This window comes from Lygodium microphyllum, chromosome 1 (assembly GCF_053477565.2).
Source record: "Lygodium microphyllum isolate KBCC chromosome 1, Lygodium_microphyllum_v1.1.10, whole genome shotgun sequence".
NCBI classification, from domain to species: domain Eukaryota; kingdom Viridiplantae; phylum Streptophyta; class Polypodiopsida; order Schizaeales; family Lygodiaceae; genus Lygodium; species Lygodium microphyllum.
In genome coordinates this window covers 47,849,160-47,921,248 of record NC_141135.1, presented here as the reverse complement: position 1 = coordinate 47,921,248, position 72,089 = coordinate 47,849,160, and the positions used below count along the sequence as shown (strand labels likewise).

Sequence of the window (72,089 nt, the reverse complement as noted above, 5' to 3'; positions counted from 1 at the left end):
TCACCCAATTAGAGTTGTTGTTCCAGCTAGCCTTAAGCTCTTCACCTATCTTCTGTCTAGATCACCATCTAAGCTTCACACAGTGGAAGCGCATAGGTGGACAGAGCCATCTTTGTATTAGTTGTTTGAAGTTAAAGAATTTATTGATTCTCCTCTTATCTGTTGTGTACTCTCTATCTCTTTCTCAGATTCTGTTCGCTGCGCCGTGTAATATTTTACATGGTATCAGAGCCTAGGGGACTCTAGAGATCGGAGAGTGTGCAAGAGGCAAAGGCTTCAATAGCAAAGAGAAACTATGTCGACTTTCGGAAGCGGTTCTGGCGCATCAGGAAGCAGTGCAGGAGGTGGTACTGCTGTACCGCCTATTCAAACACTGAGGATTCATCCACCAACCTTCAGTGAAGGCAAGCTAGATGGTACAAACTACACCTTTTGGAAGTTCAAAATTACAACTATCCTTGATTCTTATGAGCTTCTGGAGACTGTGCTAAGGACTGACGCAGAACCACAGCCTACCCCCGACCCATCAAATTCTAGTGTGATGATTCCTCCGAATGCAGATCTTCTATGAACTTGGAAACGAAGGAATGCAGATGCATTGTGTGCCTTAGTTACAAGCTGTTCTGATAGTGTTTTGACTTTGATTCGGCATACAACCAAAGCGTCAAAGGCTTGGAATGTACTAAGGAGTCAGTATGAAACGTGAAACCAAACAAGGATTCAAAACTTGGAGAATCAACTAGCAGCGGAGAAGTTTGCTGAAGGAGAGACAGTTGAAGCATTCATCACTCGGATTAAGAATCTGTATGACCAGATGGCTGGCGCTGGGATACAAAAGATTAGTGAAGAGCTAGCTCGGAGGTGTCTTTGGATTTGTCCACAAAAGTTTGATGGACTAGTAACTGCCCTTAATACTCAGGTAAGACCTCAAGCTTTGACCTTTGAGGAGTTTTGTGCATTATTGATGGAGGAGGAGTTGAGGAAAGCCCGAGAAGGAAGCAACAATGGAGATGCTGCATTCTCTGCCAATGCAAAAGGCAAAGGTGGTTCCTCCACCAAAAATGATGGTGACAAAAAGAAGAAGGGCGGCAAGAAGAAGTTTCAAGGAGAGTGCTTCTACTGCAAGAAGAAAGGACATGCAATTGCAGATTGTCATGTCAAGAAGGTAGATGAAAAGAATGGTACCCTTAAAAGTAAAGGGAAAGAGACAGCCAATACGCCTGAAGCAGAGCTAGAATTATTCATGGTGACCATTGAGGAACTGTGCTCCTCGGTGCAAGAAGAATCTACCAATGACTCATGGGTGTTGGATAGTGGAGCCTCTCGTCACATGACCAACAAGAAAGGTCTATACATTTCTATGCAGCCTCTACAAGAATCCATCACTGTGACGGTTGGAAATTATGCTAAATGCCCTACTGCGGGCACAGGTACTATTTCTTTTGTTGCTGCAAATGGTGAAGTCAAAAAGCTTTCAAATGTGTTGTATGTTCTCAAAATTAGGAGAAATCTCTTATCAGTTGCTGCCATAACTGATCTTGGTCATGAAGTGAGGTTCAAGAAGACAGGTGCAGAAATTCTTGATAGTGCTGGCACAATTGTTGGCAAAGGAGAAAGAAGGAACAACCTATATGAGCTAAGTGCTCTTACAGCCACCGTTGGAGTGGGCACAAGTAAGCTTTGGCATGAAAGGTTTGGACACATCGGATTTGCAGTGTTGAAGGAGATGCAAAAGCAACGTATGGTTGCTCACCTACCTACAATAATTGAATTGAAGGAACCATGTGAAGCTTGTATGATGGGCAAGCAACAGAGAAAGGCATTTCCACAAGAAAGCAAGAATAGAGCACGAGCTCCTCTAGAGTTGGTGCATGCTGACTTGTGTGGTAAGATGCCTACACAGGCCTTGGGGGGATCTTCTTATTTTATGTTGATTGTCGACGACTACAGTAGGAAGATGTGGGTGTACTTCCTTCGTGATAAGGCTCAAGCTTTTGGTAAGTTTAAAGAATGGCTAAAAGTTGTTGAGAATGAAACAGGGAAAAGTGTGAAGAAATTTAGAACAGATGGTGGTGGTGAGTTCAACTCAAAGGAGCTTTAAGGCTTTTGCAAGAGCAAAGGGATCAAGCGTCAATTGATGACACCTCACACACCTCAGTAGAACGGTGTTGTGGAACGCAGGAATCACACCATTGTGGAGATGGCAAGATGCATGCTAAAGGGCAAGGGATTGCCTAACCATTTTTGGGCTGAAGTTGTTAATACTACAGTCTACATTCTAAATTGGAGCTACACAAAGGCTCTCAAGGGAAAAACACCTCATGAGGCTTACACTGGTAAGAAACCATCTGTCTCACATTTCAGAATTTTTGGATGTGAATGTTATGCACATGTTCCAGATGAGAAGAGAAACAAGTTAAAACCAAAAAGCAGAAAATGTATCTTCTTGGGTTATAGTGATGAGCAGAAGGCTTATAAATTATATGACCAAGAGGCACAGAAGATCATCGCAAGCCGTGATGTGGTGTTCAAGGAGGAGCCACATACAATGGAGGAGGAGAAGGCAAGTTCTTCCACTTTATCATCAAGCAAAGAAATAGTCCACTATGAACCTGTCCCGAGAGCTATCCCTATCCTTAAGGAGGAGGAAGCATCATCTTCTGATGATGAGGAAAAAGTTCACCAACCTGACATCACCCCACCGGAAAAGCCATTGCTGCGCTGGGTGAAGCAGCTCTATGATCACAATAATCCTATGCCTGCATCTATTGAGGAGAAGGCAGACGGACCAAGGAGGTCTTAGAGAATAGAGGAGAAAAGGAGGGCTTCTGCTCACATAGTCAATATGGCCTTGATGGTTGAGATTATGAGAGAAGTAAAGGAGCCAACTGACTTAGAAGAAGCACTTGCAGATCCATCATGGAAGGCTGCTATGCAGGCGGAGTATGACAGCATAATGAAGAATGACACTTGGGAGCTAGTGGATCAACCAGCAAAGTGGAAGGTTATTGGCACCAAGTGGATCTGGAAGGTAAAGTACAAGGCTGATGGTACCTTAGAAAAGTACAAAGCTAGACTGGTTGCCCAAGGATTTTCACAAGTTGAAGGGTTTGATTTTCAAGAGTCATTTTCCCCAATTGCTAGAATGACCACTATTTGCACGGTACTTGCAGTGGCTGCCCACAAGAAGTGGCCAGTGTACCAAATGGATATTAAGTCAGCGTTCTTAAATGGTGACCTCAAGGAGGAGGTGTACGTGGCTCAGCCACCAGGGTTTGAGGCCCCCCATTCTAAGAACAAAGTGTGTAAGCTGAAGAAGGAATTATATGGGCTGAAACAAGCCCCCAGAGCATGGTACCAGCGGATAGATACGTTCTTTTTAAACCTAAACTTCAAAAGATGTGCCTCAGATGCTAACTTGTATGTTTACAAGAATGGAAAAAAGTCTGTATGATTGTCCTATATGTGGATGACCTTCTTATTACAGGTGACTATGAAGATATGATCAACCAATCTCGAAAGGCTTTGAGTTCTGAGTTTGAAATGACAGATTTGGGCTTGATGCACTATTGTTTGGGGATTGAAGTCTGGCAAGAGCCAGGAAAGATCTTCATCTCTCAGAAGAAGTATGCATGGGAGATCTTGAAGGCATTTGGCATGACCGAGTGCAAGGAGATAGCTACACCTATGGAGGTGAATGCAAAGTTATCCGTCAAGGATACATCAGCACTAGTAGACAAGATCTACTTGTGTAACACCAGACCGGATATCAGTTTTGTTGTTGGTGTTTTGAGCAAGTTCTCAAACAAACCTCATGAGAGTCATTGGAAGGCTGGGATGCGGGTGCTCAGATACTTGAAGAAAACTCTTGACTATGGTATCACATACAGTTTCGGAACTTCTCTTGTGGGGAACGGTGACTCAAATTGGGCAGGAGACAGTGATTCCAGGAAGTCAGTTTCTGGTTATTGTTTCTCTTTGGGTTCAGGAATTTTCTTTTGGATTAGTAAGAAGCAGCCAACAATGGCATTGTCTTCTACCGAAGCAGAGTACAAGGCAGCTTGTTTTGCTACATATGAAGCAGTGTGGTTGAAAAGGATTCTATGGCATATGGGAGTGCAGGATGAAGAACCAACTGTGCTGAGATGTGACAATCAGAGTTGCATCGCCATTGCCAAAAATCCAGTGTTTCATGCACGCACCAAACATATAGAGATCCAGTATCACTATGTGCGTGATTTGATGGAGGATGGGATAGTGGAACTAGTCTACTGTCCAACAGAGGTGAATAGAGCAGATATCTTCACCAAAGCACTTACGAAGGATGTGCTTCAAGTTCATCTTCAGAGACTTGGCATTGGGCCGAGGAGATAGTTCACCTATGGATGAACATTGAGGGGGGGTATTAGATCCATGGTGCTTAAAGTTGTAAGGCCCCCATTATGAGAAGAAGCCAAATGTGAGCCCGGACATTGGTTGAGTCCTGACTTGTATATCAGATGAGGTCTATGTGACCGGATGGCAAAAAGGTGACCGTTGTGGGTCTAATCTTTGGGTTAGACGGAGTGGTTAAGCTAGTAGCAACTCGAGGTGCATTGCATCGAGTTGCGGGGTAAGGGAGTTAAAAGGGGCCCCTATAATGGGGTTCGGGGGCCGCGGAAGCGGCCCCTGGCTGGGGGGGTCCCAGGGGGGCCAGCGGCTCCCCTGGCGGGGATCCGTGGGCAGCGCCCCCGGCCCGATGGTAAAGGGAATATTCCCTTGAATATTCTCTGGCCGACTAGTGGAGGCTTATATGGTAGGTCGGTCAATCCAACCTCACGGTCTTCGCAGGCTATAAAAGCTAAACCCCTTCACAGCCATCCATCACTCATCTTTCACCCAGTCAGAGTTGTTGTTCCAGCTAGCCTTAAGCTCTTCACCTATCTTCTGTCTAGATCACCATCTAAGCTTCACACAGTGGAAGCGCACGGGTGGACAGAACCATCTTTGTATTAGTTGTTTGAAGTTAAAGAATTTACTGATTCTCCTCTTATTTGTTGTGTACTCTCTATCTCTTTCTCAGATTCTGTTCGTTGCGCCGTATAATATTTTACAAAACGGCGATTGCTGAGCAAGACAAGCTAAAAACGACGTTTATTACAATCTTCGGTACCTTTGCGTACCATGTGATGGCATTTGGGTTGTGTAATGCACCTGGTTCGTGGCAGAGAACAATCAAAAAGGCCTTTGGTGACATCTCCCCAGAGGAGCTGAAAGTCTTCATTGATGTTCTAGGGGCAGTTACCGTAAGGGATAGACAATTGATCATTTTGCACAAATGTTTTGAGCATTGCAGACAATTTTGCATGGCTCTTAACCCATGAAAGTGCATCTTCGGAGTCCCTTATGGGCTCTTGTTAGGCCATGTGGTTAGTTCCGTAGGGATTGTGACTGATCCTGAAAAGATCAAGGTCATAGTCGCCATGAGTCCGCCACATACTCCAAAGGAAGTGCATAGCTTTCTGTCATCAATAGGGTATTATAGGAGGTTTATCAATGCCTTGGCAGAAAGAACATTGCCGCTGACAAACCTATTGTCCTTTAATTGTCAATTTTCATGGAGTGATTCTTGCAAAGTGTCTTTTGATGATGTGAAGCAGGAGCTTGCCAAAGCACCTGTTTTAAAAGCACTAAAAAGGGGCAAAATGTTCTATATATTTTCAGCAGCCACCATGTATAGTATCAGCTGCTGCTGTTTAGCCCAAATTTGGGAGGAAAAGTGGTACCATCCGATAGCTTTTGCTAGTCGAAAGTTGAGCATATCGGAAATTAACTACATCTATATGGAGAAGTTGTGCCTTGCGATGGTGTTTGCAACCAAAAGTTTCGACACTACATTCTTTATGAGAGGGTGGTTTTTTATACAAAGGCAGAAGGGCTTCGATTGTTGTTGAATAAGTTACAGCCGCCTGACCATTTAGCAAAGTGGTTATCACTTTGCAGGAATTTGGTTATGAGATTAAGAGCAAGCCGCCGAAGCTTCAAGGCATTGTAGAGTGTCTTGTGGATTTCGGAGAACCAAAAGAGGTCTTGGTTGAAGGAAGTGACATGGAAACTTTGTTCAAGATTGATAGGGCATCTATTCCCTCGTGGTATACTGCTATAGCACACTATCTTTCTACGGGAGAGATTGGCGCTACTTCATCAAAATTGGAGAAGAGAAAAATTAAACAGCAGGCATTAAAATTTGCCTTGATCGCAGGAACATTATATCGGCAGGGTGTTGATGATATTTATCACCGATATGTGATGCCTGACAAGGTTCCCTTTATTTTGGAAGAGTGCCATGACTCCGCTTGTGGAGGGCATTTCGCTGGGCGGTTAATGGCGTAGAAGGCTTTAAGAGCTGGATATTGGTGGCGATCCATATTCCAGGATTCATTTGACTATGTCAATAGATGTGATACATGTCAAAGACATGATAGTCGAGAGAATAGGAAGCGTCCACTTACGCCGATTATGGCTATCCTTCCATTTGAGAAGTGGGGTATTGACTTTGTGGGTCCTATTACCTCGTCATCTATTACTCGGAAAAGATACATTATAGTAGCAACAACTGATTACTTTACAAAGTGGTTAGAAGCATGGGTGATGAGGTAGGACAATGCAAAAGAGACTACAAGTTTCCTACTTGAGCAAATTATCTGCTGTTTTGGTCCGCCAAAAGAAATAGTATCGGCCCGTGGAACCCATTTTTTAAATAAGGTAATTAGAAGCCTGACTGAAGCTTGGAAAATCAAGCATAACAAGATGACCCCCTATAATCCACAAGCAAATGGACAAGTCGAAAATACCAATAAGTAGCTTGTGGGTATCCTATCCAAGATAGTCTCCAAAAAGAAGTGGGACTGGGATACAAAATTATATGTGGTGGTTTGGGCGTATAATACGACGTTCAAACGAGCCATTGGCCACGCCCCATTAAAATTTGTTTACGAGAAGGAGTGTGACTTGCCCTTAGAAATTGAGTTGCCGACCATTAGATTCATAATTAATCATTCTCTGGGTGATGAAGATGCACTATTTGAACGGTTTATGACTATAGCCCACTTGGACGAGCTCAAATTGCAGAGTTTGTTGCACCAGGAGGTAACTAAACGTTGGATGAAGCGGTTGCATGATCTGAAAGCGAAGAAATATACTTTTAAAAAGGGGCAATTAGTTTTGTATTACAATGCGCGTAGGGAGCTATTTCCAGGAAAGTTGGAACCTCAATGGGATGGCCCTTACAAGATAGTTCGAAAAGATAAAAATAAGTCCACAGTCCTATTAGCTGATCTACAAGGGATGGAATTCAAGAATAAGGTTAATCTTAATAAGATTAAACCTTATTATTTCTAAGTATGCTAACGCGCTAAATGCATTGCAAGTCCATGCTGGGGTTTATTTGAGATCTGCATGAGAGCTTAAATTGGTTGATGGGGCGGTTAATTCCTTATTTGGAGCACCCATATCTCGAGCAAAGATATCATCAAGGGAGGCTTATTTGGTGGAGCAAGGGATATAAAGTGATTGAGCAAGAAGACGATACCTTTGTATGGGAAATTAAAGTTTTCTACTATCACTGTTTACAAATCTTGACAAGCATCCCTATTGAGTTTAATGAAGAAGGTGCGATGGAGCCATCAGCTCATCCTCTAAATATGTTGAACTTTGACTATCATAATTACGAATAGGGGAGTTCTTGATGGCTAGCTGTGTAAACCCATTATGGATGTATACATTATACTTTGATGGAGCATCTAGGGACCCTAATAGAAAAGGAAGTGTTGGAGTAGTTATCCGAGATCCCCGATGTAGAGTTGCAATGAAATTAATTGCTTATCTCAGGGTAGGATTTACTAACAACATGGCCGAGTATAAAGCCCTGATTATGGGATTGAATATTGCCAAAAGGTGGCATTAGGCGGTTTTTAATAAAAGGGGATTCCCAGCTAATCTTAAATCAACTCAATGGGACATATATAGTCCGAAATCCTCTCCTTCGTATGTATCATCGAACTACCATAACCCTACTTGATGAATTTGAGAGCATATCTCTTCAACTGATTCCACGTTATTGGAATCAGTTTGCAAATTCCTTAGCTAAATTTGCTTATGAAGAGGACCTCTTTTTTAACTGTGGTCCTAGTCCGGATGTTACTATAGATAATGAGACATGACCTGGTCACGTGTGGGTAATGTTATCAGACCACGCATTATATGGCAGGCGATGGTTGATATGGGTAATGAGAAGAATGGCCGAGACCCATCTACCACTATTATCTTGGACCCATAGGTTGATCTGATGACATGTTATGCGTACGCCTCTTGCTATATATATAGGAGATATGGGCCATAATTTGATGCATTTAGCTTAGGGCTGAGAGCCCTATTTTTCCCCTTGGAAGGGAGTGTATTTGCGTATATCTGCCTTCTTCCAAGGAGGGATCTCTATGAGCTGTTTTGTTTGATTCCATTAGGCCAAGAGGGCCCTTGGTTTTCAGGTTTTAATAATCTATCTCTTTAGGCCAAGAGGGCTTGTTAGTTTACACTGAAATGTGCTACTTCTTTAGGCCAAGAGGGTCCTATCTCTATTTGGTGCAGGTACGTTTAATGCTTTGTTGTTTTAGTGATTGCACCATACAGGTTGAAAAAGTTGCTGGAGGGAGGCTTTGATGCGAAGAAGCTTCTTGTAGCCATTTCAGGTGGTTTCATCCCCTTTTCTAGTTTTTCCCTTAAGCAATTAATGATATATGTGTGGGTGAGGGTTACTTTCTCTTGTTTTTGGGGATCGGCACTTGAGGCATGAAGTCCGAGGTTTAGGTTCTGTATGTCTGGGGGAGGTCTGAGTAATCATTGCCTCTTGCAAGGCATTGTCAAGCATTGAAAGGCCTGTTTTAGATGGGAGTTCTAGTGACCCTATTCAGCCAGCCTGCTAGACAGCCATTCTAGGAGTTCCTGCTAGTTGGAGGCAGTTAGAGAAGCCTACTAAAATAATGATGGAAATAGACAAATCCCTAAAGATTTGAAAGACAATATATGAATATATTGTTGAGATATCGAGCTCCACTCGTGATACGCCAGGGTGACCGTTGTGTATTTATGTCACCGACTTGTCAGTTGCAGACGTGGTTGGTACACCGCCCATGAATAATAGCTACATGATAGCTATCCTTATCTACTCTAGTTTGTGGCTCAGTTAGTATGCCACCTTAGTTAGTTGAGTTTGGTTTGAGACCCATATATAGGGTTCTTCTATTTCTTTGTACTTGAGTTCTTTTGGCTTACACAACTAAGAAGAGGAAAACTGTTTTCAGCCTCCACCTCTGTGTGTATTCCCCCATTGTGCAAGCAAGAAAGCTACAAGTGAGACTCCTTCCTTCTCTCCCACAATCTTGACATGGTATCAGAGCCTTGTTCGTGGTAAGGAGCTCAAGAAAGCAAGCCAAGCTCGCTGTGATTTGGAAAGAGGAGCAGTGTTGCTTTCATTTTCTGTTTTGGGAGCAGATCTCTGCAGGTAGCACAGCCGGAAATTGCAAGAGTGCATTGTCTCCGGTTGAGACGCCCTTCGCGGTGAAGCAAGAGGGTAGTATATGCTGTGGGACAGGGCTTTAGCCCTAGGCGACCTTGTTTTTTTTATTTGAGGCCATTTCGGGGCCTGTTTTGGAGGGAAAAGTTTTCTGCACGCACTCAGGAAAAGGCCCAGTTTTATGCTGTGCAGCCACTGTTCTATAGGTCGGTGAAAAGTTACAGTAGAAATTGCATCGTATGCTTGTGCGCAGAGACATTGGGAGTTACAGAATCATCCCTGTTGCCTGTTGATGCAAAATCGTCACTAGGAAGTGATTGTGTGGTCAAATACCACTTTCGTCAGTTTTGCAGATTTGCCTTTGTGAGGCTGAAGCTGTGTTCTTTGCAGTGACAGAATTTTTTGCAGTGTTCTGTAATGGCGTCTGATTCTCTCTCACAGATTGTCACTGAAAAGCTTGACAAGAACAACTTCCAAGCATGGAAGTTTAGAATGACGAATTTCCTTATGGGAAAAGGATATTGGGAATTTGTTGCAGGAAATGAAGAAGAACCAGTTCTTCCTGATGTTCCCAATCAACAGCAAATGCAGGCATTTAAAGCATGGCATGAGAGAGCCAAGAAAGTTATGTACTAGCTGTCTATCAGCATTTCAGACTCTATGATTGTGCATATTCAAGATGCAAGTACGCCAAAGGAGGCATGGGATACTTTGTCAAAAATGTATAGCACAAATACGCAAGCCAGGAAAATGCAGCTCAAGCAAGAGTTGCATAATGTGCAAAGAGAAAATATGAGCATCAATGACTACCATATGAAGGTGAAGAAGATTGCAGATGCACTTGCTTCCATTGGGTCGCCAGTAGAAGATGATGATTTAGTTTCTGTGACCTTGAATGGTCTAGGAAAGGATTATGCACAGTTCCGAACATCCATTTCTGTCCGTGAAAGATTTCCTGATTTTGAGGAGTTGATTGCTCTTCTAATTTCTGAGGAGCAGAGAAATGGTGGTGCATCTTCTTCAGGAGGAACTTCAAAAGAAGCTGTCTTCTACTCAAATGCTGGAAGAGGTAGAGGCAGAGGTAGAGGAGGCCGATATGGAGGCCGTGGTAGAAATCAGAATATGCAGCAAACTCAAGAAAACCAGTCCTATGGAGGAGGACGTGGTAACTCTAGAGGCAGGGGGAGCCAAAGAGGTCGTGGTGGATGGCAAAGAGGCCAAAATGCAAACAGTAATGTTGAATACTACTACTGTGGTAAAATGGGTCATATGGCTAAAGACTGCTATAAAAAGCAGAATGACATCATGAATGGAAAACTGCAACAAGGGAATTATGCATCTTCTAGTAGACAGGGTGATGACAGAAATGAGCACTTGTTTATGGTGCAGCACATGAACAATTCTGTGACAAGTGCAGAAGAAAGCAATGATGTATGGTATGTTGACTCAGGTGCATCAAACCACATGACAGGTCATGCAGAATGGATGGAGGATGCAAGAAAAATGGAAAAACCAGGATTTGTGGAGACTGGTGATGATACTGCACATCCTATTGTGCAGATTGGAAAAATTCCTTTGTCTATGCAGGATGGGAAAAAGAAATACTTGTCCGATGTATTTCATGTCCCGAATATCACCAAGAATCTGGTTTCTGTTGGTCGAATGGTTGAGCAGGGCTTGCAGGTCAGATTTAATCCTCATGGATGCTTTGTTGAGGATATGAAAAATAAAGGTCGCTTGATAGCAAAAGGAAAGAAGAAGGGCAGAATGTTTACATTGGATGCAGACATGACTGAATTGAGTGCAGCAATGTTTGCACATGGGACCGGTGTAGTTGTAGATATTGATATCTGGCATAAACGCATTGGTCATGTTAATGTACAGCGACTTAAATCAATGCAAGCCCAAAATATTGTTGCAGGTTTGCCTAAATTCAAGGTTGCAGAAATGCATAAGGTATGTGAAGCCTGTCAGTTTGGAAAACAGGTAAGGAAACCATTTCCTAGACATGTTCAAGAGAGTGAGAAGCCATTGGAATTAATCCACTCTGATGTGTGGACTACTAAAGATGCATCTCTTGGAGGCTGTCATTATTTTGTCACTTTTATTGATGACTATAGCAGAAAAGTTTGGGTGTATTTTATGAAAAAGAAAAGTGAAGTTTTTGGGCATTTCAAAATCCTTAAAGCTATGGTTGAAAAAGAAACAGGCCTGCAAATAAAATGCCTAAGGTCAGATGGAGGGGGAGAGTACCTCTCAAATGAGTTTGAAAGGTTCCTGCAGGAGCATGGCATAAAGCAGCAATATTCATGCAGTCATACCCCACAACAAAATGGAATTGCAGAAAGGAAAAACAGGCATATTGGAGAGGTATCTTGTGCCATGCTCAATGAAAAAGACTTGCCAGATTTGTATTGGGCTGAAGCAGTTGCTACAGCAGTCTACATAATGAACAGGACACCCACTGCAGCAATACATGGAATGACTCCAGAGGAGAGGTATACTGGTAGAAAACCAGATATTTCTCATTTGAAAATTTTTGGTTGCATTGCCTATGTACATGTGCCAGATGAGTTGAGATCCAAGTTGGATCCAAAAGCTGAGAAGTGCATCTTTATTGGTTACTCTCTGCAGCAAAAAGGGTATAGATGCTATAACCCTTCTACTTGTAAGTTTACAGTGAGCAGAGATATTGTTTTTGATGAGATGAGTAGCTGGTATAAACGAGTAAATGTGATTGATGATGTAGATGCACAAAATGGTAATGCTGCACAGAATTCACAGCAGCAGTCACAAAATATTAGTGGACCTGGAGCGTCCTCTAGCAGTGGTTCACATTCTTCGCCATGGACAGGCAGATTGAGATAATGAGAATCTTCTTAAAGTAATGCAGATAGTGGTATGCAGGTATCACGAAAAGGAAAATAGAAGATTGATCAGCCCATGTTTGATGTGAATGCAGGTCACTCTTATGTGGATGGTGAATCCAGTGGCTCAGAACAGAGCATTGATGATGAGTTGGGTATTCCTTCTATTGTTACACCTGGAGTAAGGAAGACCAGGGTTGTTTTGAGAGCACCTGGGAGTGAACCTACTTTGCGCAGGTCTACGAGAGCTAGGTATCCTGTGGATAGGCTAAAATATGATGGATTTACAGCCATTCACTATGCATATATGGTCAAAGTGATACAGGAACCAGAACCCACTTCTTTTGAGCAAGCCATGGGAAAAGAAAAATGGGAAAAAGCCATGGATGAAGAAATGGATGCCTTGGAAGCAAATGCTACATGGGAATTGGTACCTTTGCCTAAAGGTAAAAATGCAATTGGTTGTAAGTGGATTTATAAGGTGAAGCACAATGCAGATGGTTCTGTGAACAGATACAAGGCAAGATTAGTAGTCAAGGGGTATGCACAAACATATGGCATTGACTATGAAGAAACATTCAGCCCGGTTGCAAGGATGGCAACCGTAAAAGCAGTCATTGCTATGGCTGCATCAAAGGGATGGTCTTTATATCAGATGGATGTAAAGAATGCCTTCTTGCATGGTGATTTGCAAGAAGAGGTCTATATGGAGCAACCACCAGGTTATGTGCATGCTGTTCATCCTGAGTTTGTTTGCAGGTTGAAGAAAGCCTTGTATGGCTTGAAGCAAGCACCTAGAGCATGGTTTGACAAGATAGGACAGTATCTTGTCACTATTGGCTTTCAGATTTCCAAGGCAGATTTCTCACTTTATGTGAGAAAAACAAAGAAAGGTATTATGCTACTTGTCATTTATGTTGATGATTTGATTGTGACAGGTGACAGTGATGAAGATATCCTTCATGTGAAAATGCTATTGAAGCAGAAGTTTGAAATGAAGGATTTGGGAGAGCTGCGTTATTTCTTGGGTATTGAGGTGATTAGATCACCAAGTGGGATACAGCTCTTGCAGAGGCAGTATGGATTGGACATGTTGTCCAAATATGGGATGACAGGCTGTAAGCCTATTTCAGTTCCTTTGGAGCAGAATGTGAAGCTAAGCACAGATGCAAGTGAGCTTCTAGAAGACCCTACTATGTACAGACGCATAGTAGGAAGTTGATTTATATGACTATTACCAGGCCAGATTTGAGCTATGCTGTTGGATTGGTAAGTCAGTTTATGCAGGCTCCAAGGAAACCACATTTGGATGCGGCTAGACGCATACTCAGGTATGTGAAGTCCACATTACAGTATGGACTATTTTATGAGACTGGGGTTCAGATACAGTTGCATGGATACACTGATGCTGATTGGGCTGGTAGTATTTCTGATAGACGATCTACCAGTGGATATGTGTTCTCTTTTGGGAGTGCTGCACTCACTTGGAGCAACAAGAAACAGCCTACAGTTGCCTTGTTGAGCACAGAGGCTGAGTACAGGGGTGCAGCAATGGCTGCATGTGAGGTAGCTTGGTTGCATAAGCTACTTTATGATATGCATCAGTCTACAGATGGACCAGTTGTCATTTATTGTGACAACATGAGTAGTATACACTTGGCAAATAACCGAGTCTATCATGCTAGAACAAAGCACATTGAGGTGCATTATCACTATGTGCGAGAGAGGATTTTACTAGGTCTTATTGATCTAGTTTATGTCAGCACAGAGGATCAGGTAGCTGACATATTCACGAAGGCATTGGGCGCAGAGAAGCTGCGCAAGTTCAGAGACCTACTTGGTGTGCATGAATTGGGATTGAGCTCGAGGGGGAGTATTGAGATATCGAGCTCCACTCGTGATACGCCAGGGTGACCGTTGTGTATTTATGTCACCGACTTGTCAGTTGCAGACGCGGTTGGTACACCGCCCATGAATAATAGCTACATGATAGCTATCCTTATCTACTCTAGTTCGTGGCTCAGTTAGTATGCCACCTTAGTTAGTTGAGTTTGGTTTGAGACCCATATATAGGGTTCTTCTATTTCTTTGTACTTGAGTTCTTTTGGCTTACACAACTAAGAAGAGGAAAACTGTTTTCAGCCTCCACCTCTGTGTGTATTCCCCCATTGTGCAAGCAAGAAAGCTACAAGTGAGACTCCTTCCTTCTCTCCCACAATCTTGACATATATGAAGGTGTGTAAAAAGGGGTTTTAACCCCTATAACAAAAGGAAAGAAAGAAAAATCCTTGAGCTATTGTTTATCGCCTTGCGAAGGCCTGGTAGGTTCCTGGGGATGAGATCAAACCTGGGGCCAATGCCTTGCCCTTCCTTGGGGTGACATCTTGCCATAAAAAGAAGAAAGTAAAAGAAGGTTGGAGCGAAAATAAAAGTGAGCGTTAGAAAAGGATTAAGTGTTGCCTTGCGAGGGCTTGGTAGGTTCTTGGGTACCGAGATAGGACCTGAGGCCGATGCCCTCTTCTCCTTGGGTCACTACGCTCAACTCCCTCCTTTTTACACACCCGAGTATAAAAGAAATAAAAACCTAAAAGAAGAAAAACTGTGCTAAAAGAGATACTATTTCTTGATCAGGCTATATGAGTCCTCGCCTAGTAGGAGCTCCTGGTTGAGTTGTCCTTAGTTAGGTAGGTAGTTCAGACCACCACTTAGGGTGACCTCTTTGATAGTTCTTTTTAGCTTGGTTGTGTTGGAGCAGTTAGTTAGTGACTAGCTTCGGGCCTTCTATCAGATTATGATGGGCCTACTCCTCGTAGATTTCATGCCTTGGTTTTGTCAGGGTGTATGATATGAGCTGTGATGTGTTTTATTGTGTCTTTTTGGTATCAGCTTGATGCTCCTTTTTGTTGTTTATGTGCAAATCTATTCGTGGGATTCAACGGTCTGAGTCGCCCTATCCCATGGTCGCCAATGAAAGATGATTTTTGATACTGAGAAGTGCTTAAAAATAGCCAAAAATTACAAATATTCGGGAAAAAATAGATTTCATCGAAGGCGGCGGTGGCAATCAGTACGATTTTAAGCGCCAATGCCCCAGAAATGCTTAAAAGAGCTACTGGATGGCGGTCGGAGAATTTTCATAATTTTTTGGCATGCGAGACAAGACCTTGGGAGATGCCCAGTAGTGGAGGACTTCAAGATGACACCCAAGATTTTTCAAACCAAGAATCGGACACCGCACATGGAAGAGGGAGTGCCCGGAAGGCCAAGCCCAAATTGGCAAGGGTGGAAATGGACTTTAGGAGAGCCCAAAGGGTGTGACCCTTTGGGAGCCCAAAATTCAAAATCGTGGGGGGGGGTTTTGCGTTTTTTTCACGAGATGTAGAGACAGGGGCCATGAATCCATGATTTGAGGAGGGGGGCTATGGCACTTACAAATAGGGCCCCCAACTGATCTCATGGTGGCTGATCTATATTCAACCTTCGCTCTCCATCACCGGTCTCCGCCCATCAATTGACTGCCTGGTGGTGGAGAATAAAAACCAGTATTTGTCTCTCCTCCCTCTCTCTCCTACATAGACGCTATTCATATGCAAGAAATCAAGAAGAAGAGGGGCTGAAGAATGCTTGTCCGGCTATGCTGTGATCGGATTGCTTCAAGATAAAGAGAAGGCTGAGGAAAGGGGTTAGCACTGAAGAATGGTTGCTGGTCCGTCCGTGGGTTGCCCAAAATAATTATTAAAAAATATGCAACATGCAAGACACGCAGTATGCTCTAATTTTACAAAGAAATTTGATGGTTTTTGCTGTTTCATGGTCCAAATGTTGTTCATATGCAATTTGGGTCGTTAGACTTGGTTGATCTTCATGGGCATAATCAATTGTGAGTCCATGGGCTTGGTGTCTCGAGGCTTATGTGGCTTTAGGCCTTGACACATTGTATGGCTAGGTATGGTTAAGCGTGAGGGCAGTGTTTGATTAATGCCTTTGGCTATCTTAGGCTTAGGGATCCATATCTAAGCATTACCCTTATAATAGCCTTACGCTTGCAACAGGGTCTTAGGAACCCATCGCGGCTTGACCGTATGTCGTTATCTGTAGTTTTGTCTTGGCCTCCTAAGTTTTGAGGTTTCATTCTTAGCCTTGTGAAGGCGTGGCCGATTGCTTCTCGGTGGTAGGCTTTGATGTTTAGATACCCATCTAAACTGGGGTTCCTGGGTATTGGCTTTGGTCTTAGGAGGTTGCTGGCGTAGGGGTTTGGTGGGTTGTAACAAGTCACAACCCCCCTTCTTAGACTTAGATGTAGGTGTTTCTACTGGTGGCTTTGGGGATCTCGTAGGAGTCGTGTAGCCTGTTGGGGGTAAAAGCACCTCTACCTAGCCACCCGTGTATTACTACACTGACAGTCACCGCCACTACACACTGCAGGTAGCGGGCGCCTGTCACCATTACTTTATTCTTTATTCTTTTAGTGACAGTTTGAATAAAGGAAGGCCCGGTCACACATTGTGACTGTTGGAATTTCCATTTTTAGTCTCTCTCTTTCTTGCTCTTGCTCTTCCGCCATAGCTCTCGAGTCCAACCTTCGATCTGTCGCTCCCTTTCAACTGGTATCAGAGCTTTGCTTTCCAACTCTTGAGCTTGGTTTGTGGCATTCTCAGCATCCCATCGACTCCCTACTTGCATTAGGTCTCTTTCTCGGCAGCCATATCCGATTCCTTCAAGCTCTCGTCACTTCCTGACCTCTCGAGCACCTTTCCGGCATTGTTGGTCACCTTCAAGGCATTACATCACAGGTATTTGATCATTTTCTTCAGGGTTTACTTTAGTTCTCAGGACTCACAGGCTGTAAACAAGTTGTGGGCAACCATATCTCACACCTCTTGGAGCTTCCTTCACCTGGATCTTGCTTTCGACCTATCAAGGCTTGCTGAGGCTTGGTGTAGGCCTTCTTTGGCCCTCATTATTGCCCCCTTTGGGCCCCATTGTTGACACGTGGGACAGCAGACACCCTAGCCAGCTCACGTTTTTTTTGCGTCTGTTTCAAAATCTGGCCCAAAAATCACTCTTTTTGTCATATCTCGGGCATTCGGAACTCAATTCAGGCAAGGTAAGAGTCTAAGTTGGGGTTTTGGCACGCTCCGGACGCGATGGTGATATTGGATTTGCCAAATTCTGATGACAAAATATTTTGTAACAGATTTCAGGTATGAGACAACATGTATTTGTATGCCTATGCTTGTTTGGGCATGACTACATAACCGGTTTGATGCCTATTGCATCCTAATTGATTGGGGGATTGAAGCTACATGGAATGCTATGATTTTGGCCTGATTTTGGGGTTGAAAATACACAGTTTATAACAGTAAATGTATGATGAATACTCTTGGGCTGAAGCTATCTTTCATGCTTTGACATATGCCTATTGGTTCCGGATGTATGTCTTGGGTTATGCTATGATGTATTGATCATCGAGGGATGACTTCGAGCTTGTCATTGGATCTGGATGATTTTGGAAGCTTGAGCTTATTTCAGCCCACACTCATTGACATTGGTCTACGCTTGACAGTGGTCCAGTGCTTTGACAGTTATATGCTCTTTGGGTACATGCTTACTCAACGCCTACGGCTTGATGCATTTGTCTTGGCACAGTGTATCATGTACATGTTGAGATTTAGTACTCCCTAAAGACTTGGCTTGGATTCCCATTTGCTATTCCAAAATTTTGTATTGGATGTCACTTTGGTTGTCAGAGATCTTTATTGGGATGTATGTCTTGCTCATGGATGCTACCTACAATCGCTCTGTAGCCGTCATGCTAATAGGATGCTATTGAGGCATTGACTTGGTTTCCTGTCTTTGGTACTTTGACTTGGTTTGATTGAGCTGTTGAGCTCGTTTATCCACCTTTTGTGCTAGTGGGAGCGTCTTGTATGCTTGACCGACATTGAGCATGAGGTTTATGCAATTTTGAGCATTTTACAAACACTTGAGACTTTGGGATTTCTCACCATTTGGGATGATACATTATATGTCTTGGTTCACTGTATGCTTATGAGTTGAGTCTCAGATTTAGATCTGTATCTTTGTGAGCTGACACCTACTTGTGTCAAGTTTTGGCAGCGGCAGGAACACTTGGCCCCGTTGATTGGGAGGTGTGCCTACTCATTGGCAGATGTTTGTATGGCATGCTTGGGTATTGGATTCACGCTTATCGACTATCATATGCTTATGTTATGCCCGCATGATGCTGGCTTTGGTCTTGGAAATATTTGATTGCCTTGGGATTCGGTTTTTGCACTGTTAGCTCTCTTTTACTGAAATCTGAAATTTATTACAACAAGCATATATGTATGGACTGACATGGATTTTCATGCTGAAACACTTTGAAATGATGTACTTTCGCTAGCACTTGGTGGGCAGCAGCTTTGGTTCCACTTTCCTTGCCATTTTCCCTCGATTTTGGTGATTTTTTTGTCATTTTCTGTAGTAAACAGCAAGCAGTTTTGAATTGTCTACCGTCTTCCAGCCTGCATTATGGCAAGTTCGTCCACTAATCATGCTATTTTCAACATCACTAAGCTTGATGGTATGAATTAATCTTATTGGAAGAGCCAGATTTGGCAAGTGTTGGTGTAGAAATCACAGATCAAACCTTTGAGGTTAAGCGAACATCCGCCTGCAACTATGCCAGATGAGGAATGGCTTGAAATTGATGAGTTATGCAAGTCCACTATTGTATTGTCTCTCATAGAATAGGTTCACTATAATGTCTTTGAGGAAGAACAGAGTGCATGGCAGTTGTGGGATAATATAAAAAATCTCTATGACAAGAAAAGTCCAGCGAGCCAGATGTATTGGCTAAAGTAGCTTATGGATCTACGTATGAAGGAGAATGTGACTATGTCTGCTCACTTGAGCCAGTTCCATGCTATACTCAAGAACTTAACTTTGCAGGATATCACTTTTGCAGAGAATGTCACTCCTCTTTTCTTGCTTGGTACTCTTAATGAGTCATGAGATGTATTCCACACTGCATTATGTGCCTCTACTGCTACCTTGAAATTATCTGATGTTGAGAGTGCTCTTTTGCAGGAAGAGGTTAACCGTAAGAATTTGGATGCCTCTCGTGTGTCTTATGCTATGACAGTTAGAGGACGGAATGATGGATATGGAAAGCATGGTAGTGGCCATGGATGGGATTCTCAGAAATCTTGGTCCAAGTCTCGTGGGAAATCATGTAGCAAATCCCGTGGCAGGAATGCAGATGTTACTTGTCACCATTGTGGGAAAAAAGGGCCATATTAGGCCACAATGCCATGAATTGCACAATGAAAGGTGCAAAGATAAGGGGAAAGACAAAGTCTCCGTGTCTTGATTCGATTGCCATTGAAGAAGCCTATGCCCTTGCCTTCCAGAGTCTCGAGTTTGACATTACCAATTTGGCTGATGGCATGGACCTTGAAAGGCCCTAGACCTTTAAACTTCATTTTTTATTTATGCCCCTTAATGGAGTACAAGAGCACTAAGTCTCCTTGTTCAAAGTCGTGCTGCTTGACATGCTTGTCAAACCAACTTTTGTGTCATGCTTTCTCGCATATATGAGTGCATGGGTAGCTAGAAGTCAAGTTTCTTAGAAAAGTTTGATTTCAACTAGATGTTCCGTCCTCCATGCCTCCTCCTTTCCCATCATTCGTGAAGTGCAATCCTCAAGCTAGGAATGAGGAACTCTACAGGTAGAATTACTTCAGTTCCATAGGTCAACCTAAAAGGCGTCTGGACTACAGCTGTTTTATATGCTGTGCGGTAAGCCCACAAGGCTGCCATCAACTTGTTATCCCAATCACTGCGCGAAGCAAAGACTGCCTTGGTCAGGACATTCTCTAGAATTTTATTTGTGGATTTCGCCTGGCCATTTTCTTGAGGGTAGTATGGCGAGGATTTCCAATGGATAATTAGAAAGGTGGATAGAAGATGCACAATCACTTCATTAATGAAGTGTATGCCATGGTCACTAACCAGTTTGATGGGACAGCCGAATCATGAGATCACCTACTCCCATAGGAACTTGGCAATCATTCTAGTGTCATTCTTTCTCATAGCTCTTGCTTCTTCCCATTTTGTTAGATGGCTACAATGATATACTTGGCTTGCGAGTATTATGCCACAGGACTAATGGGTCCTATAAAGTCAATTTCCCATTTTTCAAAGGGTTGTCATCAATTATTGGGGTTAGCTCCATCTTTTCCTTGCAAATCGGGACCTTTGTCCACCGATTAACACATGTCACAGTGCTTAACGAATTGTGCTGTATCGCAAAAAAGTGTGGGCCACCACAGTTGAGACTGCAGCACCTTGCAGGCGGTTGTATCTCTGCTAAAGTGTCGTCCAACGATTCCGTTGTGCACCTCTGAGAGTGCATCGTGCATCTTATGCTCCATATGCATCTACGCAATAATCCATCTTGCCCTAGCCTATATAGCTAGCCTGCTATCAAGTGATAGGTTTGGATCTTGAGGATAAGTCACCTAAGTTGGGCTTTCTCTATCGGTCATTCAAGTAGTCCATGCTCAAGCACTTAGAATATGTCGTCTACCCAATATGGCATCAAGTCAGCTCAAAATAAATCTCTCTTGCTGGATAGGCTAAACAAATGAATGTTTGGCAACTCATCAGCGATGCCTTGTCCAACGGCCTCTCCCATGGGGATGCGTGACATGTGGTTGGCCATGTAGTCACATAGAAGTCAAATTCTAAAAGCAGGAGCCATCAAGCCATGTGTCTTGTAGCATAAGGTTTGTTTACTAAATATAGCAAGGCTTAATGGTCCACAAAGAAAGTGAAAGGCGTGGCTAATAAATAATACTGAAATTTCTTCACGGCAAATACCATGGCCAGACCTTCTCTTTCTATCATCGAGTAGTTCATCTTGGTCTCAGTGAGTTTTTTGCTAGCAAAGCTCACTAGATAGTCAAGATTGTGTTTGCAAGGTTGGCACAACCCTGCCCCCACAGCGAATTTTGAAGCATCAATATGCACGTGGAAGGTAAAGGTCCAATTTGGGGCTTGTAGAATTGGTGTTATGATCAAAGACTTTTTCAATTTCTCATATGCATGTTGGTATTCTTCAGTCCATTCAAATATAATCAATCGTTTGTACAGAGGTCTAGCAATCAATGCATAATCCAGCACAAACAGCTGATAATACCTCGTATGACCTAAGAAGCATTGAACTCCCTTATAGTTGGTTGGGGGGTGGAAGATCAACAATGACCCTGACTTTTGAAAAGTCCATGGCAATCCCATTCTTCGACACTACGTGCCCTAGGATGCATCCATGCTTTACCCAAAACTAGCACTTTAAGGGATTTAGAGAAAGACAATATAGGCAACACCGTTCAAAGACTGCTCGGAGTTTGTCTAAGTTTTCTCTCCAGATCGAGTGAACACACAAGTTGTCTACGAAGACTTCTAATTCTTTCTTGAGTATGTCTTTAAATATAGTGCACATAAGGCATTGAAAGGTGGCTGGAGTGTTAGTCAACCCAAAGAGCATGACTATGTAGATAAAGACACCCCAGTCAGTGGCAAATGCAGTCTTATACCTATCATCAGGATGCACCTGTATACCTGATTATATCTAGCAAAGCCTTCTAGAAAATTATAGCCCTCTTTGTCCGCCACTCTCTTGAGCATGTGCTTGGTGTACAAAAATGGGTAGTTGTTCCTTTTAGTGGCAGTGTTCACTTTCTTGTAATTGATACACACTCTCTTTCCATTTTTCTTCATTACAATGACTATGGGTGACACCCAGTCTGTGTGCTCAATTTCATAGATGAATCCCACTCTCATCAGCTTGTCAATATCATCCTTGATTGCATGAGTGTCTTTTGGATTCATAGGATATGGTTGCTACTTTACCGGCGTTGCATCTGGCATCATGGGTATGTTATGAGTCACTACACTCGGATATATCCCCTTAAGCTCTTCTAAGGACCAAGTGAATACGTCTATATACTCTTGCAAGAGAGCAGCAAGACTTGTCTCCTCTTCCTCCAACCATCAAGTCATTAGCAATAAAGACAAGTTTGGGTTTCTCCCTTTCCTGGGCTAGGTTTGCCCTCCCAGAGACAAGGAATGCCATCTCAAGGTTGTCCAAAAAATCCAATGCATTTTTTCCATTGTGCCCAAAGAAGCTTGGAAATGCCATGTTGCCTTAGTAGAGTACAAAGATGAACAATTATAGACTTAAGTTGTATTTTATGAGGGGAAGGATGAATGGGTTCATAGATGCATTGATTTCAGCAAGACCTCTAGGCCCCAGCATGCTTCTAATAATGCCTTGGAATTTAAGCTTTGTACTGGCTACAATATGCACAATTTGCATAGCAAGAGGTTGGATTCGTCCATACAACTTGCAGTGATTCATGAGAAACTATTATAATAAAATAAAGGCATGTACATTGAAGGATGCATTGTAGTCTAGCATTGGGAAGATTATAGATTCTGGTCATACAAGAATCTCCCTTAACCTTTCAGCCCCAAAGTACATGACAAGACACTGCTGGAAGAAAATCTTCCTACTAATGCATACATTAACTCGGAAGGTGTAGAAATTCGGGCCATTATTATTATTTATAAGTGGAGACTACTCAAGGGAGTAGAGGGAATGCACTTTCTTGAATTATAAAGGATTTTTCCCAAACAGTTTCTTTCTGGAACCCTCCAACTTTGCTATATAGAGAATTTTCTCACCAGTGATTGTTCTTGCCTTAGTGTGTCCATCCTCGGTGACATATATTTCATAAGGTGTGATGACCACCTTTTCAACCACACCCAACCTTCGAGCTAGCAACAATTGAAGGTAGTCTCCATACTTTGTACCTCTACAAAACTCCACACCGTTCATGCATAGTTGTCCTCCTTTGATGTGGATTAGGCCAAAGAGAGAGAGGGATCTGATGATTTGGAGGCGAGGACCTCCTGAAAGGGCCTTCACTTTGTTTGAAAAACACTCACCACAATTATGAGAATCTAGCAATTGATGGCAACATGATTTTTTCCATTGTGAGAGAATGAAATTTCTAAGGTGAACACCTTTTACCTGCATACGTGCCGTCATCTGATAGGCATACGTTCTTTCTTGTGCTTCCTTGGGAGACCATTGTGGGTTCGACTAGCTTCAAAAAGAATTGGTGAAGGCATTGGAGAAGAGCCACTTGGAGCACTTGTTGTAGAGGATGCACCACTATGTGTTGTATCGTCCCGCATAAGGAGGTAGAGAATTGTGGATGAGAATGTCCTCAAGCGGGGCACCAATTTATGGCGAAGGAAATTCGGTATGGCAACCTCTATACTTTGCCAAACTCCCTTTTTCCACAAAGTGAATGAGGTAAGGGCACCACCTAGTCATGGAAGAGCGGACTAAGACGCCATGCAAGAGGGAGAGGAGCTTGTAAGGGAGAAGAGAGGAAAACTAAGAGAGAGAGAGAGAGAGAGAGAGAGAACTACAAAAAATAGATGAATCAATAAAACTTAAGAGGGCACAAGAGATGGAGAACCCTTAAGACATAACCAACATACACAATATGGACACTAATAGCATGGGCTTATTACACTGTAGAGCATGCATAAGCTATAGTAAGGGAATGAACTGCATAAGCTCATGAGAGAGAATGGGGAAATATCAATAGGGCTGAAGAAGGCCTCTTAGCTCTCTCTTGAAAATTACAAAGAAGAAGGCCTCTTTATATAGGCCTTGAGGGTGTTTAGGGAGGAAGTTAAGATAGAATAGGAATTAACAGCACCAAAGCTTCATTAAGGCGGTTCCACCAATGTGAAAGATCCATCTAGATGTTTTGTTGACCAATTTTGTACTTAATCAAGCTCCATCATAGGTGAGTTGTCTCCATTCTCCCCCCTAGCTTGAGTCCAAGAGCTCTCCTATAAAAAAAATATAGAGAATCTTCATAAAATAATATCATATCTAGCAATAATGGAGAGAGAGTACTGAGAATTCATACATTACTACTACAATTAAGGATCATTTGAGAGTGATCTAGGAGGGGAATTCTAATGGTTTATTAGCTTGAGAGAGAGAAGAAGAGAGGGAAAAGGGTTGGGAGTCTAATGAATGATGTTTTATGGAAGTGTTAAGTGTGGGAAAGAAAGTGTGGGTGTGTATAAAATTGGGAGGTGGTCTCCACCACAGTTGGAAAAAGTTGGCGTCCACCAGTTTGGCCATATCTCCTGACTCGTAGCTTCAAAAAAATATAAAAAAATACCCAACTCACACGCTACAACTTTCATGTTGAAAAGTTTCTTTGGATTGGAGTGGAAGTATTTTTTAAAAATCTTACAAAATTATGTGTCTGATTTTTCTTCCACTAATGCTTCCAAGAAGGGTCCCATTTATTTGAATTATCATAAGGCTCCAAAGCCATGACATTATGAGCCTCACATGCCCTTTGGATGGCTCCAAATCCATTTCATGTCTTTTCTTTTCACATTACACATTTTCCCTTCACCTTCCTCCATTGATCTTTACTCTTCACCCCCCCTTGGTAAACCAGTCCATGAAATATTTCCATCCAGTGATTTCTTGGATTTCCCGAGAGGTTGTTCCCACCCTCTTCTTTATTTCAAACCTTCAAATGTACAAAAAATCAACAAAGTGTTAGAAAAATATTTTTTTGTGATTTTTTGGATCAGCATACATGGGTGCCATTAGCATTGCGGTGTATCCAAGAGGGAAGATTGGGTAGGGAAGTGGGGCTTATAAAAGTACCTGCACGTGCAAACAAGTATTGGGCTCCGGGTCACCTGGAGGTGGGTAAAGTTTCCCCTGGGCCCGGTTGTGCACCCCTTCAGGTCTTAAGTGGTAAGGGAGGGTCACCACTCTTTTGTCTTACCACCTCGCCTAAAATCGGCCTTTTTCTTCAGTTGGAGTATACATGGCAGACATTTTTAATTAGCAATTAGCATGAGATGCATTGGAAAGAGACTTTGGGCCTTTTCATGAGATGCAAGGAATGATGAAGGTTGCGGTAGGGGTTAGCTTGGCAGTCCAGTGACTCACTGGTTGCTACTTACCCAATTTACAATGGCTAATATTCATCCAAGATCATAAGACAAAATAGGGATTAATGTCAACCATTACAATGAAATTCGGAAGAGATATGATGCTTGTATGCTCAGCAAGTGGCTAAATTGAGAGATTAAGATCAGAGTGGTATACCTCTTTAATGCTTGTGATGACCGTTGAAGCCCGAATCATCATGATGCCGCTTGCTCCATTGATCAAGTTCGGTTGTTGGTTGGCATCCGTAGAAGAGTACTTCAGCATTTGAGTGCTCTTGCTAATGAAGAAGGCTCCCAAGCTGATCCCCGAGCTTGAGTTTCAAGAATGGGAAGCTTCAAGTGAAGCTCTCAATGTCTTCATCCAGGCAAGAGAAATCCTTCACAGGCTGAAGGGCTTGTGGGGTTGAGCTCTCCGGGTCAGGGAAAGATCAGTCAAAATGCCAAGGGGGAGAGGAAGGGGTATGATGAATCAGTGTCCAAGAGTGTTGGGGAGGTGGCAAAACAAGAGGAGAAGGTGGGCAGGGGTGCTGGAAGAGGCAGGTAGCTCAGCGCAAAATGTGCTACATTTTGCGGGTTGCTGCCTCCTATCCCTGATGGGCTAAAGGTAGTCACCAGGGTGCTTTCCAGGTACGAAATGGCCCTGGGGAGCTTTTGGGAGGGCTGAATGTTGAGGTTGAGGGCTAGGTGCAGTAGGAAGAAGGGATTTGGGGGCAGTCCACCATGGGAGCTTGAGGGAACAGCTTGATGGGGAAGAGAGAGAAGTCTGGAATAGTAACTGTGGTTTTTCCCTTCTCTAAACAGTTGAACCCCCAACTTGCCTTGGGACTCCTAAAATTTGCATGAAAAGAAGTGACCTCCAAATATGTCAGAGTCTCCAGCCATAGCTCTTGCTTACTCCAAAAAGCTGGAGTTAACTGCAGTCCTTCTTGCTGTACTACCTGTACCTGTAAGCTGAGTAACTAGGGTTTTTGGGATTTGAAAAGGGAGAAAGGGGAAAGAGGAAAAGGACCAAAGCCTGAAGCTCTGATACCACTTGTAATGAAAGAAGCTGAGGGGAGAGAGAAGGAGAGTTGAGGAGCGAGATAGAGAACAAGAAGAAGAAGGAAGAAGACTAGAAGAGGAGAGAGAAAGAGAGAAAAGAGGAGACAAAGGAGAAGGAAGCCATGGAAGTTGGAGATGAAGATGAAGAGTGTGATCTTGATAATAACTAGTTGCCCTAATCTAGGGCTCTTACACCTTAAATACCCCGGTCAGTGTGGTGGGGCATCTAAACCCTAGTCGGTGTGTATCCCACTTGTTACACTTTGAAGGAAATAATGAGCTTCGAGATAGGAGCCAAGGTGCAACTGACATGGACCCAAGAGCGTTGGTGTTGTTGGTTCCTTATATGCCCTTGAGATTAGTTGAGGCTCTTAGATGTTCTTGTGTCTTTAGTATTTCTATGCATTGATCCCTTCTCACAATTTTGTTGCTTGCCATAATATTTTGAAGCTCAAGCTTTTATTGTGTGTCACTTGTTTTTGTTGTGCATTCACTTGATGAAGTTTGAGGGCAGACGTAGTTGATCCTCATGCAAAAAATCAAAATATTATTTAAATTTTATTTTACCACTTCTTAATACCATGCTTGTGTGGCTTGTTTACTTCTCATCTACTTGCTTTAGCTCCACAAAAAATTTGCAGGGATACTGTTCTTGTAGTGTGTGTGAATTTTCAATTAAAATTTTGCTTATATATATTAATTGTAATGAATTAGTTATTTATATGAAAGCTAATGAGCTATGGTACAATGTTTTTTGGCCTAGGGATAAGCCATTTTTGTAGAAATTGGGACTACATAGAATGCAACATAGACATCAAGGATTTATGGTATCTTTTCAAGCATCAATATATAGGTAATAGTCACATATTAGGTTTCCTTGGCCTAAATCTACTAGAAATATACAATTATTCCTCTATGAGAAGTTTTTCCAACCAAGGTGATCCAAACGCTTGAAAATAATAAGCGTCTCATATGGTCCCATGTTGAGCTTGTGGAGCACAACATTTTTGGCTCGTTTTCGAGACCAAGGACACTAAAGCATACTACATGAGTCATGATATGGATTAGGATGGGGTGTGCCAACTTCCAAACATACACAAATAAATGATTTTCATGTTTTTGATGGTTGACATAAAATGATTGGATTTTATTTTTGTGGATGAAGTGAAATTCTTGTGTGATTCATTGGTGTTTAATAAGCTATAAGCATAGATGATTCAATGTATCTACTTGCGTTTTCTTTGAAGAACATGAAGACAAAAAGAGAGATCATTGGAGACATGATTGTATGAAGAGAAAGAGTATAAAATTGTATTCAACATGAAATTCTTAGGTGTGATACATATAGCACAGCCAATAAGTCATAGATAGAAAGATTAAACACCTTTGTGAGCATGAAAAAAAGGATGTGTTGGGAAATCATTGCAATGGAGCTAGGGGATAGAAGGTTTTCATTCACTTTTTCAACTTGTACAATGTGCTAAAGGGCACTCAAGATCATTTCTAGAAGTTGCATGCTTAAGGGGTCTAAACATAGTTTAGGAAGAGAGAGGGAAGGAGAAATGCTCTTACACATGACAAGGGACTATCCATCCAAAGAAATAAATAATAATATTGATTATAATAATAATATTATAATAACTTATATTATTTATTAATAAAAATAAAAGAAAGGCTAAACAAAGGGGAGCTACATTTGTTCAGCACTGTCATTATGGAAATTATAAGCTTTGCTAAAAATGACAATGCAGTCTCACTGTCGCCTCTTCAAGCTATCCAATTATCATTTAGCAATGTCAACATTTTGCGCTCCCCATATTACAGTAGCAAGAATCATGACATGGATCTCCACCATAGCTACTAGAAGCTGTAACAGTAGTGCCATGATATGGCTCTTCATCCCAATTGGAGTCAATTGTAGTAGGACAAGAGTGAGCCTAGCTCTCAAATAATGTTACAATAATAAATACAACCCAAAATTGTTGCATATTATGGATACGAATGACTAAAATAATATCATTCCCTCTAAAATAATTACACATCTTCTTGAATTTGCATCCTTCTTCACTATTTAAGGTTAACATTACCCTCATTGTAGGTCTCATGGCACTCACCGTTCTAGGTGTAGTATGCATTATCTTGTATTGAATTCATGGAATGTTTGGAAAGTTATGGTGACCAAATTAATGAAGTAAGATTCTTGAAGAGGATTCTTGAAGAAGATTATTGGGAGATGCCATTAGTAGGTTGGAAAAAGTATTGTATCCAAACTAAGTGATTTTGAAGGACGTGATCTCCAGTGGTCACAACAACATGTGGCAATTGGAGAGATTGGTTTTTTTCTCAAGTTCCTTCTTGTAAGGGGCATAGGAACATCCCCAAAAATATCAAAGTAAAAAGGAAAAAAATTTTCTTCTTTCAACTCATTTTTTTAAAAATTCCTCCTCTCTCTCCGCCGACAGCAATCGGGGAAGGAGAGAGGGAGTGGGAGTGGTGGGGGAAGCATGCACCCTCTAGGTGGAGGGTGGCCATCCTAGCTAGTCCCTCCCGCTCCCCTCCCCAGATAGGGCTATGCCGTCGCCGTCCTGCTACACAATGACACCCAGGGCCTCGTCCGCAGGCCATTCCCCCCCTCACCAGAACTCCAGGCGTTGCCACCTCCCTGCAGCCTTCGAACGGGTTTCCCCCCTGGTGTGACTATCTGCATCCGCGACAGCTCTGCCGGGACGCTCCACCACCCAGTCCACGTGCCCTTTCCCCCCCTGAGTTAGACTGCAACGGCAGTTTTGCGGGCCGTGCCGCCGCCCAGTTCTCCCCCCGTCAACTCGGCACAGGCCATTTAGAGGCCTTTGGTCCTGGTCAAACCCCCTGGCTGACTAACATCACAGGTCCTTTTCTCGAGCCCTTCAAAAGAAAATAAAATAAATAAAATGGCCACCTTGTTGGACCGTGAAGGTAAATAGTGGAGGGAGGGGATAAGAAGAGAAGGGGGAGGAAGAAGGAGAAGGAGAGGATAAGAAGAAGGAGGATTGAGAGGGAGAGGGGAAGGAAGGAGGAGAGAGAGAGAAGGAGAAGGAGAGGATAAGAAGGAGGGAGAGAAAGAAGAGAGGTGAGAGAGAGAAGGGAAGAGGGAGAGAAGGAGGAGGTGAAAAGAAGAGTAAGAGAAGGAAGGAGAGAGATAAGAAGGGAGGAGAGAGAGAAGAGAAAGAAGGAAAGAGAGAGAGAAGAAGGAGGAGGTGAAAAGGAGTAAGAGAAGAGAAGGGAGAGAGAGAAGGGAAGAGGAAGAGAAGAAGAAGGAGGTAGAAGAGTAAGAAGGAGGGAGAGAGAGAAGAGAAGGAGGAGTGAAGGAGAAGGAGGGAGGAAAAGAAGGTAGAGGAAGAGCTTTTCTCTCATGACCTATTGTTCTTTTCTTCTTCTTTTTTCTGCAAGTAAATGGAAAAACACCATAGATCAAGACCAACCTCGTCATGTCAATTAGATTGAATAGGAGGGTAACTAAACAAAGGTAAGAGATGGAGGTGGAGGTGAGGGGCTAAAAGAATGATGCCACCCCATCAGGATGAGAACGTAAGCTATCAATAGTAGCATAAGTAGGAAGGAGCGATGCCTAAGAGAGAGAGAGATTATTGACTATGATTGTTAGGATCCCAAGGGAAGGTAACACATTCTTCAAGTGGTAACCATTAATCAGAAAGGGATCATCAAAGGCATCAATGGATTGCACTCAAACAGATTTATTATGATTAACAATGAGTACCTTTCTTGTAGGGGCCCATCCAACCTTGTTGAGCTTTCCTAGGAACTCGCCAAAGTGTGAATCATAAGTGAGGACTAGGCCACCTTCCTTGAATTCTTTGTGCTTGATGAAGCTATCATGGTAAGCCTTTCATCAAGCCTAATGGCTTCTATACACTATAAAACCATCCATCGTATTTCATCCAAACATTCCATGTAGGAGGCGGCACTACAGGGATTCATTATATCCCAAGTTCTTGGTGATAGCCAATCGCAAAAAGGGTAGTTCTAGCTCAACAAGGAAGATGGCTTCTGTGCCCTACGCCAGCTGGAAAGGTGTCTATCCTATAGCACCCTTATGAGAGGTTTTGTATGCCTAGAGGGCCTCTGTAAGTCGATCATCCCAATCACAGTGATGTGCAACAATCATCCTCGTTAGGATTGAATAGATGATGTGATTGGTAACTTCGACTTGGCCATTGGCTTTGGGGTATTAGGATGTGGACTTTGCGATGGTAGATCTTATAAAGCTCTATGGGCTCTTCCATAATCTTGTTCAGGAAGTAAGTGGATGTGTCATTGACCAGCTCTAAGGGACTACTAAATCAAGTGAAAATATTCTCATATAGAAACAAGGCTATGTTGTTACTGTTATCTCATTTGAGAGCTTTGGCTTCACACCACTTCATCACATAGTCCGTACATACCAAAGTATACCCATTCTGCTTCCTTCTGGTTGGAGGATAAATTGGGCCCAACAAATTGATACCCCACTTCTTGAATGGCTTCAAAGGGGAAGGAAGGGTTGTAGTGGCATAGCACTAGATTTGGTAGGCTTTCCCATATGCTGACAAGCATCACAATGTTTGCAGTAGTCATAGGTAACTTCATGTAGTGTAGGTCACCAATAACCTACAAGTAAGGCCTTTTTGGCCATCACTTCTCCTGCAAAGTGTTCACCACATGGCTTATAATTGCATTCTTTTAACACTATCTTGATCTCATCTCCCACAACACATCTTTGTAAGACTTCATCTTTGCCTCTATTGTACAAAGCACCGCCTAACAAAGAGTAGGGGGATGATTCCAATAGAAGCTTCTTCTTCTCTCTACTAGAGATGCTGGGGGCATTCCTGTGTGGCCAGGAGGTTGGCGATTAGGGTTGAGTAATTGGGATTCATGAACCTCTGCCTTTGCCTTACTGTCTTGCTATCGAGATCTAGGTTGATGTGATGTTGAAACACCATAGGATCAATCCCCTTTAGATCTTTATATGACCATGTAAACATGTCCAAGTTCTCATTCAGCAGGTTGCACAGGACTAATAGCTCCTCTTCTAGGAGAATGTTGGCTACCTTCAGGTGACATTCAATCCCACCTGCATCCACAAAAGTTAATTTCTTTTGACCTTCCACTTTGTAGATGAAGGTCCATAGGATTGCTTCTAGGTAAAGATCCAACTCCTTCAATGGAGTGGCCTCCTCATCTGATGCTCTGCTAGAAGCACTTGCTTTCTTCCATGGGAACTCAGGAGGCTCTTTGGGATGCTAAAATGGCATCATATCAGTTTCGGGTTTTATGGGAGAGTTAATTATCTCTTGACTCGAGGACTTAACTTCTCAGGATGCCTCTAGGAATGTCACATAATAGGAACCATCTGAGTTCTACTTGGGCTATAGGACTAGTATTTATTGGCAAGGTGCATCATCATCGTCCTTTCTTGAGAAGGGTAAATTAGGGAAAAAGAGGTAGTAATAAAGAAGGGATTATTTTGCTTAATCCATTTCTTATAGAGGTTTTGTATATGATGTGATTCATTTACCAGTCCAAAGGCTAATGCTTCTGGGAGTTCCTTCTCATTAGTATCCTCTTAAAGCTGAATAGATTCCTCCACCTCAATTCCATAATCTTCATCTTGACTTTCATCATCATCCTCTTCAAAATTTGGCTCTACCTCTATAGGGGCTCTATAGGAGAAAAACAGACTCTCTATTGTATCTTCTACTTCTGCTTCTGCCTTTGGCAACTCTGCTTCTGTATCGGCTTCTATTTCTATCTTTGGCTCTATTGTGGCCTTGTAACAGGGAGGACAGTACATCCATGCCTCTATCTCACTATCCAAAGTAATTTCAAAAATCATTTCTCATTCAGGTAGAATATATTCCCCATTGATAAGGACTTTTCTTCTTTTGGGAGTTGGCTTATAGTGCCCACTATTAGGGGACTGTGCCTCTGTTTTCTTGGGAAATGTCTATTTGATAGGCTTCTTCCTCTACTGCTGTACCATCAGTAACTTCATTGGAGGAGTCTGCTCAGACTTCAATAGAGTTGGATCCATTACCTTTTTGTGAGCCATACAACTTTACTACCACCTTGTTGGGTCATCTACCCAGGGTCAAGGTTCCCTTGAACTAATTTGTTCACGCTTGTGCTTTAAAAAGCCATGGTCTTCCTAGCAGAGGATATGAGGTCCCGTAGGAATTTGGTTTCACCACTAGATAGGCAAGCCAATAGTTTCGTCCTGCAAGAGTTTTCACATATGGGAGAATGCCCAATGGCTTAATTCCGCTTTGGTCTGTTAATCTAATAAGCCACTGTGTAGGTTGCATGCCTTGTAGGCCTAAATCCTTCATTGTCGCATATATCATTATATTCAGTGATGAGCCTCCATCAATCAATGCATCTGCAAATAAACATCCCTCAATCCAAATGCTAATCTCTGGGATACCAAGATCCAAGAAGGCGTTAGCCACACCCACTTCTTTCATAGGCTTTGGGGCTTTATCAGTCTTAGTAGCAGTTGTGGGGACAATCCTTAGGCCACATTTTCTTGTCATTATTCTTTTAAATTTCTTTCAGTAGAGTTGGAGGATAGCATCAACATAACTATTGGAATGTTAGGTTTGGTTTGAAGGTATCTAGGTCTTTGACCAAGTCATACTCTTTGATAGGATTCACGTGCTTCTCCAGCCAGCTAGGGAATGGGGCAACACCCACTTTGGTCTTTTCTCTTTCTTCTAGCAGTAGCAATATTTGAACTTCTTCTCTTATTGGAGGTATTTTGGCATCCTCTATCTCTTGGACATTTGGTCATGTCTCTATAATTTTCTCTATATTAGTTTGTGGCACCGAGATGCTCTACTACATTGTTTTGTTTTATACTGTTATGTTTCTCTTTTAGAAGATTGAACTTCACCATATTAGCAAAGGGAACATTCTCTTTTGGAACTATTGGTTCTCTTTTCTTAGCACGTGTTATTGCAGAAACTTCAAATTCCACCAAGTTGGAGGCAGGTTCTTGGGTCTTTTGTTGATTGTCAATGGTGTTGTCTTTCAGAGGAGCTGGAACGGGGTAGTCTTTTGCAGTGTGTCCTTCTCTCTTGCATCGACTGCATAAGGGGTTGTAGTCTATGGGCCTTCTAGGGTTTGGACATGTATATTGGAATGTTTAGCTAAGCAGTTTCCTATTCAGCCTTTGACAAAAATGTGTGACTTCCACTTTGATGACAAAAGTGTGTGACTTCCACTCTGATGACAAACATAAGTATTTCTCTTGCTACACAAAACATCACTTAAACTGCACACACATCTTAACGGGACATTACTTCACTGAACCTCTACTTAGAGACCAAGATACACACATAGAGTATTGAGATAGAGAAGAATACAGAATGTAAATTGCAAAATTGCATCTATCATATCAGAATTTTTCCATAGCCTTACATAACTTCCACCCCTTGCATCTGCCTTACATAATTGTATATGGTTGTTCAACTAAAAAGCCAAGTGTCCATTTTTACTTCCTAAGATTTGAAAAGTCACCAACGTAAGCTAAGGTTCATACATATGCCAAAAATAATCTGCATGAGGTGCTTGCCCTTATACACTTGGCACAGGTTGGTGGCTTGAGCCTTGGGTTGGACCTCAAACCCACAATCCCTTGATCCACTCAGCCACTAGATTTGTCTTCAGAGCCTCCTGCCTTTTTCATTGCATTCTCCATTCCAACTTCCACCTGATGACTCCAGCTGCATCTTGCTTTGCATCCACTACTTCAACCCGATCTGTTGCCTTCTCAGCATGTTCCACACTGCGCTCTTTAGCAACTTCCTCTTGCTTATCTAGAGCTTCTAACAAGAGGTTGGTCCTCTATGTCATTGTATACTTCCTTTTTGCCTCAAGCTACATCTCCAACTCTACAACTTTTGCCTATAGCTTAGCATTCTCAGCTTAGACTGCATACTCTCTTGCAGCTTCAAATGAGGCCTTAAATTTGTCAAGAAGTATTGCTAAATGCTCTTGAAACAATGTAACCGCCTGGCTCCATAATTCCTTGGTGTAGTCAAAGACTTCCTTTTTCAACAAGTCAACTTCCACGTCAGCTACAAGGACTCCTATGACACCTTGCCCATCCAACACGGCTTTCTCCAACTCAATTAGAGATGTCAATCTATTCATTAAGAAGTGATTATTAGAAATAAGCTGCACAACTTTTTCATCTACCTCAAAAAAGTGCTTCTTAGTGGCCGCTTTCAATCCGTCTTTCCCTAGCTCCGAAATCATGCATTGCACTCTGCAATTGCATGTACTTATTTTGCATCTTGGATTCTGCACTAGCCATCTCCTCCTATAAAGCTTTATGCTCTTCCATCTCTTCTTCCACTCTATCCTTCAGCCTTCTAATCTCTCTCTCTCTAGCACATCGATTTGCTTGCCATCCACCTTTTTCATTCCATTACAACTTTGACATCTTGACATATCTTCCAAAGGTTGACTTCTCCACAACTCCCATGGGTCTTCCTCAATAACCTCAAGAAAAATAGCAACCCACTTAACTGTGATAACCTCAGCCCTATTCACCATCCAATGAGGAACGTCAGGGATCTTTCCAAAAAAATTATTCAATCAAAATCCATTTATTGATTTCAACACCGGAGTCCCAAATAAATCCTTCAATCTGAAATTACCTTGTCCCAATTCCTCCATAATTTGATATGGCCCAAAGTGTCTCAATTTCAACATACCTAGGTGCATCCTATCCATATGAGTGGGTTATCCAACCTTTTGGCATTGCAAACATTCCCTGGCAAATTGATGTGCATCCTTGAGCAACAATGGCCACCACAAACATGCTTGCATAATCTTTATACATGTAATCTCTCTAGAGAAATGTCCTCTAGCTGTCCCATAATGAGCTTCTTGCGAAATTTCCTTTTGCTCCTTGTCTAGAACACATCTCCTAATAATTTGATCTGCTTCTTTTCTATACAATGCTCCAACAACTATCAAGAATGGTCTACTTCGCAAGCCTCACTATACGTGACTACACCAATCAATTCATGAACTTGACCATGTGCGTGGAAAGCATCAGTGATGATGCTAAATTGCATAAGTACATCTATGGGTTGGAGCCGAGTCTATCGAGCTGATGTCATGGCCCAAAAACCCATTACACTGTTTGACGCAATCGAACTGGTTGAGAGATATGCAAGAAAGTACCGTAAGAATGAGCATTTTCAACAAGATGTTGGACCTCCCCGCATCCCTTCACGATCAGCCCCATACGGAGGTGGTTTTCGAGGCTCTTCTATGCCTAATAATAGCCCCAAAGTATCCACTTACCCCACCTTCCATGCTAAAAGAAAAATGGGCACTTTTGGGACAACATCAGGCTCTATTGCTGAAAATCAGTATGCTGAAAATAAATAGTCCACTGCATCACCTTCCCATGGATCCAGTAGTCAACAGTTCATCTCCCTAGATGTTGTCAAGGAACGGAAAGAAAAGGGCCTATGATTTAAATGTGGAGATAAGTACACTACTGATCATGCCTCCAAATGCCCATATAAGATAGCCAAGGTCAAAGTTCATAGCATGTATGTCATGGAAGATTGGTACAATGAGGAGGATGACCTGGCCATTGACCAGACTAAGCCCACGGATCACAGATACTTGATTTAACATCCCACCCACCTCCCACTTCCCTTTGCTCAATCTCCTTGGATGCTTGGACAGGTTCCCACAGCCCTAGTACCCTTCACATTCAAGGCAGTATCAATGGGAAGCATGTTTTTATCCTTGTGGATAGTGGAAGCACTCACAATTTTGTCAATAAATTAGCCATTGACTGGCTGAAATGTATTCCTATAGCATTACACCACCCCTTGAAGGTCCAAGTAGAAAACGAAGAAGAAGAAATCAATACACATGTATGTCCTGCAGTTCCCTTGTGCTTGGTTGAAAATTATATGGCACTGGTTGATCTGATTGCCCTAGATATGGGCCCCATTGATGTTGTCTTGGGCTGTGATTGGTTGAAACAATTGGGAAAAATTGGTATGGACTTCTCTCAGCTTTACATGGAGTTTATGATGCATGGAAATTCTATCCACCTAGAGGGAGTTTGAGATCATGCTGATTTTCAACTCATTACAGCAAAGCAACTCAAACGGGAGTTTAAGAAATGCTCACAGTTTTTTTTTAATGCAATTAAATAAGGACACTTCTGATCAGCCCTCCACAGTATCATATGACTCTGCCTTGTAGTCCTTACTTGAGGAATACAATGACTTATTTCAGATGCCTACATCCCTCCCTCCCAAGAGATAAGTGGACTACCCACTTAACTTAGAGCCCCATTCCAAGCCAATGAACAAACCCCCCCTATAGACTCTCCAAGTGTGAGCATGAAGAGGTTGCAAAGAAAATCAAGGAGTTGCTGGAGATGGGTTTCATTGAACAGAGTTCTTCCCCCTATACATCCCCTATCCTCTTAGTCAAAAAGAAAGATAGCTCCTTTCGCATGTGTATTGACTACATATATTTGAACAAAACTACAATGAAGAACCGCTACCCCATCCCACAGATTGATGATGTGATGGATGAGTTAAAAGGGGCATGCTTTTTCATTAAGATTGACTTGCACTCTAGCTACCATCAGATTCATATGCGGGCAGGAGATGAGGTCAAAACGTCCTTCAGGACTGATCGTGGACTTTACCATTTTCTTGTGATGCCTTTTGGGTTAACTAACGCCCCTACCACCTTTCAAAGCCTCATGAACAAAATCCTACAGCCCTTTTTGTTCAAGTTCGTTCTTGTTTTCTTTGATGACATCCTCATTTATAGCAAGTCATCTATGGAGCACTTGACACACGTTCGGAGGGTGTTTGACATATTGAGAGAGCATCGACTCTTTGCTAAGGAGAGCAAATGTATATTCATGCAGACATCTGTGGAGTACTTGGGACACATTGTGAGCAAAAATGGTTTACAGGCTGACCCCAAAAAGGTGCAATGTGTTAAGAATTGGCCCACTCCTTCCACCACCACCTCCTTGCGTGGCTTCCTTGGTCTCTCTTCATTCTACAGACGCTTCATTAAGCACTATGCCACCATTGCAACACCTTTGATTGATTGCTTGAAAAAAGAGTCATTATTTTGGGATTCCACTGCAGATCATAGCTTCAAACAGTTAAAGGACGCACTTACTTCAGGCCCCATCCTTGTTTGCCCTGACTTCTCTAAGCTCTTTACCATTCATTGTGATGCAAGTGGCCGGGGTATTGGTGAAATATTGTTGCAAGACCATGGTGTGATTGCATTTGAAAGTTGCAAACTTGATGAGAAGGAGATACAAATGAATGTATACGACCAAGAGATGTTGGCCATCCTCCATGCCATCAAGAAATGGCATCACTATTTGTATGGCAACCACTTCCAAGTGAAAAGCGATCACCGAGTCCTCCAATACTTCTTGACTCAATCTACTTTGACTCCTAAGCAAAAAAGATGGGTGGCAACCTTCCAGAACTATGACTTTGATATTTCACACACGCGGGGCAAGGATAATATTGTGGCTAATTCTCTCTCACGAATGTGGGCATGCAAAGTGTCATCTATCTCAGAATTGCATAGTGATTGGGTTGAAGAGCTCTAGGAGGCTTACTTGTTAGATGATCATTTTAGCCACATATTTCAAAAATTACAGCATGGGGTTATGGTTTAAAACTCCCAATATTAGCTCAAGCATGGCCTTATTTGGTCCCATGGAAAGATTGTCATCCCACACACTTCACCCTTCACGTAGAAGATCATGGAAGAAATGCGTTCTTGCCCCACTGCCGGTCACTTGGGTGTTTTCAAAACATATGACAGGATTTCCAAGAGCTTTCATTGGAAAGGCTTATGGAGGGACGTCAAGGACTTTGTGACCAAATGTGTTCCATGCCAATAGAACAATGATAGTACACTCAAGCCCGATGGCCTCTTGCAGCCTCTCCCTATCCCTAAAGGGAAATGGTCTCACATCACAATGGACTTTATCACCAGCCTTCCCTTGACTAAGAAAGGGTGGAATAGTATCTATGTGGTAGTTGATTGCCTCATCAAAGCTGCCCAATTTATGCCCACTAAGGTCCAATATATTGCCTCTTAGGTGGCCACTCAATTTATGGAAAATGTCTTCAAGTTGCATGGCTTACCACAAGGCATAGTACATGATCGGGATGCAAATTTTATGAGCAACTTCTGGCAGACAGTCTTCACCTCCATGGGGACCAAACTTGCTCCATCCACTGCATACCACCCTCAGACTGATGGACAAACTGAGAGAGTGAACAAATGGCTTGAGACATATTTGAGGCACTTTTGCCATGATGTACAACAGAGTTGGGATACGTGGCTTCACTTGGCTGAGTTTGCATATAATAACTCCACACACTCTAGTATTGGAGTTTCCCCTTTTGAGGCCTTATATGGATATAAGGTTCCCCTTCCTACAGTCTTGTTTACTGATAAAATCAATCCTCAGAGTCAAGCTGAATTGGATCGCATGCAAGCTTTACTTCTGCAATGCAAAATGAACCTTCAAAAGGCCCAAACACACATGAAACTCTATGCTGATGAAAGATGCAGGCATTTGGAATTCCAAGAGTTGGAATTGGTCCTTTTGAAAGTGCCTAAGTCCTGCTACTCCAATCTCAAAGAGGGCAGTAGTAACAAGCTAGCACATCACTTCTATGGCCCATACCGCATCCTAAAGAGAGTTGGTGACTTGGCCTATCGCTTAGAACTCCCCCCTACCACCAAAATCCACAATGTGTTTCATGTCACTCAGCTGAAACCCTTTGTAGGCTCCTCAGTGGACTATGTGGAAGAGCTTCCGCCCATCGATGAAGAGGGCATCACTCAATATGTTCCTGAAGCAATCATTGGGCAGCGAGATAAGCACTTACGATCCCGATCCATCAAAGAATACCTCATCAAATGGCAAGTCCTACCCTTGGAAGAAGCCTCTTGGCACCCAGCAACCATCCTTCATGAATTTCCCTACCTCCGTGAACCCCAAAGGTGGAAGACTAGCGGGTCATGCCCCAAATTGCCCACTTCCCGCCCGCAAATTGCATATTGTTTTAGAACAGTTTTGTACTTACTCAAATCACATGCATGTGCATTCTACATAGGCTGAAAGTACTCGTCATAAGCTTTGTTTCGACATATAGTACGCCCCATTTGGAGTCGCCTATCAAAAGTTATGACCAGTTTACTTCAGCCGACCGGTTCAGGATTGCATGTTGTCCCTAGTCTCTCCACACCTATTCTTCATTGTCAAAGGGCTCTGAGTAGTACTCTGCAACCCTCCCTTAGCCCACCCATCACCCCCCTCTGTTTCTCCTTGTTTTTGAGGGCAAAAACCTTTCAAGTGGGGATGGATTGTAACAAGCGGGATACACACCGACTAGGGTTTAGACACCCCGTCACACTAACCAGGGTATTTAAGGTGTAAGTGCCCCAAATTAGGACAACCAATTATTATCAAGATCACACTCTTCAGCTTCATCTCCAGCTTCCATGGCTTCCTTCTCCTTTCTCTCTCCTCTTCTAGTCTTCTTCCTTCTTCTTCTTGTTCTCTTTCTCTCTCCTCAGCTCTCCTTGTCTCTCCCCTCAGCTTCTTTCATTACACAAAGGGTGTGCAAACTGCCTCTCTAGAGATTCCAATCCTCATCAATGTTATGCTTCTTCATCAATAACATATGCTCTATCATCAAGGCTTATGCTTTAGCTATCTTTGCTCAATATCCTTTCTATACAAATGAGCCAAAATCTCTATCATGATTAGCGTTTCAATCTTTCATAATTACTGTTCATGCCTGTAAGGCTAGAGGCCTCATTACATGGTACATTTATTCCAAAAACAAATTTAAAAAGAAAAGAAAAAGATAAAAATATACCTATGCACCCATTGTGCTACATCACATTGAGGGACCCTCAAGTTAAGTATGTCTAGTGGCCTCAATTAACTAGATCTATCTCTAACCCCCTAGTGAGAGGAACGCAATGGTGGGATGAGAAAGAGAAGCTATGGAGTACAAGAGGCTTGAGAAAGAGAGAAGAATACAAGAGAGTTATATGAGTACAAAGTGAATGGTATTCTTATTCTTTGTTATCCTCACTTATGTTTGATTGTATAATACATACATATGGAAGGGGTACTTGTCCAACTACTAGCCATCGATGCTTCTTATGAGGGTTTTCCATATACATGTTAACAACTCTCAATTCATGTGTAATATTCAGACATGTAGCAACCATGGCATACATCAAGCTATCAATTGTGGATGCTTAAGGAACCTTTGCTATTTTAACATTTTGCTCATTTGACTTGGGGTTATTCTCTCCCAGCTAACTTTCAAATATGGAGGCAATGGAATACTGGTAGTCTTCCCCCTCTCCATATTGAGATACTCTAATACTTCCCCTAATGTATTCCTTCTAAGTCTAACAGAGTAACTTTTTGTCTCGATCTCACATAATACACATACCAAGAATATGACCAGCATTCCCCAAGTCCTCCATATCAAAGGTTTCATGTAGTCTTTTCTTTAAAGTATCCGCATCCATGATTGAATTTCCAACAATCAACATGTCATCCACATAAATAATCAAGATACTCGATGACCTTCATAGATCATCTTCTACAAAGCTCCCAATCTTCATGCATTTTGCATTGGTCCACAACACTATGGCTAATTAATAGAACTGTTCAAGCAACAATAGGTCATGTGATGTATGGCTAAGTATTCTTTGTATCCAAGAAATTCATGTATGATCTATATTAAGATTCCTTGGACTATTGTATTTCTCTAGTAGTTTGTTGAGATGGCAAGCTCAACATGTATGGATATTGATGATGGATTGTCTAGTTAGATGGGTCCGCACATCTACACTTAGCATGTTGGTGGTCATTATGATTCACACATACCCATTGACTTATCACTTATTATATTTGGTTGTTACATCTACCTACCACTGTCATAGTTATAATCTCGGTCGATTAGTATAGTTAGTTTTGCACTTTTTGACTTACTAGGCCACTTTCCTTTATATTTTATCTTATCTATACTTTGTCTACATTGTATTGTATGAAAAAGAAAGAAGAAAAACTAGTAAGAAAACGTAAATTTGGCCTCCATCTTTTCTTGTGTTTATGAGTGAGCTTCCTCTTAAGTTTATTGTGTGTGTTCGGGGTAGTAGTTCAAGCAAGTCCCCCCACCATATACTTAATAACACACTTAGCATGCCTTCTCATATAGGTTTTTACTACAATACCTTACCACAACAATTGAAACTTTTCAACTATATTTTAGATTGTATATCTATATTTTCTACCTTCTATTAAGCAAAATTAGTGGATTGAGAATGATGGCCCTTCTTGGTTATGAGACATACTAAAAATGTAGCCCAAACATTATATGTGGTTGCCTCTTGCTCACCAAAAAGGTTAATCCTATCTAGCATAAGGTCGAATCTCAAGTGTTGAGTCTTCTTCTCAAACTCAAGCCACTACTCCCCAATATGTTTTCATGTCTTGTAATCCATGGGAAAGCATAGCATAGTATCTAAGGATCAATTTTTGGAGTGTCAAGACATAAGGTTCACCCCAAATTCTTTGATTTGGATCGATGTATAAGAGGAAAAAGACAATCACTTTGATTGACACTATCTCACCTTGCAAGTTAGTACGAGTGCCATATTTTACACATGTATGGATGTTGTTATAATCAAACATTACACTTGTTGAAATAACAAATTTTTTTTATGGCCTAGACCATGAAACATTATGGCATAGGCTAGAAACATTTAATTGTGGACCTAAATAACATTTTCACACATATTTCTCCATCCATCAAGAGATTGCGAGTATAACTATGATAAATATGTCTTAGTCTAGATATCCTTGACCTCAAATAAAGTGGTGTATTTGCCTCTATCTTCAAGGTATCCATAGAAGAGTCATTTTCATTGAGAATATTGTCTGTCATTTCATCTATCTTTGGCTCAATTGGATCCATCTTTTTCTCAAGGGGCTCATTCTAATCCCCTCTACTATATACCTCCTCTAATGGCTATGCTCTTTGAGCATGTGCAAATGGCTCATTCTCTCTGCTTATAGCACCCACATCCTGTCTTCGACCATGCCTCATTTTTTGATAGACCTTGGTTCTTTGTGAGGACTCTACATGTTGTGCTTCATAAATATTTTAGATATAATATTGGTTAAATATCCACAAATGCTTATATATTGGATAGAGTCATGAGGCACACCAAATACAATTTAACTTATTGCATGAGTTGATGTAGCTTGAAGGCATCAGAAGTTCCATAATGTTGTATGTACTCATAGGTGGTGATATTCTCATCTAATAGGTATCTTAGATTGGCTGCATGGGAAAGATATTCTCTAATTCAGATATCTCTTGTTCAAAACATTGCCTCAAGCCTTGTTCAAACTTGAAAAAGTTGACATGTCTGAGCCAAAGTAGGAAATGCTCGAAGCATGTTAGTGCAAGCCTTTAATTTTTTTACATCATTAAGTCTAAGTCTACTACCACTCTTAAGTTTGTTTAAAATAGGTATGCATAGATATGTATGCGTAGCTTGAAGAAGCCCTACCATTTATTTAGCCTATATATAGCACAAATCTATTATAAGCATAAACAAGGACTTTTCTTACACATAAACACTCTAATCTAACTTGGATTCTAGCTTATACATAGCCCTGCATCTCTTGAACACAATGAATTTATTGCATAAGAATAATTTAGTCCATAATGATTTATATATCAAGAATATTTTGTTTGACCTGTCAGTTTAATACTATACCTAACTTATGTTCTTCCTATTAATCCTAATCCTAATTATAATTGTAATCCTAATTCTACTTAAAAACCTTTTAAAGAGATTTCTTAATCCTAATTATGAACTCTTTAAAAATAATTTTGAATCTTATTCCTAATCTTAATCCTATTTAGGAAACATGCAAAATATTCCTTCCACGATTCTTAATCTTTATCCTAATCCTATTTAAGGACTTTTGAAGATGTTATTATATAATAAATTATAATTAAAATTAAAATATTAGATAATGTTAATCTTAAATTTAATATTCTAGCTAATAAACATTCAAATACTTCTCTTTATGTACTACTTAGTATTGAATCATATGTATTTAAAAAGAAGTCATGTGGCATATATACCTAACATAGGCTCGATGTGGAGATGTCAGTGTCAAAGGTATATCCATTTGGCCCCTTCACACCCTAAATATCCCTCCACTAGTATGTGACCTATAAGTAAGTTTATGGTTCAATCCAAACCATATACCTCTCTATGCCTCTCACTTGATCTCTTATCTCTCCTCCCCTCACTCTCAAGATCACTATCACTCACACTTACTCTCTTTCACACTCAAATTTTTCCCTCTCCCAATATCACTCATAAATCTCTCTCTCTCTCTCTCTCTCTCTCTCTCTCTCTCTCTCTCTCTCTCTCTCTCTCTCTCTCTCTCTCTCTCTCTCTCTCTCTCTCTCTCTCTCTCTCTCTCTCTCTCTCTCTCTCTCTCTCCTATACACAAACACATAGATAGTTTACACTAAAATCAAGCTAAAAATGGTGATTAACAATGTATGTCAAAGAAAGCAAACATTATTTAAGGAAATAAAGTAATCATTAAACCTCTCCTTTTTTTCTCTCCATTAGGAAAAATTTGAGGTCTCAAAAATGCTCTCTAATGAAGTTTGACCAAAATATTCCTTTAAAAAATGAGAACATGGTTGTTTTTAACAAATAAACTTCAAACTTGTCGAGATCATATTTTTAGAGCCTACACTTCACAAGCTTTCTAATGATATATAGCATGATGGCATTTCAATATTAGATGAGGCTAGATTATGTAAATATTCATTTTGCCTCTTAAAATATTTCCTTACAATAATATTCCTTAGGGAAAAGAAAATATTTCATGTAACTTCATCATTCCACTTTCAAACCACCTTACCAATCCATATATTATTGAAAAGCTCTTGTAGAGTAGGTTCTAAATATATAATATTTGACAATTTTATAGTTTATCGACAAAAATTTTATAGTGCCCCGATTTTTGGAGAAAATATTTTGGTCAAACTCTCTTAGAGCGTGTTTTTGAGACCTCAAAATTTTCCTAATGTACATACTAATGTATACTAATATATCAAGCCAAGAATGGTGCAAAATAGCTTACATTGACATTTCTTCTTCTTTTCGTAAGTTCACATACCTAGAATTGCACTTCACAAGCTCAACATTGGGATTGACGGACACACTCCTATTGTTTCAAGAGCTTCAAACTATGAAGTTCTTGAGCTAGGTCTCACCTAGCCACTCACATGATTGATAAACTCAAAGATTCACTTGTAGTGAGATTGCTACTATGTAATGGCCACAAACTCCACAATCCAAGTGTGCACCCCTTTGCTTCTTGTCTCTTCTTGGTCTATATGCATGAGAGAAGGCATATGAGAATATTAGAGAGCTCCAAGAGAAATTGAAGGATCTTCACTTGCCATGGTTCCTCACACACATTCTCTCTCTCTCTCTCTCTCTCTCTCTCTCTCTCTCTCTCTCTCTCTCTCTCTCTCTCTCTCTCTCTCTCTCTCTCTCTCTCTCTCTCTCTCTCTCTCTCTCTCTCTCTCTCTCTCTCACATACTCTTTCAAGATGCAAAAACAAGAGCAAGAAAGCAAGAATAAAAACTTTTCATATACAAGAATAGCTTGTTCTATTCTTTTTCATCCTTTAAATACATTAAATATAGGGTTAGGGTTTTTCCCTCCCCTTTGGGCATCTTGGCCCCTTTGTGGTCCTTCTAGTTGGTTATGAATCTTTTTACATGCTTCTAGATCTCATTCCATGATTGAAAACTTGAAAACTTCAAAGTATTAGCTAGTTATTACAAGTAGGAGCTTGGATCTCATAAAAATAATAGCATTAAATGTTCCAAAAGTTGTTCCCTTGTCAAAAATTTACTAGGCTCTCTTCTTCTTGCAATTATCTTTCTCTCCTTCTTGTTGTTAACATTATCCCCCTTTCTAAATGAGTGCTAGTTCCATGGCACTTACACCAAAGGTATGGTGTTTCTACTAGTGAGAGACTCTCGAATGTCTAATGAGGATCTGGTAGGGAAGGACAGTTTGGTGTTGTAGAACAGGTGGGTTGGATGTAAGGTAATGGTGCTCAAAAACTCTAAGAAGGTTTGGTTGGCTTGAATAGGAAAGGATTTGTGATGAAAATATTGGAGAGATCATGATGATAGTAGGCCACTCATGTTGATGGGTCTTAACGAGCTCCATTATATGTGTTAAGTCTCTTGTGCTCTTCCTATAAGGTATGTCTATCTTACTTGTGTAGTGGTTTCGTGCTTATGTATGCACAACTCAAAGATGGGTCAAATTCCAAGTAAATTTGTAGTCTTATCTCATAATTGAGGACCATAGTGGTGAGAGATTATGATGTAGTGCTATTCTCAAGGTGAGACATCTCTTCGGAGCAAGCCCAAGATGTCATATCCTTGATGTATTGTAAGATTGTGATGGAAAATGAGCTAGGATATTGCCCTAGGTGTAGTGAATTTGCATGTGCCTTTTCCTTTTCTTATTTTTTTCTTTTATTTTTTTTCTTTTTTTCAAGTAAATGTAATATATGACAAGGTACATGTGACGAAAGAAATGAAACAATTCACTCATAGAGTGGTTTGAGTGTGCATTGAAGACAATCTTTGTTAAGAATATTTTATTAGATGTGCTCATTCAACTATAGTAAGGCATTCAGGTAAAAAGGATATGTATACATAGTAAAATTTCTATCCACCATATCCTCCAGTAATTAGGTATGAAAATTTGGTAATAGTAGGGTGCAGACATGAAGGCAAACCATCACCAGATCAGTTCCAACATTGACAAAAAAAAGAGTAGAGGAAACCCATCTTCATAAGGTATTAGTTGTTGTTGGAGGAGCTTGATGAAGCGTCAAATATACTTGTAGATAGTGATGAAGAAAGAGAGCAGTTGTGAATTCTCTTACAAAATGGGTAAAGGAAGGGACTAGGTCAATGGGCTGAAATAAGTAGGTTATTGTTGACGTGGATCACTTTGATATTAGAGATCTTTGAGAAGTTGTATCTACATGCTCTTTTTCTTGATACTCCTAACTATGCCTTCTTGGGTAGATAAAAAAGAGTGGATTTGGGTGCTCTTCCTTTGGAGAGTAGAGGAAGGCTTCCCACACCCTCTTGTAACCTTCTAGAATGGGATAGCACCATTTTTATAGATCTAGACATACATTTCTAGGCTCTACTTTTTCAAGTAAATTCCCTTGCTTCCTTGGATTTTACATGACTTTTGATAGGCTTCAGTGGGTTTGACTACTTCATTATAATATTCTCAACTATTTGTGTGAGAAGTCATATTGTGCATAATGGAAGTGTCTTTTTGAATCTACTCTCCTCATTGATTTTGAAATCAAACTTCAGAGAAGGGATCATCTCTTTATTCTCTTGGTATTATTGCATAATTTCCTCTACTAGATTGTCTTCCTCTTCCTATGGTAGGAGCTCATCAAGGGAATGGGCTTCTCTATTACTTTCTATGAATTGAGATTTGAAAGTTTGAATAATAATTGTGTAAGTCTATTTTTTTTCTAAGTTTTCTAATTCTTTGGTTGAGCACCCTTCTGACTCCCCTGTGTCAAATTCTAGTAGCTCTAGTATATCCATAGGGGGTATCATGATTGTGGGTAGCTCCAAGAGGATAGGAGAGGTTGGATAGTGTGTGATGGTGACCCTTTTGGCATCAGATTGATCTCTTGAAAAATTCCCATGCTTTCCAAATAGTAGAGATTAACACTAGCATCTTAAGTTCATCTAGATCTTCAATTTGAGACATATGGGTTGACATTTTAGCTTCCTTGAACAACTCCAATTGCTTACCCATGACAAATTTATAGGCCTCTAATTGAATTATGTGTTCACTTTCACTATATAAGGCTACTTCTAGATAATTAGAGAGCTTCATCAAGATTGTCTCATATAGTCTAGACTGTGTTTTATTTTCTACCATCATGCTTGTAGTCCCTATCAAGTTAGTGAATATGGTTTCCTATTGGACTTGCATATGAGGCTTTCCATTGGCCCTATATTTGTGGATGCTCTAGGTTCTATCTTTCATGTAGACTTGTTTTTGCCTTCTCTTGTCCCACTTTGGCTACAATAAGTGTGAGTTGGTGATTGTTTTTGTTAGTTGTGTACTCAATTTGGCAGCTTCTACTCTTTGAGAAGGAACCCTTTCTCCTCAAGTTTATCTTGAATCTCATTCATTGTGGTCTCCTACTCCTTAATCTAATCCTAGAGCTTCTTACCTAATGATTCATGCTTCTTTAATTGAGTTTGAAGCTCTTGCATCTTCTTTTCTTAAATATCCTTGACTACCATGTCACGCTACTTCTGTTGGTTTTGGAGATCATTGAGTACCAAGTTGTGCTCTTTTAGTTTATTCTAGAGCTCATGCACTTGGCTCTTTTGAAGTGTCTTAAGCATCTTTTCATGTTCCTTCAATTAAACTTGCAGCTCCCTATTTACATAAGAAGATCGAGCAAGATAAAGAAAAGCAAGATGTATAAAATTTTGGAATATATCAGTCACCTTTGTGTAAATCTTGGATGAGATCAGTTGTTTTGTAGCACTTTGTGCCATTATTTCATGAGAGTTGGGCTCCCTCATGAAAATCGTACTTGGCAGGCCACCATCCAATTTATTCATTCAACAAGGCAAGAGCATACTTACATGTAATAAAGGCCATGACAGTTGGGAAAGGCCATAAAAAGGGCAAGATTCCCAAGGGGAATGGGAAATTTCTAACCCTAACCTTTGTGTATTCAAAGGTTGAAAATAAATAGAAAATGTCCTTCATATGTATGCAAAATTATTGTTCGTGGTTTCTTTCTTTTCCCATTGAGAGTGAGGGAGTGAGAGAGAGGTTGAGATTGAGAGCAAGCGAGTGAGAGTGAGAGTATAAGGGACCAAGTGGTGAAGCCTCCTTTCTTATCTCTAGCAGTCACTCTTGCATATGCCCATGCTTTTTTATTGCATGTGAAAGCCATAGAGGGTTTGAGAACTAAGGGAGAGAATCAAGGATTGTGTGGCTTGCAAAGTGCATCCTTCATGCTTGAGGGAAGGCTATGTATACTCAATACAAATTGATTGTAGCATTTGTGACTTGTGAAAGGCTAGGTGAGAGATAGCCATTGTGCTTAATGGTCAAAGCTCCTATTGTTTAATACTGAGTATGTGTTGCCCAACATTTTGGTTCATTGTTGGGATTGGCAAGGCCGACAATTAGAAAGCTTAATTTGCATATTGAAAAAAACCTAGCAAATAAAATAACATTCAAACCCATGAAGACCTATATTACATTATAGACAATTAAATCGACTAAACGGTCTTACCATGCAAACTAGAGTAATTAACATACCATTGTCTTTAAATGAATATGTAGGTAAAGTGTTTATCATGTATGCATTAGGTTGAATCCTTGCAAAGATAAGCCAATAATTAGAGCTTTAACATTTGTCCATAAAATGGGACAACATATATATATGTCACAAAGTCACTTGCATGGTTCTTGTTTTGTAATAGGAAGGATATTCGTGTAGCAATTTTGAGAGGATTGTTGTTATGGAGACAAAAATAAGGATTAGAGAGATACAAGAGGCACATGCTAACAATTGGGACAGTTTTAAGAAGGCGCTCAAGGACAAATACTTTATGTAAGATCTAGAGTAGGTAACCAAGAGGACTTTCTTGGAATGGGTTGTTAAACCCAATAAAGGGTTATCGCCTATAGAATTGCTACAAGAGTTTGATAATAAATATTCTCAATTATCAAATGGGGAATAACAATCTCTTGAGGTTGAAAAGTCTAAAATTTTCATGTAGGTTGTTGATCCTACACTTCAAAGAAGTCTTGAAGCACTTTTGGAAGATAAGGATAGAATAGGATTCATACGTGATCATGCCAAGATTGACAAGTCGTAGGTGTAAAACATTCAAGACATTTTCTTTTATTTTATTCCCTTTATTTTAGGACATTGAGACTAGAGCATGGACATCATTGAAGCTTGAGTACATGAAAGAACACACACACACACACACACACACACACACACACACACACACACACACACACACACACACACACACACACACACACACACACACACACACACACACACACACACACACACACACACACACACACACACACACACACACACACACACACACACACACACACACACACACACACACACACACACACACACACACACACACACACACACACACACACACACACACACACACACACACACACACACACAGAGCTATAGCTTGTCTCATGCTTTGCAAGTGTTAGGCGAAATGGATCTCTCAATCTGATCGAGGTTGGAAAGTAAAGGAGAGAATTCTTGAATATGGTTGGGTTGTACAATGCACCTTTATACATGCACGAGGACTTGAGCCATTCCGAGAGTGCTAACGATAGAGAGGGTAGCATTTTTATTGATTTTTTAAAATATTAATTTACTTTATTTTATGTATTTGTGAAAAAAGCACATGATGTGATTTTGGTGGGGAGGAACCTTTGGGCTAATTTAGCCCCCCACATCTTTGTAGCTAAATGTCGACTACATCACATTGGCAACCACAAGGAGCTTTTGATGAATGTCTAGATAGGGGAAAAAAGAGATTTCCTACCTAATTTACTAGACAAAAATACACACATCTAGGGATTTTTCAAACTAGGGAAAAGGAAACTTTTCCTATATAAGTTAGATAGGAAATTTTTCATTATATAGGAATTTTTTAATTATGTCCCAAAAAAATTCCTAGATGGGTAATATTTTCCTATACATGCATTTTTTCCTATGTCAAGCAAAAGTGCCTACATAGGTAATATTTTCCCATATAGGCTTTTATTTCCTATGTTGAGAAAAAGCTCTTAGATAGATAATGTTTTCTTATATAAGGATTTCACCATATAGATATATATCACTACACACACACACACACACACATATATATATATAATACTTTTTCTATATAGGTAAAATTTTACTATATGGAGATCTAACTATGTAGATGTAAATTTTCAATATTTACAAAACCTTACTAGAAAGGTAAATGAGAGTGAATACCTAAAAACACAACCAAATCATGCTATCAACTATTTGGATTATTATAATATTGAAAGAATAAACTTATTAAAAAATCTTACTTTTTGCATAAGAGTGAGAGTCTTTTCGTCACCTTCATGACATATATCATCAAGAGCCTTTTGAAAAAGTAAAAGTCAATATTTCATGAAGCTATTTATTTTAATTTAAAAATATAATAATTATTATTATTTTAAAAAAAATCTTCAAAGCATACCTTGAACTTCTTTACTTTTTGATTTGTAGAAGTTGATTGTAATAAACACTACTGCATCTTTACAGTCATCTAAAACGTCTTTTGTCTTATTATGCATATCAAATATATTTTACTATTAATATTAAAAATGAGATACTTACTTTGCATGGTTGCTTGTTCTTTTTTAGACTCGTCATCTATATTGACTCCAATCTTTGAGGTTGCACAAACCTAAGATACAAAATAATATTGTGTATGAAAATTTTTAAATTAAACAAAACTCATGTATTGTTATAGAAATAGGTATAAAATAAAAAATAAACTTACATTTGAACAATGTGTATTTGTCTTATGAAGACAATCCGGATGCACCTTACTATTTTTTCCAACCTTCAAAATATATCAAATCATCATCTTAAGCGTATTAACTATTTTACTTGATAATGTCACCTTAAGATGCATGTATTGATATAAAATTGATAAAAAATTATTATATTCAAATCTATTATGTTGTTTTCACTCTTTGATAGGATTAATGTCAACGGATTCGAAAAATGTACATCGATAGTGGAGCAGAGGTTTGTGTCATGACAGAAAAGCTTATGCATCAATTAGTCTTAGAAGTAATGGAATCCTCAACCTTTAGGGCAAAGATGGCCAACAATGATGCGGTTACATGTGTGGATATAGTGAAAACTTTGAGAGTTTTTGTTTTTGAAATCACTGCAGCAGTGGATGTTTATGTGATGCCAGTAAAGGGAGAAGGATATCCCCTCATCCTAGGGAGACCTTGGCTTATGGGCATCGAAGCTAGGCAAGATTGGGCAACATGGGATCTAGAGTTGAGGCCACATAAGGTGGGTGGCCACGATCAAAAGGTGGCTTACAACTTGAAGAGTGGGCATCAAGAAAACCTTGAACTAGGAATGTCTGCGGATGAGTGGAGCTCAAGTGGATGTTCCTCATCGGTAGAAGAGGAAGAGAGTTCAAGTGGAGAGAGTGATAGCACTCTCGAAGTTATGGGCATCACCTTAAAGGAACCTACCTCATTAGAAGACAACCCAAGAATCCAAGGAGAAGATGTGTGGGATTCTAGCCTAGAGAAGTTGATATCCAAGGATATAAAGGATGAAGAAAGGGAGGGCTATGTGAATGTTCTCAAGAAGCATGCATCATTGTTTATTTCTGATTATACTCACATTACATGTGTCATTGCAGTGAAGCATCACATCCAACTCAAGAGAAGGAAGCAAACCTGTAGTACAAAGATTGAGAAGACTAGGATTTGTGCAATAGGATGCACTGTTGACGGAGGTGAAGAGACTCTTGAATGCAGGATTCATATACCTAGTGGAAGATTCAGAATGTGTCTAGACCAAAGAAAAATGGTGAGTGGCGAGTATGCATAGATTACAAGCCACTAAATACTGCAACAAAGAGGGACCACTTCCCTCTCCCATTTCAGGATGAAATCTTGAATGAAGTAGTGGAACATGAGTGGTATACAATGTGTGATGGCTACTCTAGCTACTTCCATATTCGCATTGCAGAGGAGGATCAAAAGAAAACCACTTTCATCATACCATGGGACTGTTTTGCCTTTCGGGCCATGCCCTTTGGTCTCAAAAATGCCTCAAAAACCTTTTAATGATTCATGAATATGGTCTTCCAACCTTACTTTGGTAAGTCCATAAGGGTTTTCATAGATGACTTTTGTATTTACAGCTCAAGTAGCATACATCTACACAAGGTTGATGAAGGATTTACTTGCTTAGCTAGGTTGGGTGGACAACTAAATAAGGATAAATGTCACATTGGGAAAAGCAAGGTTACACTACTAAGGCATGTAGTGTCAATTGAAGGAATTGAGGTAGATCCAAAAAAGATAGAAACATTGCTAGCTCTACCTTCCCCAACCTCCATCAAACAATTAGTCTCCTTCTTACAAAAGCTAAGATATTTGGGTAGATTTATACACTTACTCTCTCAGGCCATATATCTCTTGCAGCAACTGACACACCAAGAAACACTTGTATGGAGTGAGCAAAGTGAAGGACATTTTAAGGTTTTAAAGAAAATGCTGGGGTCACTTCCTATAATCCTTTAGCCTTGTTGGGAAGAAACATTCTTTGTAAACCCTAGCGTGGGAGAAGAGGCCATTGGTGCTGCTCTCCTACAAAAAGATCCAAAAACATTCTTCATGAGGCCTGTGTATTTTTCTAGCCACCTCATGAAATCCTCAGAGAAGGCTTACACCTCCACGAAACAAGTAGTGTTGGCCCTCATGTTTGCAGTAACCAAAATTCAGCCATAATTGCTTCCAAAGATATTTGTGATCATCACTGTGGAGGATATGTTTCCCTATGCACTACAGCATATGGAAATCTTTGACAAAATAGCAAAGTGGATGGTCCGACTTCAAGAGTTTGATTATACAGTACAAGTTGAAAAAACAACTCGAGCATGCCTGGCTGATATTTTGACAAACAGGTGCTATGAGAAAAATCTCAGGGTGAAAAGAAATGCCCTTCCACCACCCCCATCCATAAAGACTCTTGTAGATGCTTATAGCCTCTACTTTGATGGTGCATACAAGAGAACTAAGGATAAGGCAACTGCAGGTATTATTGTTTTCTCTCCTTTAGGAGAGAAAATCTATGGTGAAGAAATCATCTTGGAAGGTGTCCACTCTAACAATGAGGCAGAATATCAAGCTTTAATTCATGGTCTTTGTTGGTGCCTTAGTAATTCAATCGAGAGGTTGAATTCTTTCGGAGACTCCATGCTATTGGTAAGGCAGATGCAAGACATGGGCATGCAAAAATACAAACCTCTCTAGTAAAATGAGAGAGGCCAAATCTCTTATGAGAAGATTTAGGGAGGCACAAGTACATCATGTGCCAAGAGACCAAAACAAGGATGTCGACCATCTAGCATCATCAAAGATGAATGAGTCAATGGTGGGAGCAATGGTTATCAAACCCCCACTTCAGCAAGGCAAGGAAGACTTAGAAGATATTCTACACCTCTTAGAGCAAGGAGAAGCTTCCAAACACCTGACTCAGGGAGAAAGATAGTGGCTAACTCGGAAGCCTACAAGATATCGCATGGTAAATGATAGTTTGTATTGTCTTGGTACGGATGGTGTGCTTAGGAAGGTGCCTTCAAAGTGGGAAATTGAAGAAATCTTAAAAGCTTGCCATGATGATGTGTGTGGAGGTCACTTTGCACACGACATCACAAGTAGAAAGGTTCTACAAGCCGGCTTTACTTGGCCGAGTCTACATCGAGATGTGCAACATTAGTGCCGCACTTGTGATGATTGCCAAAAGGCCGGACCAATGAAGCTAGTGCATGAGGAAAAAAATCCCATAACTACATATGGTCCATTTGAGAAATGGGGGATTGATGCAATAGGGCCACTCCCACGAACTCAGTCTGGCAAGGAATACATCATAATGGGTGTGGACTACATGAGGAGGTGGGCAGAGGCTTCAACAACTAGTAGGATCATTGCCCAAGAAGTGGGAAAATTTGTGTTTGAAAACATTTGTTGCAGGTTTGGCACACCTTTGGAAATTATCTCTGATCAGGGTCTTGGTTTTAGGGCCAACCTAGTAGGGGAGCTAATGGAAAGGCTAAAAATCAAGCACATGCATTCTACTCCCTACTACCCATAGTGTAATGGTTTGGTCGAAAAAGTGAATGAGCTGATTTGTAAGATAATTACCAAGCAAGTACACATGCATCCCAAGAATTGGGATAAAAAATTGAGTATCGCTCTTTGGGCCTACATGACTTCATTCAGAACCTCACTTGGCTATACTCCATTTCACCTCATCTAGCCAAGAAGCGTTGCTTCCTATAGAGGTGGAACTGGCCAATTTGCGTGTTTTAGTAGCCAGTCGAGAGAATAATCAAGATAAGAAGTTAGAGGAAAGGATCTTGGATCTAGAGAGGCTGGAGTTAGATGGAGAAGCAGCAGTCCAACACTATTCCATGCAAGATAAAGAGCGGAGGAAGACATTTAATAAGAAGCTGGCTAGCAAACACATAAGGGAAGGATCACTTGTGCTACGCTACGATAACCTCTTTGATAACCAAAAGGATGCTAAAATTTTGTTCAAGTGGAAAGGGCCGTTCATGGTCATAAGAAAATATCCAAATGGCAACTATCAGCTAGGTGACATGGATGGGCGAGTTCACAAGACAAGGGTAAATGGATGTTGATTGAAGCCTTATTTTCAAAGAGAAAGGGACAATTTGGAGCAATCATTTAATGAAGAGCCACCAATGAGGGGGTGCAGTCCTCCTTGCTCTATTTGACCATCATTAGCAAGCTAGAGGCATGAATGCCTCTAGCCTAAGGGGAGGGCTAATGAGGGGGTGCAGTCCTCCTTGCTCTATTTGACCATCATTAGCAAGCTAGAGGCATGAATGCCTCTAGCCTAAGGGGAGGGCTAATGATCCGGGTTTTTTACAAACCGAATTTCTACCACAAAATTTGGCCAAAACCCCTATCAAGAGCCTTACCATATCACTTTGGGTTTACTCTTCAAGCACTAGGTATGCTACATTGCTTCTTGATTATGATAGCTCTAGAAAATGCCTGGAACAAGTTCTTAGGAGGGATGTCAATGTAAAGGGTAAAAAGGATGGTTATCTTAGTAAAGATGGAAAGGGATTACACCTAGGAGTTTAGTGAGTGCATAGATTTTTCAAAGGACTCTACACATGGGTTCCACCTACATCAATGAGATTTGGAATCTATCACCATCATTAGAGGACACCTCACCCTAGAATACAAGTCAATATCCACATCATGGTGTTATTTGGATCTTACATAAAAGCTTACAAGCATGGACCCCTTCTGTCACATGCTTATATGTATTTATATATATATGGGAGACTAAAGTCAAAGCAACTTTTGGAAGCCATTTTTTATAATCTCAATAACTCCCAAGAAAAAGTGAATTTCAAGAAAATTCTCTCGTAGCCCGATTGGTTTCGACCTGGTCTACAATGTTGCAGAAGAAACTTTTTTCAAATTCTTCACTGATTTGAAGTTACAAAGGCGCAGACTGCTGGCTACATGCAATTTTCTTCTCTCTTTCACCACATCAACTTTCCATTCTATCCTTCTTGTAAATATATAATACCAATGTGCTTTGGGCACCCACCAATTGTAATCTAGCTCCCTTTCTCTATTTTGTCTACCACCACCCTTGGATTCTTGCATGATGACCAAGGTGGGGACTTGTCCCATCGACTATTCTCCATATTTTCAAAGATGCCATATATAATCTAGTATTATGTTAATCAAGAAGATTAGCTTAATCCAATCTCTCATGGAGGCTATATAAAGAGCCCATGGAGAAGGAGAATGACAATGTCAAGCACATGAGAGCACTCCAGAATACCCTCATGCTAGTCCATCTCTTTGAGGTAAGCTATGAGTGAGTTCTTTTATTATGTAGCATAATGGTAAGCTTCCTCTACCTCTTCTCCTCTTGTCTTCCTCTCTTCTCATCTTCTCATTCCATGAATACATAATGGCAAGCTTCATCTACCTCTTCTCCACTTGTCTCCCTCTCCTCTCATCTCTCTCTCTCATATTCTAATGTGGTGTCTAGTACATATATTCTCTCTTGTAAATTTGTTTCTTGGTTCTTTTGATTCTCTTTGAGAAAATGGATGCCCTAGCCCATCCTCCCTTTGGCTAGGTGGTGCCTTTCTTTAGTTCTCTTAGTGAGGATTGGAGGATGGATGGGTGAGAGGCAACCCATTCATCATTTCAGCCCTCAAGATAGAAAACACAGGTAGAGAAATCTGTGATGTTCCTTCATTATTTTCTGAATAACCACATGATTACAGGTATGTCTATTTTCCTGATGTGAACAAATACGAACAGAAAATCCCACGACTCCTCCTTCTAACTTCCCAAAAAGACTCATAATCTACTCGTAACTTTTCACATCTAATCTGTTACAAAGGTTTAGAACTACTTAATAGACCCCTAGATTATGATTTAATCATGCCTTTAACAATGCTCATCATCAAGAAGCAAAACATCCTTGATTTTGTAAACGACCTTGTCTAGCAAATACTCCTCGTCGATAGGGTCATATGGGTTGAACGGAACTTACTTGGCAAAGAAGATAGTAGGCAGCTCGAACAAACCATGGTGGCAGGCATTGTCATGGATGTTGTCAATTACCTTATTTTCCCTAAAGGTCGAAGCAGAAGAGGCGAGTCTCCATGGATGAACAGATCTCATGAATAGTGCTCTCTTCAGACTCCACCTCTTCTTACTGGTTTAGCTCAAAAATGTTGTCAAAAAATACTATTGGTTAACTCATCTTACTAGTTCAACTTTAAAAAACATTCTACAAGCTACATTAGATCAATAACTATGTTATTCAATATTCTCTTTGAGCTTTGCATGACAAAAAAGTCTCATGAAAACAAAAAAATAATAATTTAGTTGTGATTTACCATTGCACCTATAACAAGTGAATGACCTTTTGAATGGAGTTTGTAGTAGGCACAATCTTGCATTGGAAATTCTTCTGAGCACTTTTGTAGTATGATAAATGGGAGTACATTCTATACATGCATTGAAACATGAGCAAGGGATAATTTTATTTTAGTGGCCCTAATGCATGTAATTATTTCAAGAATGAATAGACCATCCCACTAACTTATTGTTATGATAAAAGAAGCCTTTACATTGGCAACTTGTTACATTTACGGGTATTGGCTTTGCTTTTCATTATGCACATCTCTTGAGTCCATCTTATGTTCATTTTCTTCCTATTTCAAATCACTACATAGAGTGATACAACATCTAGCAAAAGACATAGGAATTGCGGAGCTAGAATCTCATACAGGTGAGAGAGGCACAACAAATAACATACCTAATATATGTGTTGCAAAGATTCCTAATGGCATGCCCAGTATAGCTCATGGTAAACCCTAGGTGTAGTCTAGATCAACACCCCTCTTGATTAGGATGTTTCTTATCACTAACTGCCACTATCCTCAATGAACTAAAATCTTACTCATGCTATTAATAGGCCAATTAGGACTAAATTCTTTAGCTGAATATTTCTTAAAAACATTGAAAAAGTAGTCACCATACTAAATTGTTTTGGGTATGCAAAAGGTTATGTCCATGGACTATCAACGTGCTTGTGTTGATTGTTCGCATGTTGAGATTTAGGGTGATGTGGATGTATTCTAATCTTGGGTCCTCTAGATGCAATAGACCCCACTCTAGCAATCGTAGAGGATCTAATTCCTTTTGTTTTATTTTTTTAAGCATTTTTCAGTTTTATCTATGGTGGAGATGCAACACTATTCATAGGTTTTGGATTTTTGAGAATGAAGGTATTGTAACAAGCTAAACATCTTTGATAGCAATAGCCTATGGTCATACTGGAGCCCCAAGAGGAACACCAAGGAAAAGGGGATTCTATTGCAAGAAAATCTATCTGTAACATCAACAAGCTTTTATTTCATTCTTTTGATTACCAAAACAAAGGAAACAACAATTCTTCACCCAGCATCATAGTAGATATCTCCCACGGATTTGATAGAATCAACCATAATCTTCAACATCTTCATAGAATACTTCAATAGAAAAAGGAACATAGAAGAATACACCATCTTTGAATGGAAATCAATCACATAGTATTCATCTTCAATGTCTTCATAGTTCTCTCTCTCAATCTCTCATATATAGTTACACTGTTTTGATAGAATTGGCTATCTCTGGCTCTCTCTCTTTCACTCTATGAATAGTACATCATCTCCTCACTACAATACTCTCATAATAACTCTCAATAATCCTTATTAGGTCTTGGATGCACCTTCCAAGAGGTATGTTTGATATGAAGAGGTACCAGAGCCACTACAGTGTCTTTTCACAGCTCACTACTGTCACTGTCACTCAGTCTTCTCTTCAATCTTCAGCAGGTTTCTTCCATTTGTTTTACCTCTTTTGAACTTAGATTCATCCTTTCCAAAAGTTAGAAAAATTTTCCAAATTCACACATACATTCTACATAACACTTACAGAAGGTCTACAAAACAGTACAGTACAGTACCAGAGCAAATACAGAACAGTTACAGAGCAGAGATAGAGGCTCTACAGAAGGTTTACAAAGGGTTACAAAAGGTCATCAAAACCTCATAACTCATACTAAAACCATTCCAAACTATCAAAAACTATTCAATAGGCTTCCAAAAGATCTCAATCTTCATCAATCATCAATCCATGCTTCATACAAAGGAAAATCAGAACAAAACAGAAGCTATACAGAAGGTATACAGAACTAATGAGAACCTCAATAGAACCTATCAGAACATCACAGAGCTTCATATCTCTACTAAGAATCATCATGAACTTCCAAAACATAATCAATATCATCCAAAACACTCTCAAACACTTCCTTTATCAACCATACATCACTCTCAAACACTTTCTTTATCAACCATACATCACTCTAAATCTATCAAAAATCAATCATTTAGACCTCAAAAACAACAAAAATTAATCAAAAATTCAATCTTTTTTCACTCTCAACATATCCCCATACTTAGAAAGGAAGCGTCCTTGCGACCTAAGGAAAAGAAGAATATAAGTTCATTAAAAAGCTCGATTTTATCTTCTATAGGATCTTCAACAATCTCGCCAAACCACTCCCCCAACTTATTACCTGTATCTAATAGAAAATACTACTAAAGGAAAACTTTCGTTATTCATTATTTCATCTGATTAATCAATTAAAAAGTCATAACAATTTTTTAAAGAATATAAGAGGTTTTTCTTCATCTTTCCACCATAGACTTTCCATCCATCATCAATAGTTTGAAAAGAGCTCTCGAACAAATTATTCTCAATCTCATCACATACAATTATTACAACACATGCACAAAACTAACACAACCATCTGAATGACATCTCCAAAAAGAGAGATATATATATATCATTAAGAATCATCCAAAATACATTGCAAAGGCATCAATGAAGCTGATCCCTTTTGAAGGCTTGGTGGTTTCAAAAACGATCCATGGAAAAGGACTCATCCACAAATGCCTTTGGAGGATTTTGAAAGAACTGCAAGCAACACATCCTTTCTAGCAAAACAATGTATCTGCTATGTAGACATAGGGCATGCAAATATAGGACATCCAACTGTTGGGAATCAATGTTCACATTGACATTCATACACAGCTTTGAATGGCCTTTTGATCCTTATGGGAATGCCTATGTATGTATGCTAGATACCAAGAAAAATGAGCTGTCAATCTCACTGAAGGATCTATAGATTGTGAATATTGGTGAGCAAAATGGAGGTAATTTTGGTATGTTTGACTAGCAGTAGTTCAATCCCCTGGAATTATTGGCCAGTTTATCTGGGGTCCCGTGAGAGAATCAGTTGAGCTCCATCCTCTTCTTCTTGAAAAAATCAATTTACGCATAGACAACGAGTCATGTGTTTATGAAATGTTAACGTAACTATCTTCAAGCGTTAAACAAATTGCCACAAACCTAAACACCTAAACCCCGGAGTACTCATTTAGAATGAGTTAAATTCCAAGAAATTCACTAGGAATTAATACGTAACCTAATCGTTACGTATTGCTAAAACTAAAACTCCTATACCCTAAATACTTGCCCACTTTCACCGAAATGTAGGGACAATGAAACATATTTGGAAAGTGAGCTAGGTTTTGTCCCTAAGAATCTTACAAGATGGAACTTGGAATCCTAGGACTAATGACGTCAACCTAATGTAATTAGGAATAGATTATTTCGTGACTCCGTTCAATGAGTAGAATAAGTCTCATAGTTCGATGCGACACTTGCGCAGCAACTGCAGAGTCACATGATCTTGTGATTGGATCACAAGGGAATGGCCAAATTCTCGCAATGAGGTTGGCAGATCCTTATGCAAGTTATCTTGCAAGAGGATGAATAATCATCCTAATTTAGTATCTTTCTTGAGTAAAGAAGATTGCTTGGAAGCAACAGACCAGCCAATAAACTGAAATAATCTATGAAATTAAGATTTGATCAAGTCGGGTTAATAGGGTATGCCCTAACCCAGGATATAGGGGATCTTGCCAAGTCGCAAGTCATCCCGGATGCTGGACGCATTCGAAAAAGGAAGGACTCATTCCTTAGCAGTTTACCAACAAAAAAATGACCAATGGAAATGTTTGTGCTTGCTACAGATTTTAGAGCACTGTTTGGTTTTGTTTGATCAATGAATTAAAAGATAAATGGATATCTAATACTTCAGGTTGAAGGCCTGAAGGGAGAGGCAGCTTCAGTTACCCCCGATTGCCTACTTGACCCTAACCAAGGGGGTTGTTAACCGCACCGGAAAAGTGGATCGAACCCACCATGAGAGGTCACTCCATTGAGCGCTACTTGGAGCAGGACGTTTGGGTGCCAGGGGGGCTCTGGCTATAAATCCCTTGCCTTTCGGGCCTTGCACAAGAGGCTAATGTGACTCGGGATTGGATCTCGAGGCTCGCATACTAGTCTACGGGCGAAAACTTGGATTAGTGATCCATGTGGATTGCTGTATAGCCTTCGGGCAGATTGTGGATAAGCCTACAGGCTGGACTTGTTGTATTTCAAAGATAAATATGATAACCTGTTAATAAGGAACTTGTTTGACATTGTTTTTCTATGTCAAGTGATATGATTACGTGAAAGAACCAGTGCCTAATGGGCTAATTAAAGAAGTTGATTGTTACATGTCCAACTAAATGTGCTAGGTAATTAAATAACTAGAACAACTCAAGGAAAGTGTGATGGATATGGCCATAGGTCCGCCGTCCTATGGATGGGTGGTCACGATTGGTCGGGAACTTTTCTCAAATCATGATGGACAGCCAGAAGATCGTCAAGAACACGCATAACAAGAGTGTTGACCTAGAATTATGATTGATCCCGATTTACGTTGTTTTAGGGGAACGGAATGGGACTATGCCTTATGGCAGAGAGGTTGAGCTTTGCATCCCTCTCGTTTCCCATTCTCCTTGAATCAAGTGCAGCGTAAATCCGCTTTGGACCTGGCGTTTCTGCGTAAAGTAGTTCGCTTGGGTCCGACGCTAGTTGCCATTAGAAAATGACCAATAAGGAAATTCCTAATTCAGGTCGATCGTAAGTAGGAACAACTAGAATACTTCCGCTATGTAGCAGACGCGGAAAGCCCTAGATCACAAACCCCGTAACATTCCATGGGAGTGCCGGGCGGAGCTTTCTAGACATCCTTTCCGATGGACTGCTAAGACGTGTCCTGAAGATACAAGCAGACTCGTTACAACCAAAGAGCTATTCACATAGCTTTAAGGATGGTGTTAAAAGGGGTGGCCATTGATTGGAGTACTTACTTGCTTACAAAGATGGACCAACATTTTGTCAAAGTAACCAGAGAAAATGTCACAAATATCACCTATGGTTCCTACTTATACGCTTTCTTGACATACTAAGGTCTTAAGAAGGGTGTGCTACCACCTCCTCCATTTGATCTAGTTCCTCCCCCTCCACCTTCAGAAGAGTCAGAACCTATTGACATAGAGGATCTTGATTCCCCTCCTGCATTGGTCATTCAGTGGAAGCGCTGGAAGTGTGTGGCAAATAAAACTCTCTCAGTTATTCCTTCAATCACAATTCCTGCTACATCTGGCAGTGACCTCCCTGCTTACCTCACATGCAATAATTTTTTCAAGGCACATAGAGAGGGTTCTTTGGAAATATCAGTCCCTTCACTGAACAGTTTAGTATCAGGAGATGCTATTCCATTCCTTTTAATGACATCCAAAGTTCGATTGAACTTTCAGTGACAGCTTGTGTTCAACATCTGTATGCTTCTTTCTATGAAGAACTAATACAGTCCAAAGACCAGTTGCATTAGGCAACCTCAGAGTTAGCCTCTGCTAAAGACATACTTGTAGATCTGTTTAAGCAGATGGAGCAGCAAACCCAAATGATTGAGACCCAGAGAGAAGAAATATCTTCTTTGAAGATTTAGTTAACAGAAGCTCAGTCAAAGGTCACTAAAGTCTCGGAGGAGAAAGAGAGAATGTCCAAAGAAGCTCAAGAGTTCAGATGCAAAACTGTCAGCCTTACAGACTGCTCATAATACAGTGGAATCACAAGCTTCCCAGATTAAGCAGTTGCAGGACCAACTTGCATAGTCACGGTCCGTTCCTCCAAGCCCCAATATTCCTATTATTCCTTCTATCTCTAAGTAGGACTTGGCAGTTCTCCAGAGACAGGCCACATTGTGTCCATTGTTTCAAGATAAAGTGGAAAGATTGCAGTCTAGGATGGATTTGTTATGGTCTACCTTTGAGCACTTTTAGGAGTATGTTCCTTCGGACCATTCTTTCTTTGTCCACTATCAGGGTTGCAGAAGTTGGCATTCTATATGAAGCTTTCAACGATGGATCTTCCTCTTCAAAGGATGGTTGGAGTGGGGCTTGGTCTCCTGAGTTGCTAACAGAAGTGGTCCGTATGGTGTTTGAAGATTCTGTGAGACGACAGATACCATGTTGCTGTCTTACATGTATCTACGAGGTGATCTATTGGTTTCAGATGATATAGATTTGGCTTGGTATGTGGGGGATGTGGTTTTGCAAGCTATTTTGTATATCAACTATTTGGAGTTGTGGATAGATGACATGTTCCAGTGTTATTCTTCAAAAGTGGCTACTTGCCCTGCCAATTCATGGCATTCAATAATTGATTCTCTGGTCCTGAATCAACGTCAGAATACAGCTTCTACTTATGTGCAAAGCACTAACCAACTAAGGGTGGATCTCCTAGCTTATCTTTCCAAGAACCATCCATTTGATTCATCCTTTTTTTATATCTATCAGAGAAGATCTGTTTTAGGTCCCTCTGTTCCTAGCCTATTATACTATCAACAAATGGCTCATCGCTATAATACTTATCTTTCCCTTTATAAAACCAATTCAACAGCTATCTTACCTCTTCTTTTTCAACCTCAAGGTTTTCCTCAAATTATTATATTTACCTATTGTTCTTTTATCGAAGATAGAGTTTTTTCCCCTTCTCCACCATGTCCTTCACCATCTATCCATATACCTTCTACTTTTCCTGTTTATTAATTGACACCTTTCCTAACTGATTCACTTAAATTTTCAGCTACTCCTTTAACTTATTCCTCCTTTTATGGATTTTCCTACCCACCACTTGCATCTCTTGCCACTTCTATTTCTCAACCCCCTTCCTCCTTGAAGTAGGGATTTCGAAAGGGGGTGTTTCAAAATCTTTCGCGAATAAGACCCATTAAAGCCATGGGAAAGGCTTAATGGCCTTATAAAAACTCGCACGAATGGGGAATAAAAGGTGTAGAATGTAAAATATTACACGGCGCAGCGAACAGAATCTGAGAAAGAGATAGAGAGTACACAAAAAATAAGAGGAGAATCAGTAAATTCTTTAACTTCAAACAATTGATACAAAGATGGCTCTGTCCACCCGTGCGCTTCCACTGTGTGAAGCTTAGATGGCGATCTAGACAGAAGATAGGCGAAGAGCTTAAGGCTAGCTGGAACAACAACTCTGACTGGGTGAAAGATGAGTGAGAGATGGCTGCGAAGGGGTTTAGCTTTTAAAGCCCGCGAAGGTCATTAGGTCGGCCTGCTGACTGCCGACCTACCATATGAGCCTCCACTAGTCGGCCAGGAAATATTCCAGGGAATATTCCCTTTACCATCGGGCCAGGGACGATGCCCCCGGACCCCCGTCAGGGGGGCCCCAGCCAGCGGCCACTTTCGCGGCCCTCGGACCCCACAATAGGGGCCCCTTTTAACTCCCTTACACCGCAACTCGATGCAATGCGCCTCGAGTTGCTACCAGCTTAACCACTCCGTCTAACCCAAAGATTAGACCCACAACAGTCACCTTTTTGCCATCCGATCACATAGACCTCATCTGATATACAAGTCAGGACTCAACCAATGTCCGGGCTCACATTTGGCTTCTCCTCATAATGGGGGCCTTACAACTTTGAGCACCATGGATCATTGGTAGCACTTAATGAGGGTGGGGCATTGATCATATCTAACACCCCCCCTCAATGTCCACCCATAGGTGAACTATCTCCTCAGCCCAATGCCGAGTCTCTGAAGATGAACTTGAAGCAGATCCTTCGTAAGTGCTTTGGTGAAGATATCTGCTCCATTCTCCTCTGTTGGACAGTAGACCAGTTCCACTATCCCATCCTCCATCAAATCACGCGTATAGTGATACTGGATCTCTATATATTTGGTGCGTGAATGAATGACTGGCCAAAGACCAAGCCACTTTTACCCACGTTAACAAGCCAACTCCTAAGAGTTGTTGCACTAAACAAGTGATTATTTGCACTAATTGTTTTAATTCGACTTAGCCTTCCCTAATATCTACAACGTTGTTTGTAGTAGTCCAACTGCAAAGATTCTGAACTTCAGTAAATTATACTGGGCACTAAATTGCTAAACCTAAGATGACTATGGTTTCTCCTCATCTCTCAGAGGCAGCTCCTCATAATGTTCTCCTGCCATGCTAGTGGCGGTTTATCCAGGAAATGTTTTTAATGTTTGACTTTGGAAAGGTTGTTTCAGGGATATAGATCTATTTGTATATCTCCGTTTAAAATTCCTTTTTATGTTTTTCTCCACCTGATTAAAATTAATTCTTTTTATTTGTTTAATTTTAAACAAACATTCAAATCAAATTTTCTGACGTACCATAAACCCCTAAATTTTAATCTCCCTTGGTAGACGTTTCCCACTCCGTATATAAATTTCGTCGTTGCTTTTAATTTTTAAATATTTTTTCGTTCCACGAAAATCACGTCCTTTCTTTTCCTCTTCTATAACCAGTATCAAGCATGATAAAACAAGTTCTTTCCACACTCTTATGGTTCACATACAACGTTCATTTTAAATCCCGTATATCCCCTTAGTTTTCTTTAAATTATCCTAGTGGCCCTCCACTCCATGTATTTAAGAAGTTGATTGTAAAATGAATAACATGTAAAAATTTAATATAGATGCTGAGGCTTTTTCCCCCATACCATCCAATCGTTAAATTATTTGATTTTATTTTGGTTTTAATTTAAACTAAATTTTATAACTGCAACCTAACATTATAAATCATTATAAAGTGTTGTCAAACTTTTTATTTGTAATTTCCCATGTTTCCTAAATGCTCACACCGCGTATAATCTCTCCTTTCAAAACCAAAACACCATATCTTTATACGAGCATTTCTTAAGTAAAATATTATTAAATTATTATTTCTTTTCTTTAACCCTTACAACAAAAATGCACTAACCAATCAAAGATTTTGTTTCCAATATTTCACTAAGAATCCATAGTTTATATCAATAAATAACACATTTTACGTAAAGGAAAACTATGTTTTTTCCCTAAATATAACTCTTTTCTAATTTTTAAATATAACAAAACATCTTTAAAAATCTTGATAGAAATTCAATAAATTCCTTGACTCATAAGATTTATAGGAAAAATATCAGAACTTATAAATTTTCAGTCAGTAATTTTATAAAATTTTATTTATGATAATTTTGAGTCATTTTTTTTGTGTTTTCGACTGTTTTTGATTTTTAATAAATAAAAACCAGTTCAGATAAATACAAACAACCATGTAGCATGAGAAAACAGGTTTAAAGACATATTTTAAAAATTATAAACTAGAGAAATTATCATGCCATATCATTTATTTTAGATAAACGAATTAAGACACTTACGTGTAAAACCGCGGGTCGTCGTCACGTCCTTGGAGACCGTGTCCTCTTTCTGTCTAGCCACTATCCAGCCATTGTGCATCGCAAGCTCAACATTTCTCGTCTCTTGAGAGATCTTATCACTTCAGATTAGATAAGTATATTGAAGCTCCAGTTTAGCGTCAAGAAAAGGACATGGTGATGATCTTCAACAACAATGTATTGATTTCAATTCTCCGCTCTTATTCTCCAATTACATTCTTTTGCAATCTTTTTTTATTGTGCTCTCCAAACCCTCCTATCTCTCCCTCTCTCCAATTCGTTCAAAAAGATGGCAACCTCTTTCTCACGACTATTTCTTTCTCTCTCTCTCTAGTCTCTAGATGCTCTTCTGCCTATGACTCCCACACTTATTCTTCAAACTCCATGTTACATAGAACACAAGAAGGATCTCCCATCCGCCTTTGGTCCACAAAAGAACAACCCCCACAACATAAGAAGAATGACTTGAGCACCCTAATCCCCCATGCAAATGTGGCTCCATAAATCAATTTTATACCATAGCACACCCTTGCTTCGCCAACCACGGAGAACTTGCAGAGCCTATGGCTGTTCAATTAGACATGCCCATGGCCATTGCAAAAGCGGAAGACAGAGGCGGAGAAGATGTGGACATGGGGAAGCCTAGATTCCACGGCCCATGACGTGAGCGGAGGGCGCCTGCAGTTCCGCAAGGTCGTCGTCCCTGCCCATCGCTACACCCCTTTGAAGTAGCACTGGATGGAAATCTAGACGCTCGTATACGAGCAGATGAAGATCGACATCCGCATGAACTTGAAGGCCCGCAGAGTGGAACTGAAGACCAGAAAGGACACACCAGATGCTGGTGCTCTTTAGAACTGTGCAGATTTTGTGCATGCTTTCATGCTTGGCTTTGATGTGGCAGATGCGATTGCTTTGTTGCGGCTTGATGATTTGTACATTGAGTCATTTGAGATCAAAGATGTGAAGACTTTGAAGGGTGAGCACTTGTCCAGAGCCATTGGTAGGCTTTCTGGAAAGGGGGTCTAGAGAGGAGGAGCAGGATACAGAGATACACGCCAACGGCCAACTGATGATTAGTTATTATGAAAGACAAATGAATGATAAGCACAGCGGATTCGAGAAAGGCGGGAGAAGGAAGGTGCTGCAAGATAGATATATTTGTGAAATTCTGATGCGTGCACGGCGCGCCTCTCTGAAGGTGAGATGAGATGACGAGAGGGGCATGGGAGGAGGGAGGGAGGAGGCGAATCTCTCTCTCTCTCTATCTCTCTCTCTCTCTCTCTGTGATAGGCGCACTCCGTTTCTCACGATGGTTTTTTTTCTCCAACTGCTCTCTCACACTTAATATCCTTTTTTTTCTTTTTCCTCCTCTCATGACATTTCCAAAGAAATAATGACGTTCCCCCAAGCTTGCAATACCATTGAAAGCACTTGTAAGAAAGCTTGTTATTGATGACAATATACTTGATATAAAGCTTGTACTCTCTATTGGATCTATGTCCTTATTTGCAAACTTTGATACAATGATGTATGTTGTTGCTGTAACCATGACCATTGTTGATACCTTGTCCAAAACTTCACCCCCTGAGTCCTTTAACCTAGCTACACATTCTATTGAACTAGCTTTATCACTTGTGGTGGTTAAAGCAAACTCATAAGTTTCTGGTTTGTTAGGTTGTAAGCTAAGTATCAACTTTGGGGAAGCCCTTATTCCAATTGAACAATTCATACCTAGATAAAAAGCAGCTACAAGCTCCCCAACGTTAGACACCACCAGCTTTGCAATTCCATCTCGTGAGAGTGCTTCAAATTTTGACGAGACCCCTGATATGATTTTCCTTGGACTCCTATTTATAATAAATTTGACATCATCTGCATTGAGTTCCAATGTGATAACAAATTTTGTGACATCTTAAAAAGGTAGAGGTAAACGTGTAAAAGCACCTTCATCCTTGAAACCAAACTCTACACCATACTATGTCACTGCATAACGAGGTTTTAGTCCCTTTAACACTCTTTCATAATCCTCCTCTATATAGTCTTGAATTTGAAATCTTAAATAGTTGAAGCCTTATGTACATCGATTTAACTGATCACAAAATGCATAGTATAATGTTCCAATGCGATCACACAATTGCCCATTGAAGGAATATTTTAGCTTATCAATCAAAAGCCATTCTGATCCATTCAAAAGTCGTCTCACGTAATTAACTGGTTTTGACAGGTACACACTTGGAAAAACTGGAAATTGTGTATAGAACACAAGATCTCCATGTAGCCTCGCAATTACTGTTCTGTTTTCAGTTGTAGCAATAATATCTGATGGAGTTACTGTTATGCTGGACAGTAGAGTGTCAAAGCCAACAAATACTCCGATTGTGATATTGAACTCTATTGTTCCCAGTCCTATTGCATATGTTGAAAGCCACTGTGGATCCAAACCCAAACAGTGTCGAGTTCCAGCAACCTTCTTGCTAAATTGACTTTTTGCAGTCTCAATAAATAGACAATAATCACAATCATGATGCTGTGTGTTCTTCATAAGTAATTTAATCCTTGGGAGGTAGGAGGTAGTATAACTGGTGAAATCCCTCATCCCTTAAATTAATACTAAGATATCCTATCAACTTGTCCAGACCTTGCCAAGTCTAAAATTCCCCCGAAAACCCCTAATTTATAACAAGGTCTTATCTCCTCTAAGTGATAATAATCCCTACAGGAAAATTTTAAATAGTCATAGCTGAGATTCACTAAGTAAACCTATCAAATTTTGTCTAAAACTCCACCTTCCTCTCGTACAAGAACTTCCTTGTACCACATCTCCTGGCTAGACTGCAAGGACACGGCCTCCAAAGACAGCAACAACGAACACCGCATCTGCATTGAATTCATGTAAAAATTTAGTAATAAGGTGTCAATTGTATATAGTTTTGCCAAAAAATTGTTGCAATAAATGGCATGTTTTTAGGTGTTGTCATTCTCCCCCACTGAAATGCGAAGCGTCCTCGCGAGCACAGCTACATCACGAACATTCAGCATCACCAACACTGCTACCACGAGCACTGCTACACAACTTTGAAAGAAAAATATACTCTCCTCCACTTAATTACGAAGCGTCCTCGCGAGCACAGCTACATCACCTGCATAACCGCACATGGACAACTAGTAGACACTAAAAAAAAATAGGAAAAAATACTTGTTGGTGTCCTATTAAAACACAAACCATACAAACATTCCAAGTAAATTGTATAAAAACTTATGCAAACTAACATTCTCCCTTACTCACTCTCCCCACTGAAATGCATAACAGAGCTTCATCCATTGCATAGAATATACCAACTAGGAAACTGTCTAGAGCCGCTAAACAACAATAATCCCTCTAGGCAGTAAATTGCCACACTACTATCCTACTAAAAATATTGCTTCTGAAATAGCATCACTGATAAGGTGGTTACTTAACAAAGAACCCAAACAAGGTAAACTAATACTACAACACTAAATAGGACTCCTAGGGTTTAGCCGCTAACCCTCCATGTTCTACTAGAACAACCAGCCAATGGTTCGTAACTTCTAATTGTCCAAGGCTCTTCTTTTAAGTTTATGTTTTAATGGTTTTTTTTTAAATGTCAAAAGAGTATATACATTGATTCTCTTTCCCAAAAGGTCCCACCCCAAAGAGATACAAGGCATCGGACACAGGGCACCCGTCAAGGAAATCCCTACAGCCTACCAAGACCTCAGAGGCGATGGTTATCTTCCTTTGGTTTTTTTTTTTTTCAAACCCTGTAGTCTCAGGGTGTTTTTTTCTTTTCTTTTCTTTTTCTTCTTACTTTCTTTCTTTAAAAGAATAAATATATAGACTCTTCCGAACTTTTAATATTTGGATTGGATTTTAAGGATTGTTTTGTTGTTGTTTTTTTTTAAAAGGATCAACTAAGAAGCTAAGAAGACATCACTTAATTGAACGGTCAAACATTTCAGCTCAACAACTTTGCTCGAGGAATCTAATCTAACGCATAATACTAGTCAATCTGCCTAGGCAAATGATAAGCAAAGAATACTCACCAGCTCAGCATCTTTCTTCCACGCTACTCCTAGTCAAAATTTCGTGGAGAGAACCTTGTTATTCAGCTATCCCACATATCGCTAGAAAAGCGACCAAAAGATAGGGGAAAACTCTATAGGATTCCTAATCGAACACCCATACAATGAAATTCACTATGTTATGCACACATGTCACCCCCTTTTTAATCACTCCCTAATGCTAAGTCCCATCCCTTGTGAGTGGACTTCATATAGAGAGAATTGTGTATATATATCATTCATATTTGTTTAAAATATTTATTTATAATTCCTCTGTAATTTACTTAAGTGTTTTTTCCTTTTTTTTTTCTTCTTCGACATCTCTAATTTCATTCCATCAATTTTTATTCATGTATTTTTTCAAAATGAATATGAAATAAAAAGTTTAGGTATGAAACAACCTTGTATGTTCGTGGATATTGCAACTCCAAGAATCAGCAACAGAAACATACAACAGTGTGTAACGCAAAATCATAGTCAAATCTGCACATGAAACATACACTAGCCAGTACAATGTTAAAGGGTTAGATAAATAATAAAACTTCTTCCTGTACAAAAGAATTGTCAAATACTCATGTCACAATCGCGATCAACTAGACTGTCATAACGCTTCCACTGCTTGGTTGTTTAAGAAGCAGTATATTTCTCCACTTGATAACCATTCTTACATATAGAACTGTCCATCTTACCAACTTAAATATCCCAAACTCCAGCACTGAAAGGAATATCCTGACCGTGCGTGCAACTAACTACCCAACTACGTGGAAAATAAAACTAAAGTGCATGAAAACCTACAGGATATCAATAACTCAAAGCATTGTATGTTTTTTTAAACGATATATATATATTTGTTTGTTTGTTTGGTTTTTTTTTTTCAAAATGTAGAATAAAAGGAAAAAACATAAAAGACTAAGAAAACAAAATATCTAGACTAAAATCTTCAAAGTCGCTGAGATCTTCTAGTGAGAACAATAATCCTAATCCGAAATCATCAACTCCATCTAAGTCAAACCTATTAACTAAACTATCATCTATAGTATGCTCAAGAATAGCCTCTAGCATAGACATATCAGAAGTCACAGATCCGCTATCAGGTGCATCGCTAAGAACCTCCATCACATCATGGAGCGAA

At 40.3% G+C, this 72,089-nt stretch overlaps 1 pseudogene; it reads right to left on the bottom strand.

Annotated features, from left to right (window-relative positions):
* Positions 1–32,140: 32,140 nt before the first annotated feature.
* Positions 32,141–69,416, bottom strand: LOC148041078 (protein HAPLESS 2-like; annotated as a pseudogene).
* Positions 69,417–72,089: the final 2,673 nt, after the last annotated feature.